The following is a 70,570-nucleotide window of genomic DNA, read 5'->3' as shown; positions in this document are numbered from 1 at the left end:
GCAAAAATAAAAATCAGAGCAGCATGCATGCTGTGAAGTTTGCTTGGTGGAGGCTCTTGTGCATATAAAACAGAGTGGCAAGCCAGAAAGTGTGCTCTTGCTTGCCTGGCTCAGGGTGGTGCATGGTGGCTGCTTGCACCTTTGTAGCACCTGTGTTTTGGGTGCAGCTCCTGGAGGCTGTATGCTTTGTGGAGGTCACTGTCTGCCTGAGCTGCTGAGTGGCTGTTCTTGGGAGTTTTTGCACTGAAAGTAAGAGTGTTGGTTTTAGTGATACTTCAAAAGAGTTTGAAATCTGCATGGTTGCTCAGATCTTATTTCATAAGAGTTTTCAAGGAAAATAGCATTTGTTCTGTAAGCCAGAAGATTAGCATAAAATACCAACTTTGTTGTGTGCAGTGTGCTCCTCATCCATAGCCTCTGTGCTGGTTTGGAGAGTTAACTGTTTGTCTCAGATGTTTGAACCTGCTGGGAAATGCCCCCAAGGACGGTGTGTGCCATTTGGGCAGAGAACAGCACACAGACACTGGAAGGCTTTGATCAACTTGCCCTGTTTCCTGCAGCAGCTCATCCAGACTGTATTAAAGTGAGGTAGAGTAAATGTGAGTGCTGTTGTTGGGAAATGGTAGTTTAGCCGCCTTTTCCCCAGTGCTCTAAGATGTGTGAGACCTTCCTCCACAAACTCTAGTTTGGTCTAAAGATAAAACAACTACCCTTTCCTGCCCATTCACCTTTTTGGCAGTCAGGTGCTCTGGAGCTTGTAGGAGGTAAGTGGGAGTAGGGAACACTGGTGTTTAACTAAAACCTGCACAGCTTCCAGGTCCTCCTGGGCCTTCGGGAGGTAGTTTCTTTTGTTCTAAAAAAGGGGGGGGAACAAACCTGGTGATCCAAGATTGATTTTTTTTTTTTTTTTGGTGTGTTACTGGGGCTGAGGAGAGCTGGAGGTTTGAAGGTGTGAGGCTGTAAAGGAGGAGGAATCAAGCGTGTGCCTGTGTGCAGGGTGGAGCAAAACATGTTTTCGCTGCTCAGCAAAGTATTTTGCTGTTAAAAATTTTCTGAAGAAAGACACTGTCTCCTTCCATCAGATCCCTTTGCTCTGTTAAGCTTGACTGTTCAAAAATTCTTCCCTGCTTTTAATTTTTCGACAAGGCTACTGTAGTGTGAGGGCTTGGAGGTGCTCCTTGGTGCTGCTAAGTAAATGTCACATGCAGGAGAGAGATTTCTAAAGGGATCTTTGCCTCTTCAGGGAAACACCCGGAGGGCTGCACATGGAGACATGGGAAAACCACAGAGCTTATAATGTGGTTCTGGTGTGTGTTTCAAGGGTTTCTAGTGCAGGGCTCTCATTAATGGCCAAAATGAGCTGCAGTTTGCACAAGCACTTGTCCAATATGTTTCCCAGCAGGCAGTAGGCCAGATCTAGATATAGAACAGAGAATAACCCCCATCGAGAGATTCTTAGGAAGCCTTATCTATATATAGTCTATATAAGTCTGTATCGTCTTTCTGCTGAGAGGACAATCTCTGCCTGGGGAGCGTGGTTAATGCAGATATACCCCAGCTTTTGAGAACCAGGCAAAGGTCCACAAGTATCACGTCTGCTGCGTCCTGTGTGAGTGATCCCTAACGTGTCCTGGCTTCTGCAGTGGGGGGTTGTAGTGGGGAATTCTCTGCCAAGGGCCCCAGCTGCACTACCTTGTGCTGTGACCGTGCTGTTGTGGCAAGCTGATGACACGCTCCTGCGGCCAGCTAGGCTTATCCTCTGTGGGAGCACGCAGCAGCCGTCGGCCAGAGGGAACAGCTGCAAAGGCTGGGGCACATCGTTTGTGCGGAGCTGATGGTGCCTGTGCCTTCAGAGCACGTTGGTCTGTTGGATGCTCTCATTAAAGTGATGAGATCGTAGCTTGGCAATGAGTTGTCACAGAACAGCTCTTGTAGGATTTTTATGCCAGTGCAATTCCCTTTCATGCAGCTGCTTACCAGGGTGTACTATGAGAGGAACCTGCACAGGCATAGTGCTGCTTCTGGAATGAGAAACAATTTGCAGTGCTTAGCCCACCTGCTTCATCCTAATGCAGCAAACTAAAAGACTAACAGGTGGCTTAGATCAGAAGTGGGAACACAGAGTGAGGTGGACAAGGCTGCCCTTTCATACAGCAGTGTGGTTTCCTATTAATTTATGTATGGGTGCAGTTTCACAGTTAGGATGTCTGAAGCCATTCCCAGCCAGCCTTCCTTTTTGTATAGCATACAGGTATTTCCAGCTTGTGCACCACCGGGTTTCATAGCTGTCCTCGCAGCTGCTGCAGGCCAGCCACAGAGGAGCACAGCCTTCTTCCTACTGCGAAGAGTTTGCTGCCCACCTGGCATTTTTGCAGTGCATCCTGAAACCGAAGAAGTGGGAGTCTGGGGAGCTTTGTACCAGCTGGAAATGCCAGTCTGTGAAGAGTGCATGAGGTTCTGTTGGACCTGCTGGAGGCACGGCTTCTCTTTGGATGCATTGGGCTTTCTTTTCTTTTGGTCTTTCTTTTTAAAAGAGCAGCCCCATTTTCTACGCTGGAGAGGCTGATTCCTTTCTCCTGTCTTTTAGGGAGCTGGTCAGACAGCATAACTCGTAATCCTATTCAGGCTGGAACCTTAACAAGATGTGCTCTGCCTTTCCTAAGCCCATCAAAGTTGTAGGGCTGTTGGAGGACATCTCCTCGCACACATTTTTACAAATATAGCAGGATCATTTGAGGTCACTCAATCTTGAGTTTCTTCAGGGAGAGCAGACTTCAGCTGGAGGCTGTGCCAGAGCTAGATTTGACTGCCTCTGGAGGGGCTGTTCTGAAAATGGGTGCCTATAACATGGGGTCTAATCTCAAGACAATCCTGCAAACTTTCCAGTTCATCAGACATGCGTGCAGTCTTTTTTTCACCTTGCCACGTGTGTCCTGATTTCACTGCTGTCTCAACCATGTGAACTCAGTGGTTTGTAATGGGGACATTACCATTCTCAGCAGAGCAATTGTAGTATCCATTTCCCGGCCGTGGGGAGCCAGCATCAGGGCTCTCTACCTTTTTACCATTCCATCTGTGCAGCATGTAGTTGTGGGTGTTAAGACACAAGCATTTACCAGTCCTCTCCTTGTTACAGCAAAGCTCCAATAGCTTGCTTACTGAAGAGCTCTTTCTCAGATGTGCATAGAGCTGTGTGTCCTGGTAAGGTATATAGCTGGCTTTTACCGGTTCCTCTGAGGCTGATGCGTCTCGTGGCTCTTTGTAACCTACCCATGTTGGCTGCTGCTTGCTAGCACCTTGTGCCAGTGCAAGCATTTGAGAGTTAACGTGGTAAAGTGGACCAGGGCAGGATTTGGGGGGTTAGAGGTGGGGAAGTGGGTTGTGTTTCAGTTGGATCAGTTCTCTGCTGTCCTTTGCTGCATGATGGTCCAAATGGTTGTGCAGGCAGAGTGTGGGGATGAGGATGGAGCAGGTGACCAATTTAATCTAGCACTGCTGCTGGAAAGTCATCAAGTGGAAGCAATAAGTGGTTCTGCATGCTCCCAATGTATACAACCACATTTCTAATTTGGCGGAGCTTCTCTTTAGGCTGGGGAAATGACTTTTAATGACTCTGTGAAGAGAAATCCAGCCCCTTGTTTAGAGGCATGTGTTTTAGCTGCCTGCTAGAAACCCTGGGTGGTCCAAAGTCTTGTGTGTGTTCTCCAGCTTGGGATTGCTGTTGTCAGAGCTGCAGAGTGTGTCAAGGGGAAGAGATGGTAGAGGTGGTCTTTCCTTCTTTTGGGTTCTAAGGTGAGGTCTCTGATGGGAAGAAGGTTTTGGGAGCTAGGCTCCCAAGGAGGTTGTCAGACTGGCACTTTCTAACTTGAATAATTGACAATGTAACCAAAGATACTGGAGATTGTTGGGGATGTAACTGAATCTTTCACACCGATTCTTATGCAAATTCAAATATGTGCTCCTGGTTTCTAATGGGACACCCTCAAATACAACTGACTCCATTCAGAACTCAGCATCCATGCACTGGATCTTTAACTGCTAATGACTTTATAGTAAGAGTGTGACTTGCAGAGCTGCATCTGTAACAGTTTCTCAGTGCTGCTCTTACTTGTAAACATGAAGTTTCCCCGAGAATTTTACATAAGTGACCCGTGGAGGTTCTGACACATAGCTTGGTGTGTTTGGTGCTGAAACTGTCCATTGCCATACTGCTCTGGTTCAGTAGCAAAATGAGCTTGAACATTTCAGTGCTGTTTTCTTTGTGTTTGGGCTCATTGAAGGTAAATTAGGCATTCAGCAGAAAATAATTTGGTGTATTTAACACTGAGTGCAAATAATCTTAAGTTTCTACCCAGTGAATCTCCAACCGTGAGCTGATGAGCACATTTGATATGTATTATTTTGGGCTTCTGGGGGAGATTGGTGTCTGCGGCCTCCTGGCATAGCTTCAAAATTAGGCTTGCTTTTTTTCATAAATGTGCCATGTGGTAATAGAGTAGTTGGTCAAAATCATGTGGGCTTAATTTCTTTAAAATATAAACAGCCTAGAAATGTTTGTTTATGTACAAAATATCCAGCCAGTGACTGTAAGCATTTCCATGTTTCTACAAGAAATGAAGGTAATTATATAATAAGCAAAGATTCATATGGCTTAACTTCTCTCCCATCTGGCATTAGTTAAATTAGTGTTCTCATCGGCATGACCTCTCAGGGTTGGGAGAAATGATGAAAATGAAAACGTGGCTAATAAAGCCCTTCCTAGGTCATCTTCTAGCCCATGTGAAGGCTGGAGCAGCTCCGTTGAACAACCTGACAGCTGCCTGGGGGAGCAACTATTCCTCCTCTGCCGTGGCCCATGTTACTGGGTAGGTATTGTAGGAGTTTTAAACTGTTTGGTTTGAGCTGACTGAGGAGTTGCCTGTCCTGTATGCAGTCCTTGCCCAGCATATAAATTTATATTCAGACTAAATAGATTAACTACAGCAGGAAGAGCTTCCTTCTTAAAAGAAATCTATTGTTAGAACATCACTTATCATAAATCTCTAGTACTTCTAATCCTGCTCGCCTCCCATGGCCTTTTCTACCCTTCCATCTGTCTGCTGATTTACAGTTTGCAGGGTCTGCTCTGAGTTTCTTGGGGCTGTCCTGCAGCCTTCCTCTATGGTCTCTTCCTCTCAGATAGGCAGTTTTCAGTGTCAAAAGGATGATTCCAAAACGTCCCTTTTCGTGAAAATACACCTGCATGCTTTCTAACTGGTAGAAAAATGATACGCTGCTTTCCTGATCAAGTTGCACCCACTGCCTTAAAATGAAGGATTTACGAGGGAAGTTGAGAACTGCAAGAACTGGGTCATATATATTTCATGTTGCTGGTGGCTTCCTAGGGGCTGAACTCCCTTTTATTTGCTCTTCTACCTCTTCCCTATGCTGTGCCTGAGAGCATGCCAGAATTTAAGGTGCTCCAATTTCTCCTTCACGCTGGTGGGATCTGTATCTTCTTTCTGCCAGAGTTCTGCTTTATTTTGCTTAATAGAGTTGAAGACCATCAATGTAGACTTTGTCTTTGTTTCACAAACAGACTTTGAGTGTCTCCAGGTGCTTGGGTAAGCTTTGCCTGCTCATGTTCAGTCCCAGAGAGGGTCTGAGACAGCTTCTTGCAGATACCAAAGCAGATCAGAAGATGTTTTCCTCCCAACGTGTAGCATTCAGCAGCTCGAGTAAAGCTGCTCACTGAGACACAACTCTGGTGGTTCTTTTTGCTTGGCCCATGGGGATGTGCTTGAGGATCAGAAGCCTGGCTAGCGCTTAGTTCAAGCAAGTGAGTAGAGCTTTTCCCAAGGAGAATGGATTTCAGAGGTGTATTTTCTCAGTTCATCATTCAGTCAGCATGCTCCTGTTTTTCTGATCCATAAATGGCAGGTCCTGCTGGGTGTCCTTAAAAAAATGCTTATAATAAGCTTTTGCTGTTCATTCAATTGTTTCCTTGTTCCAGGATCATAAACCTAAACATACATGCAGCCTGGCTGTGCTGAGTGGCTGTGTTTATGTTCCTGCTGCACCTGTGTTCAAGGCCAGTTTTCTAGTGCTGGTCCCTTGCCGTGCACATGTTGAGTGCAAAGTGCTCAGCCCTTCTTGATGCCCTGCACAGATGCTCATGGTACTGCGTTTTGAAGATGCATCTGCCTTGTCTGCATTCAGATGCTTAGGTTTGCTTTGCAGCATTGCTCTCCTGCAGGTCTGAGTAGCCTGGTCCCTGGTGTTTCCACCTTTGAACAGCGCTAGCATTCAAGAGGATCTCTGGATGAAAAAACCTGTTGTACCCAGGTGCTTGAGTACAGGCTTTGCTCCAGAGCAGGGCTGTGAGTAGGTTTAGCCTGACCTCACCAATGTCCAGCTGCATGCTGCCTCCTGCGTTCTTGTGGTATTTACTTCTCCCCTGGCTTCTCTCAGCATTGCCACAGGCCAGGGCTGTGGTTTTGAGCTGTGAAAGCAATGCGTGATGCTTGGTTTCTCAGCACACTTGGAGTCAGTGCACACTTTCCTGCAGAATGGGTCACTGTAAAACTAACTGGTGAATATTGGTAAAGTCATACGGTTCTTAGCAGGGCCCCTAGGGAGGCGAGGAAAAGGTGCTTTGTATCTTGTGTACTTTTAAGTGCCGTGTAAATGACTCCGGCAGTAAAGCAAGCAACTGCACAGGAATCCTGCTTTGCTTAGCTTTAACTAACAGTGTCCTGGATACTGGGCACGTGTTTGTGTGAGGTTGCCTCCATGGTGAGTTCTCAGAGGTAGCCCTTGGCTTAGGACAACTGTAAGATGATTTCAGTCTGCTTTGCTTTGCTTCTGTTAGGTTGTCGTATTTCTCTCTGGTGGCAGTCAAATTTACTGATGGTTCATATTTTAACTGGGAAAAATGTCCCTTGTCGGGATTCTGGTATGTCAGTATACAATCAAAAATGTTGAGTGGGCTGGGAATAGCTTCCAGCAAACTTGTATCAGTTTCTTGGAGCTCTTTTGTTCAGCAGAAATTCCTTTCTTTTTCTCTCCCCCTTCCCATCCCCCTGACAGCCCACCTCTTTTCTACAAGGACATGCTGAGGTGCAATTCATAATCGTGTGACTGAAGTGAAATATGCACAGCTGCAAATGCACTTTTAAATGATACTTCATTGCTAAGGCATCTTTCTGAACAGGTTTGCAGTTCCAGTAGCCAAGTGATCAGAATGTGGTAACAAACAGAATTTGTTGAAAACACTTGACTTTGATTTTTATTGAGCTCTGAGGATGTTTTGACCACTCACTACGTTTGAGAGCAGACAGGAAGTATGTGGAGCAGGGTGGATCCATGGTGGGGAAATCTGTTAGATGTGTCCCTGAGAAAAGGGTACGTAGTTGAGTTTTCCTTTGTTCTCCCTGCATTGCATTGTGGAGATCATATGACAGCTGGGGTACAATGAAGGACACATTAGACAAAAGTTTTATTGATGTTTGAAGCATCAGGAATATCCAGTCTTGCATGCTGCAGCTCTACTCTACCTTCCCACTGAATGGAGAAATTTTGCAACTTTGTTTCGTCTCTGAATCAATCAGGCTTGATGCTTTTGTGATTTCTTGCTTTTTTTATGGTGCATAACACAGCCCAGCAACAGGAAGCTGCAGGCATACAGAGTGTTCTGTTGCAGTCATGATGGCCCAGGACTGCCAGGATTTGGTATGGGGCTGACTGAATCACAGCCATACCAAGACCCAATGTCTGTTTATAGGTGAATTGAAATAGATTTATTGACATCCAGGACATCACAGAAGACTTGTACCAGTTTAAAGGCAGAATCTGGTGTAGTTTAGTGTGAATAATTTTCTAATCTCTGGAAACTCAACAGTTCATCTTGTCTTGCACAGTTCCTGTCTCTTGAACAGTGAATTCAGGCTCCTTCTCTAGCTTTTTTTTCTCTGTTTTCTGTCCTCTGCTAGCAGACTGCTGCTGCTCCTGCTGACAGTCTTCTGGGCTATTTTGGGTCCAAAATTATCACCAGATTTTTCCAAGGTATTGCATGAGTAATTTTGGGCTTTTCTCTTGTGAATAAATTCACCCTCTCCACCAGCCCCCCAAGAGGACCTGCTCTGAGTAGAAGTTACTCTGTTTGAGATGGTACATCTGCAAACAGAGGACCCTATCAGTCATGGGGGTCATCTGTCTCTGCAGTATTTTTGCTAATTCAGGTGTGAAAAGAGAGAAATTACTTAGTAATTTGTAGTTATATGAACATTTATGTGTGGTCAGAATAGTCATATATGTAACATGAAAATATTAGTGAAAGAGTTGTCATGTGTACTCACCTTGGCTCCAGTGTTTCCCTTCAGCTAGTTTCGAGGTGCTTGCTGTGAGCTGATGAGCTGACCTTTGCTTCACAGTGGTAGAAAGGAAGGCTCAAAATAAACACCTGGGGAGTCGTAGCAAATCTATGCTGGCTCTCTGGAGATCTTGGGCTCACCAGGGTTCTGGGAGCCCCAAAAACACTTTTCTTGTTTTCTCTCTATAGGGAAATATGATTTCTTCAGAGATGTGGATTTGACTGCCTTGGTGCTGACTGTCATGCCAAACCCTGGCCTGGGAGACTTTTTGCAAATTGCATGCAAACTCTTAACATGAGAGGCATTCTACTCCTTTTAAGATGTGAAAAGGTAGGGATGGCCCCTCTTGTCATGGCCTCAGTGTAAGTACCTAGGCTCCAAAGGAAAAGAGCATGAGGGATGGTGGATTGGTATTGTTCTGTAACAGGTAGGCACAGAGAAGGAGGTTTAATGTTTTACAGGTACCCCAACAGAGAATTTCTTGCATCACTCTTTTAAATCTCAGCTTAATCTGCCAGATGTGGAACATTTAACAGCTTTAGAAAACGTGGTGTTTAGTAGATCATTTGCCTGTTAGTGTATTTGAAGCTGTTGGGGGGAAAAATCTCATCAGTCAGAAACATACAATGTACATAAATACATTTCATGTATGACTAGCCATAGGCCCCGATGCAAAGTTTGATGTGTTTGGTATTAGCTGTAGTCATGTGATGAAAATCAGAGGTTGAGTGTGGTCCTCTGAGTGAGGAGGGCATAAAATTCAGGATAAATCCCATCCTGACAGTTGAAAAAATATTGTGGTATTTGTCTGTCTCATCCCCACTGATGATCCTCAACTGCTTCTGTGACAGAAATGCTCTTTGACAGCTTGAGTACGTGCACCTGCTTTCAGGCTACTCCTTGCCTCATCCATAAACAGGAGCACTGACCACAAAATGATGCTGATACCTATTCATTGCTCTTCGCATCACTGTCATGTTAGTGTTAGCTGAGTGCATCAGGCAAAGGTATTAGAAGAGAATGTTTTCAGGGAGCTGAGGCTGATCTGCCTGTCGAGTTTGGTCTCCATGAGTGATCTAATGGTGTGGTCCTGTTCACAAATGGAGTAACTCTATCTTAATGCTGGGTAGGCTCCTCAGTAATCTCTCCCACCAGTGAACTTTAATATCCTGCTGAGGAAGAGCTGCCTTACATCCAGCCTCTGCTTGTTCATGCCTCATTTACCTCTGTCTGCTTATTCTGTAGTGTCTACAGTTTATCTTGATAAATAGGGGTTCAATGGGAACTCATAAGCCTGATGAAAGGTTGTGGGGACTGAATGGATTATGATTGTTATAAATAACTTTTTGTTTTATTGCTAATATTCAGCATTACAAATCTTGTGTGAGTCTGGAACAAGTTCTGACCAGTGAAGACCAGCATCTCGTAGCACCTTGTGTCTGTTTGCTTACCGTTTGCTGGTTTACACCTGTCACTCTGATATTTTAATAAATATACTTAACAAATTGAACTAACAAGTTCAGGCATTTGGTTTGCTTTGCTGCTTGCTCATTGCTTTCAGGAATGAAGTATCATCAGCAACGATGCTGGAAAAAATGTAATATCTCAATAATACTGAATCTCTGCTTGCCAGCTCAACTTCCAAGAGCTGCTGAAGAGGTTTGGAATATTAAGGAGTTGCAAATGTTTCTCCAGAGCAAATCACTGCATTCTGCCTGCCACAGCAAGTGTTTGGCACTGGTGGTTCTTCTGAACTGCTTTAGCAAAAATTGTGGTTCCTTTTTTCCCTGATAAACTTGAAGGTGATGTAAGCTTTCAGAAAAGAGGGTAAGCAAAGTCTGAGTTGCCATGTTTTCTCCCTTTTCCATGAGAAATGCAGTGAAATCTCAGTCACGTGGGGTTTTTACAGGAAAGAAAACAAATAGCAAATGTTGTGCTGAGTTATTTCCAAACAAGTGCTTTCTTCTTCAGTAGCAGCTCTTTAAAGTAGAGCATACAGAGTATATTTAGATGTGAAGAGAAAGATTGCAGGGGGTGGGGGAAGACATTTTTGAAGTGTTGTTGAGAGACATTTTGAGATCACCTGGAGACTGGGAGTTTCCCTAAAGGAAACTGCTCTTATTGAGAGGGAGTCAGAAGTGCTTTGAAAACCTGAGCTGTTTGCAACCCCACTGCAAGGTCTGGAAATGCGTCTCCTGGCCATCCCCTAGGCCGTAAGGACTGCCTGGTGATCCAGGTTCCTTCCCGTTCAGGTACCTCCTGAGAGCAGGGGGAAGATGTTTCACTCAGTCTTTGTCAATGCAAAATCTGCTGCTGCTGCTCTGTAAAGTAACCTCTGTGGGTCAGCTTTAAAGACTAGAAGAGATCCTAGTTTCTGTTCATTAGTGCACTTTTGGTGGGTTCTGTAGGTTTCAAGGCCTTTGGCGGAGAACTCGTGTTGTGCTTGACAGCAGGCTAGGCACTGCACTCTCTGTAAGACTTTTCAGTCCAGCTTGCAAGTTAAAGTATTGCTTCTGGTTCTGCTGAAGCTCTGTCCCTGGCAGTAGCGTGGTAGTTTCACTTCAGCCATCTCACTCTTGTGTTAACCTGGGTAATATGGCTAACTATTTGGCTTTTAGACTCTCACTAGATGCCTTATTCGTATTCTGTGGTCATTTCCTTCCCAGCTTATCTGTGCTCTTCTGAGCACTCCAGCAGGCAGTGTGCAAATCAGCAAGTGCTGCCCAGAATATTTGATGAAAGAAATACGAGGGGTGGGTGCCAGAGCACAATGCAGTTTCAGCCAAAGGCATCAAGAGGCATTTCTTTCCTTGCAAGGAGTGCTGAACACTTTTACATTTTCACACCTTTTTTGACTGCTGTTAATATTGCAAAGCTCCTCTCAATTTGCCCCTTCCTTTCTGGGGAGACAAATCTGCAAGGGATAGTACATTTCAGCTGCTTTACCCTCAATGTTTTGTTCCAGTTTGAGGAACGTTAACCAGTGTTCACAAGGTGTTTAATGCTGAATAGAGCTCCCCAGCTTTAGTGGCAGGATCCAGAGTTCTTTATGAATTATATTTAGTGCTGATGGAGGCTGCTTTGTCAGCTATGTGTTGTTGCTTTGTAAAAATTGGCACCATTCAAATCTAAATAAGTGCTTCTGGAAACGAAGAGCCTTCCTTTTATAACTATTTTAATGTGTTTGATTTAGAAACATCCTTTGAGCTGTGGCCAGAGCACAAACGGGTTGTCAGTGCTGCAGTCCCCTACAGTTCGAAGCACCTGTGCACAGGTGAGCTGGTGCTGTGGGGCTCAGAGGAGCTGGGTGCTTGTGTGCCACAGTGCTGTCGGAGCAAACAGCTGAGGTTCTGCAAGGGTTATGCAGGGTGTTCAGTACAGGTGCAGAAATTATTCTTCACGGAGCTGGTGGTTCTCCTAACCTTCCTTTTGACCGCTGTTGAATACGTTGGGGTTTGGAGTTGCAACTTTCCCTTTGATGCTCCTTCCCTGTAGTTCAGGTTGCTAGTGCTGTATTTTTGGAACCTCTGCATACTGAGAAGAAATTATACTTTGTGGTGCTAAATAGTTCTCCTGTATTTGAGGCAGGTTGAGAATTGTGATTATATTTCTAACTTACGTAACGAATTCCGATATTTCTTTGACTGTCATCCCATTCATCTCTGGAGTCAGGGTAGGAGGGGGCTGGCGTTAAACAGGGGGCAACTGAAGACACAGCATAGACCATTGGCTCTGCGAGGTATTGAGGTGGCTGGCTGCACATGCCGATCTGGAAGAAGGCCAGAATGGCAGGCTTTGTCAGACTTGCTGCAATGAGAACAGCATCAGGATCTGTGAAGTGTTCTTCTAGTCTGCAAGCAAGCCTGCCAGCAAGATGCTTTGCATATTTGATTGCTGTGCTGGCTAATACCAAACGTACCATCAAAGTTCACAAATGTTTTTTGCTGTTGCTGGCTGCTCTGGCTTTATCCTTAGTGGACATTTTGAGTTCTCAGTAAAAAGCAAACGGCCATTTGGGCTCTAAATTATGCCTGTGTGGTTTTCCCATCTTGTTTTTTTTCAGGCCATATTGCAAACTTCACAAACAAAGCCCTGTTCGTCTGGCACTCAGTATAGCTGGTTTAAATCAAGGTTACAGAATGATGGTCTGCTAGGAGTGGGCCACCTGCCCTGGCTTTGCTGCCTTGGGTCCAGATGGGTCAGCAAAGGAAAAGGAAGCCTAAAAACAACCACAAAAATCCACCCCCAAAATTCCTTATAAAAAAAACAGTTTTCAGAAAGTCTGTTTATTCACAACGGTATAAAGGGGGTTGTCTTTTAGAGAAGCGCCAAGTCTTAAGAATTACATGCCATCAGGATCTTGGCTTTGACGGGGAGGGCCACGTGTTTGACTTGCTCGTGAACTGGGAAGCGTTTGGAGATGGTTGAGTGAAAAGTAATTTGATGCGACCCACGGTGTGAGCCTGTCTGGTCTCGGGAGTGACAGCCTGTTTAGCTCGCCTCTGCATCAGAAGGTGCTGTGGAAGCTATTTGAAGTGGAGAGAAATAAGGCACAGAGATGGCAAATTGTTCATGCCCTGAGAGCAAGCTCAGATTTGGGTGCACCAAGGAGCCATCTGTTTTCCCTTGACTGCTTTCTTAGCTGGAGGCCTCCTAGTCCTGATTTCTTATGATGAAGAGATCACAGTGACGGGTAACCTGAGCAGAACTGAGCTCTTCATTACAACCTCTTCTGACATGGATCTGAAGTCAGGGCTCAGTTGGCATAGTTTTTTCCTCTTGATGGTGGCCTTTGCTGGCTGACATACAGACAAAGGGGAAAATCAGGGTATTTCAGGCTTTGTCCTGGCCTCTAATGATTTGCAGGCCTTAGGGACTTAGCCACTGCTGTGGTTGGGACTGGGGTGTCTGCCCGGGGTACCAAGTGGCTGACAGGAGTACACAGAGAGCACAGCAGCAAGCTCTTGCTGTGGACCGTTCAGCAGTGGGAATGAAAAGCAGAATAGCACCTAGCATTTTGAAAGTAGTGCAAGAGTACTTGGAGACCTGTGCTTCTTACTATCAAAAAGAATATACTAAATACTAAACGAGACTGGCCGGTGCAGGACCTCCCTCTGAATCTGCCAGCACCCAGATGCATGCTGGCTCCTTGCTGCCAAGCCCGTTACAGGCTTGGGATGGGGCAAGGGAGCTGTTGGGAAAGTGGCTGTTTGGAGAACAGAGTTCTTGACACAGTGGTAAAGGAGGATTCACCATCAGACTGCTCCAGAGGGGAGTGAGGAGGAGCAAGCATCCTGCCGGAGGAGCTGGTCATGTGCGGGCTGTGACATCCCTTGTTGCTGTGGAGGTGTTACAGTTCCCAACCTGATGCTGCTGCAGCAGCTGTGTTTGGGGATGCTGTGCTCAGGTTTGAGGCATGGATGTGGTGGGAGAGAGGGTGAGGGCACATGCTGGAGAAAACATGTGCCTTGAGGCATCTTCTTTAACCGTTTCGTATCACTGACTGGTGCCTGTAACAGAGCTAGCTACCCCTGTGAGGATTTCCTGGAGTGTGTGCTGGGTGCTGTATTTGTTCTTGCAGTTGGCTGCAGTGCTGTTAGCTTGGGAGGCAGATGCTGGTACAAATGAAGGCCGAGGTGTGCTGCTCTGTGCTTTGCAGCAAGCTGTGGACAGAGTGGGAAACCTCTAGCTCTGATGGTCTTTCTCATCTGTTGGTTACTTTGTGCAGCTCCCATTAGTTCCAGAGGGTGCAGGGGCAGATGAGAACAGCTCCTGGCAGGCAGGGAAACCATTCCTGTAGCATGCCTGGAATAGCCGATCCCAGGGATCAGCCCACTGTGTGACAAGTGCTGCTGTCGGGGGCATGGGGCCAGCGAGGAGATGGCAGGTTGCATAAGGAAGGCATGCAAGGGAAGGGTGAGCCAGGGAGGGTAAGGCTGCTGGGTTTGTTCCAGCTGTGAAGGTCTCTCCTCTTTATCCCCTACCCCTGATGTATTTTTGCATTCTTCCTCCCAGAGTCTCCTTTTGATTTGGGCTGTGATTCGTTCACTCATTTGTGCACATGCTTTTGTGCCAATCCGTAAGGCATATGGTGGGGACCTGCCCTCCACCCAGGCTGGCTCACATAAGCTTAGTGGACTGTGCATTTGTTTTGTTGCTGGCTAGCTGAGAAATGAAACCTTAGCTGCAGAAATGGCTTGACCAGCCCACATCCTAAAGGTTCTCCCTGATGTGAGCCACTTTGCTCTCATTAGGTGCCCAAATGGGAGACTGGCTTTTCAGTGCTGCCAGGTTTTCCTGGTGAGAGGCACGTGGGTATCCTCTGTAGGCTTGTTAGACCCACAGCTACCACTGGCCTTTGGTCAGATGGATGTGGCTAAGCCTGGTCTCTCTCCATCTTGCTGCGCATTCCTTGGTGGTGGTGCCTCTGGTTACTGTAGCTACTACTAAATTAGTACAACAGGTATCAGATGTGTTTGTGTCATCTGTAACATAGAAAATGTAATCCTGATCATCTGTCAAAGGAGCCTTAACCATGTTTTAGTTATTTGCTGACTTCAGTCTTTATCGCTAATAAAACACCTTCCTATTGCCTCAAAACTTTAAAAGCATTGATCAAACCTAATCCACCGGTATCACTGGCTTTTTCATTGACACTCACTTTGGTGTCAGGATGCTGTGCATTCCTGGTGTTCTGGATACAAGGTTTGAAAGAGGTAAACCAGGAGAGGTGTATTTAACTAGACTTGTGCCTGTGCTTGGCTTTGCAGGCAGTGTGGTGTGAACGCAGGTGAGTTTGTCTTAATTCCTTTACACTCCATTGCTTGCCTGAGAAACATACCTAATCCTTGCTTTTGTGGGTTTTTTCCCCCTCTAAGTCACCCTGTAATGGGCTTTGAAACCATCAAAATGAAAAGTGAGAAACTAAATGTATAGCAGTGTGTGCAGGAACTGAGATCTTGACTGAGCTCAACGGATTTTTTGAAGGGAGCTGCTTCAGCTCTTGCTGAAATGATTTCTTAAAGGGAATGCTGCTGTTTCTGAGTAGCACAGTTCAGACCACGTACCTGGAGGTGAGCGGTTCGTGACAGGCTGATTTCCTGCCAGTGTGACTTAGAATACATCAGGTCTCGGCTAGGGAGTCAGAATGTGGCATGACACAACTGCTGGGTTGCACAAGAAGTACTGCTTGGCTACCTGAAGAGTGTGTGGAGCTGTGGAGATTTAGCTTTAACCTCTGCAGGTTTCATCAGCATCACTGTGTCTCAGTAGTGCTTGTTCCTTTCTGGACTAGTGAAGCACTAAGAAATGAGAAGTGCCAATGCAATATGTAAACTCTGTTTTGTGAGCCAGAGTTACATGGCTTGCAGGCATCTTGACCCCTTTCTGCCTTGTGTGAGTCCCCTAGAGCCAGCCAGCAATGTCTTGTCCCACTGAAGGAAGATCTCTCTCGGCATTTTCCAGTTGGTATGTTGGGTTAGAGTATCTAAGCTTGGATGCACTTTAATCCTTGGTCATATTAACTGCATGCTGCTCCTCAAATAGCAAATGTGCCCATGCAGTATTCTAGGATCTTTTTAAAATGATGCAGGCCTGCAGAATTTTGACATTCCCCACCCCTTTTGCATGCTCAGTTTGAAGCAGGTATATTGGTAATACATTTGAAGTGAGCAGGACAGTATTTCAGCTGTGAAAGGATAGTGTCTTGCTAGTACATGTGTCCCCTTGTGAGGTCCTGGGTAGAGCCTGTTTTGTAAGGTAAGCTGCCATCCTCTTACCTGTCTGAACAAGACTTGCTTCCTACAGCATTTCTATGGATCTTAGTCTCTAGTATCTTAAGAGATTTATTCTCTGTATTAATACTGGGAAGAGGATTTCAAGATCCTTGAGAACAAGAATGATGAAAATACTTGCTCTGCAGTTGTTTCCTGGCTTCTTAAAGCTTACTTGAATGGATCTGTAGCCAGAACAGCTGGGTGAAGGTTGTGGTTTAGCTTGGTGGTAAGTGTGAATGAAGGAGAAGTAAGTGGAGACTAATGCAGGACTGTTAGGTTTCTTTGCAAGTTACTCAAGGTTATGTTTCTGTCATGACAGAAATTGGGGTGCTTGACCTCTGTCTCCTCACTTAATTTCTTCTTGCCTTGGAACTTACGTGAAAATGGGACCGAGATTAGATTGTTTTGAGGGAATTAGCTCATAAGCTTTGCAAAGTGAGGAAGCACTCTTCCTGAAGCTTCTACCGTTGCTACCCTTGCCCAGAGGCCCCACTATGATGCTTCAGTGACATTAGAAGACAGCTCTTTTCCCCTACTTTCTCCCCAAGCTATCTCCTAAGCCAGTACAGAGCCCTGACTTCAGCATGCAAGTGCAGCAACGAGTACATCCATGCGTTGTTCTTTTCCTCCTGGGCATGTGCAAAGCAGGCATAAGAAACTGCTTGCGCAGTTGGTTGTGTGCTGCATGCGTTCATACCTTCAGCAGCTGTGTCTCAAAAATGCTGTGCAGGGCTTCTCATCCGGCCTCTTCTGCACAGACACCCCTGTAGCTATGTGCAGAATGGCTCTGTGTGTCTGGGCATGCGAATGGCTCTGTGTGCAGGTGCCTCCCTCCACTTCTCCTTCAAGTGGCTCGCGATTTATTTTGGATCTGACTTGGGTGGAAAGTGTCAGGGCAGAGCAGAACACTCAAAAGTTGAGGCTGCTTGCTGTCCTGAAATGCTGAAATAACTTGGGTAAGGTGAAACTGTCCAGTGACCAGAGACCAATTCCTTTCTTATAGCCATTGTCTGATTGAGGCTTACAGACCTCGGAGGAGAGTGCTCCAGGCATGAAGTATTTTGTCTCGCAACAGTATCTTCACAGCTTTTAACCTGGACAAAGGGTATCTGTGTAGTGAGCTAGACTCTTCTTGCCCCAGCTCCTGTCTTGCACTTGGAGTCCCCTACAGCTGTGGATGCATCTGTTATTGTTCTCTACTTCTGTGGGGCTTAATTAAAATACAGGTCTTTAATTTTTAATTTTTCCTTCCTGTTGATTTGACTGTCTCTGCATGAGCGAAGTCTCAGTGCAATTACTGTGCTCCCTGTGGAGACACAGACATTTTATTCAGTGAGGCAGGCCCTTTCTTGGAGGGGGTTTATTTTCCTGATCTTTCTACTCAGATGGATGCAAAAGCAAAACATCCAGTGAGTAAAGAATGCGACACTTCATTTGGTTGTTCAGGACATGTTTGCTGGATCTTGGTTACCAAAATGTTATGTTCTTTGCAGATAACTGCCTCCCTGAGCAAAGAGCTCGTGATGAAGCTATTCAGCACAACTTGCATCACAGGGCGAGTCAAAACCATTGGGTCAGGTCCAGGTTTCATCTTTAAAACTGCATTCTTGCAGCAGTGATGTAAAAAGATGAAGAGTTTTACTGTTGTGGAACGCATTAAGCTGGCTCATGATTTGTTAACCTGAGAATGGGGTCAGGCAAGTACCTCGTGCCTCCTCGCCGTGGCAGGGATGTGTGGTGACTGGAGGGGATGCAAGCTCCTCAGCAGGCACTGCCTGCTGCTGTGTGGGACCCAGCTGTGCTCCTAGCAGGACATATACTATGAACCTTCAAAAAGGGTGGAAATCTTGGCTCTCAGGTTTCTGTTGCCCTTACTTGACACTGCTTCAGCTAACTTAGTGCTTTTGCTAGCTTAACTCCACATGTGCAACCATAGGTCAATACTGAAACAAACAGGCAAAGAAAACATTTGCCTGCACCTCCTGTATTGCAGTCCCAGGCTTTTTATAGACCACTTCAGGCTCTTTGAGCTCCAAGCTTGAAGCTTCCTCGCTTCCTCTTGTGTGTCTGTGCTCTAGGGTTTTTTTCCATATATTCATGGAGATCAAATATGTATGTATGTGAACCTTCCAAATTAACAGGCTCATTGATAGAAATGTTTCGTGAGACTGGTCCCCATCCTGAGCCCTGAGTCTTGATGGAAGTACAGCAAAATCTAGGCAAAAGATAAGAGTATGGAAGGAGGTGTGTTGCCGTTATCAGAGGCAATTATGGCAGACAAATCCTTGCCCTGCCTTTGGGTGTGAGTGGTTCAGGATTCCTGTGTTGGCGGTGGGGGCACCACACTGGCTCTGGATGCAGTGACATGCTGAAATACGCCTTTTCATGATTATTTGAGTAAGTTATGACCCCTTTCTGCCATGAATTCTGAAGGTTGCTTTGATTTGTAAGCTGCAAACTTAGACAGAAGACCCAGAACAATAAGTGTGTTGAGGGTAGGAGTGATTTGGTGGTATTTAAACTCTGATTTTACCCCCCCAATGGAGAACATAAACATATCATTGTTGTTTGTGTGAAGTGCCTTTTAGTACCAGCAGCCCAGCAATGAGGGATAAAGAAAGCAGATGTCCCATGCCTTTTTTTAACTGCTTTTGTTTTTCTGATTGCTGTAAAGGAGGCTTTTACTTTTTTTTTTCTCCAAGCAGCAAGTGTTCCACAGGGCTTGATCAAAGCTCATAAATGATGAATTGAAGGAATGCCTGGTGGAGAACAGAACGCCCTCCTTGTGCTCTGCTGTGCGTGCTGAGAACACCATTGTTTCTTCCCGTACCTTTTTCGTCCTCGAGCTTGGGTCTGGAGAGAAAAGGCCTTTGTTCCTTGCCTGTCAGCCGAGACAATGCCAGTGTGTTGTCCTACCTCTGCTTCTAGCACCTGACTGGCCCAAGCTCTGTGGGTTTTGGCAAGCTGAGTGTTATTGTCCTCCAGCTACAGTGTTACAAAGAAAACAAATGCCATCACAGCCTCCTTCCTCCAGATCCTGGGCCAGCTGCTTCACTGCAGTGGCCGCGTCTGTCTGTGCTTGCTGTTTTGTTCAGGATGCAGCAGGAAAGCCTCAAGTCAGCCCCTCCTGTGCTCTCCCTTAGTTGAGGGATGCAGCTTCACCTGACTTCCAGTGCGTGGGGACACTTAGTTTGCAGTTGAACACGCTGGCCTGTGCTCTCTTGCTTCCGCAGGTACCTGTTCTGTTCACAGGGAGGCTCTGGCCGTGGGTGAAAGCGCACTTGGTTTCACCTCCGCCAGCCCAACACCAGCTGTCCTGCCTGCTTCTGCCATCCCTCCTCCGGCACCCAGGGCCTCCAGGCCCTCTCCCTCTAGCATGTTTGTCTTGATGATGCTGCACACAGCTGCTGGTGGTATGATAGAGGGGAATGGAGGCCCAGGCAGACCCAATTTTTCTCCCTTCCTTGTCATTTCTATTTCTGTGCTGTCTTCTGATGCAAAACTCTGCAAAGGAGAGAGCTTTTGTTCTCTCTTGGTTTTTTGGGAGGCTGATAGCAGGAACCAGTGCTTTGCAAATGAGCAGGGAGAGCAGGTAGTGGGAGCTGGGGTGGAGAAGAGGCTGGCAAGGGCAGGTTTGGAGAGGTGCTTGAGTGAAGACTGTAAGAGCTAAGACCAGTTCTTCCCTGTTCCTAGCCCTGTGTGAGAGGGCAGAGTTTAAGCAGAGCCACAGGCAGCAGTTGCTTCAACATCTGCCACTGCTCCCATCAAGAAGAGCCTTTAGCTCTGTCTCCTCTCCTGCAGTTTTGCACTCAGGCTGATCGTGTCTGTCTTCAGGCATTGCAGCAAAGCAACATTTCAGCTTCCCATTGTGGTGGAGAAGGTGGTGGTGGTGCAAGTCACCCGTGCAGTGTCCTGGTACCACTATGGAGTCCTGTCGTTCAAGTGCACGCTTCAGTCAATGGCACTCCTGCTACTCATGCCTGAGCATGTACCAAAACCTAGCGTCAACTCCTCTTCCCTTTCTATCTACTGCTGGACTTCATGAACAGCCCTGATATTACACTTTATCTGGGAGAAAGAGCTATGCAGCGGGTTTCAGAGGAGCCGCGCCGAGGCTTGCTAACATCGCATGGCAGAGGCCAAAGATGCCCATGCCATGGGGTAGGGACCTGACACAAAAGCACTGCTGGCTCCTGGCCAGTGTGCTGGTGATGTCTAGTCACTACAGCCCACCTGGCAGCTTTCTCTGGCCTCTGCTTTCCTCAGGCTGAGCTGTCTTTGCTTCAGGTTAATCTTTCCTTGAAGTTTGTTTCTGGGCATACCTTCTTAATTACACCAGCTGGTAATAACATCTGTGAAATTGTGACAGGGCCAATACTGTGGTCCCATTACCTCAGAGCCTTAACTCAGCTGCACCTAGTCCACACTACCCTCTCCCAAGCTCCCTATGGTGGAAGGCAGAAGTGCAAACAGCTTTAACCAGAACAATGTAGCATTGCCTGGGTAAAGAATGTGATTTACTTGCATATGTGTGGCATGTGAACGCCAGGGCCAGAGGGCACTGCTTGAGTCCTCTCCTTTCTTTTTTTTTTCCTTTCCTGTTAGAGATGCCTGAACCACTTGCTAGCCCTTTTGTTTGGGGGTGAGGAGGAGAATGCGTGGGTTGGCAAGAGGAGGTGGGAGTGAGATCTTCGGGAGCCAGGAGTCTGAAACTGAAAAAGCCAACAATCTAGGAAAGCTTTGTACACGAGTTTAAAATTAGCCTGACCCAGTGCTTTGATATTGCTGGAATTTAATGCCTCTGACCCTGAAGCTTTTGGTCTGACTCAGAGCAAGAGTTCCCAGGCTGTGGTCGGTGGAAGTCCGTGCTGTGAGGCTTTCTCATGTGTCCATGAGTCTGTATCAGACAGAGAGATGTACCTCCTGTCTACCTCCTTGTATTTGTGAAAGGTTGGAGGAATTCAGTCTGAAAATCCAGGGAAGCCTCACATATTTCTACTGCCTTTATGTCTGTGTCGGTGTGTCGCTTGTGTCTGGAGCCTGTTAACCCTCAAACAGGGATACTGCTGTGTATAAAAGCTGTTCAGAGCTTCTCCTTTTTCAGGCATGATTGTAACTGTTTCTCTTCTGTTCCTGTTTGCAGGTTGTGCAGCTTGACATTAAAGAAACTGGTAGTCTTAAAGGAATTGGATAAGGAGCTTATTTCTGGGGTCATTGCTGTCAAAATGCAGGTAATTGCTGCTCAGTTCTAAGAATTAAATGTGTTGTTTGGCTAAAAATACTGGCAGATGCCTAAACTGAGCTTCAGCTCCTTGTGAGGGTCCATTGCAGCCACGGCCACCTTCTCAAGTACATGAGGGCATTCTGGATGTGTGGAGAGTCTCTTCTGATCCTTCCCCTATGTTCCTACTGCATTTCATTGTTGTAAGCCAAGAATATTGTTCGCTGAGGGCTCAGCATGAGCTTATCTTTATGTAAAAATGCTCTTTACAGGTCATATGCTGTCACCTCTTCTTCCTTAGCTGTCACTAAATCTAAGCCTGGTTCTCTATTTAACATGCTTCAGCTCACTTTAGGTTTGAACATCTTGGCAACTTGGTCCTGGTTTGGGAGGTCTGGAGTCCTCTGCTGATGGGCTGCTCTGCTATCGAGCCCCAGTCATTTTGTAGCCAGGTGCTTGTCAGTGGATTTGTAGGGGGCCTGTACATTTTAATTTGTTTCCATAAAATACAGCTGTCATCCTAGGTAAATAACCCACTTTACAGCATATGTTTGTGCCATTTAATTAGGTGCCTACATGTAGGTCACACTGCCTGGAGGCAGGCTGGGAAGGAAGAGGACTCAGTTCCACAGTGCGTCACAGCATCAGTTCGGCTCACATGCTCCCATCACTGCAAATGCTGAAGTACTTAGTGAGTAAAAGCCTGGCAGACCTATAAGTAGAAAATACCATTAACTGTGCTGAAAAGTAGCTGCTTTTCAAATAAAGAACCAGGCAAACACCTGCAGAAGAGCGCTGGTTGTGTCAAAGCACACAAAATCTGGCTTGGAAGGTGAAATCGGGAATGCTCTGTGGTGCCAAGAACATGTAGCTGAGGATTTAACCAGCATCTCTCATCTCCATGAGCAGTCCAGCTGGGATGAAAATGTGTCCTTCTGTGTTGGAGGGGGTCCATGCACCCATAGCCGGCAGCAGAAAGGCAGGGAATTGTTTCACACACCTGGATTCGTGGGAATTGCAGAAGCTGTGGGTTCGCAGGCTGTCAGATACTGCTTATCAGAGCTGAAAGCTTTCCGTATGTTTGTATTCGTAGATGGTGGATGCATCACTGTAAGGGCCTCGGGCTTTTCATTGAATGATCTATACCCAGAGCATGTCAGACTTGGGTTAGAGAAATTAGTAGCTTTTACTAGAGCAAAATCATCTTTTCCTGTCCAGGTTACTGCTCACTGCTTACACTTTTTATGGGTGAAACCTTGCCCCAGACGTGCAAGTCCAAAGGGAGTTTTAACATGTGGGACTTGTCTTTTTTGGGTACTTGCTGTGATCTGCCTTTCTACAGTAACAGAGATGCTGGAACCTGTGCAGTTCTGCATCCTCTCTACAGCAGGGCAGATCCCTGAAGAACTGGAAGGCAGAACGGTTTGCCCTGTTTAGAGTGCTCATCTGCCAAATCTCAGGCTGCAGCTCGTGTCCTCAGGCCATCCTTATTTTGCCCTTGATATGTCTGGCCAGTTGACCTAGAGGTGAGGGTGGCTGGAATGACCACTGTCACAGAGTTCCTCGCCTTCGGTGTCCCTTGTGCTGGATCAGTACCCATATTTCTTTGTGATGTGCTGTTTAACGGTGGGTCCGTAGCACTGCAGCTGTTTCAGACGTAGGTGGATTTGAAGCTCTGTTATTAAAAATCCCTTTATAGCTTGCAGGTTATGATGATGCTGACAAGCTCTTTCAGGGACACTTAATTTGCTAGCACGCAGGTTTCTGACATGGCTATTGTTTGAGGCTGGTGATACTGGATCATCAAATATATGATCTCTGTGAAATGACTCACTGCCTTTGTGTATGGGGAATTGCAAGAGAGGTGTCAGATACTGGAGTCCTTCCAGAGGGGCTGACTGAATTCAGACCTAATGAGAGCATCTCACCTGCATTTCCCGTATCTCCTTGCAGCCTCTTGAACATTGATGTTCAAAGAGTTGTCACCTGTATTTCCTGAGCCGTCACTCTATCTGCTGCAGTCTTTTAAAAGCAGCTATATTTGGGTTTTCATTAGATTTCGAGTTGCATAACAAGTAAAGCAAGGCTGCTGCTATTAGGAGCTTTGCACCAGTGGAACAGATGCTGCTGTTGCCAGCAGCGAGGCTAGCTGTGCTTTATTTGCAGGCGTGCTGCTTTTCCTGGGGGGAACACTTTGGTCTCTCACCCTGCTCTGCTGTCTATCTTCTGATCCGCTGAAGCTTAGGCACCTCAGCTCTTCCACAAAGGAGCTGGTGCTGTGTTGGGCAGGAGCTGAGGCACCGCTGCAAATGACAGCATTTGCCCTGGCTTCCTGAGCAATGCGTTTGGGGAGGAAGGGGTGTAAACAAGTCTCTGCTGCTCTCTCATCTCAGGATGCTACTTGAGACTGATACTAGCAGACCAGATTTTCCTTTTGGATGTAGCTGGGAGGGTTTTACCCCGTGGTCTGTCTCTGATTTCCCAGATGCTGCTTTTTTGAGAGCTACAGTTCTCTGATTCTGGGAGATCAGCCCGTCTGGACAAAGCCAGATCTGCAACCGCAGCAGAACATTGATCCAGGGACCTCTGAAGCTTGCCGCTGTGTTTGAACAGTGCAGAAGGATTTGCTAGGCAGCAATCTGTCATGCTTTCCTGCTAGTTTTTCCTGAAACATTCCCTGAAATGAAATGCTCACACAGTAAATAGCCCAGTAACTCGGTTAGCGTAGAGCAGCCCAAACACAGTGTTGATTTGGAGTTGCCCTGTAATCCTATCAGGTCTCCGGACTCCGCTGCGATGCTTAGTGGATTTTTTCTTTTATAGCCCAAGCGACTTGCAGTTAAAATCTCTGCTTTCCCCTGGGAGGGGTGTGTGCACAAAAAAGAGACTGGTCTGTCGTGGCTAATGCTGGAGATTTAAGCATGATGCTGCAGCCTCCAAACCCAGGAGATGATGAGCCTTGTACCTATTGGCTGAAGTAAAACTATGAGACTTGAACTTGAGGGGTGGGGGTTGACTCATAGCTTTTGAATGCTGGGGTTTGGCAGAACAAAAGCTGCTTTGTTGCAGTTAGGGACAGTAAATATGCCCAAATCTTTAGTAGTCAAATATTTCCCTTCATCTCATTAATATTTCACAGAAGTGCAAGGTCAGACCCATCCATTCACTTTCTCCGTGGTAGTCCCTGACAATGTTTCCTGGTTTTCAGTAAATAGGGCTGGGGTGGGATGTCAGGGCTGGCTTCTGGGGAGTTCACCCAGTGGACTGTTTTTCTGTACAGGGTTCTAAGCGCATCCTGCGGTCTCACGAGATTGTGTTGCCCCCGAGTGGACATGTGGAGACGGAGCTTGCGCTGACCTTCTCACTGCAGGTAAGGTGGGATGTGGCCTTGGGGCAATGTGTGCTTGCTGGAGTTGCTGCTTTGCCATGAGCAGAGGTGTGTGGTGGGTCTGAGGTGAAAACCCTTCTATGCTTCCAGAGATGCTTGTTCTCAAGGCAGTCACAGCCATTTCTGAAGAGCTGTCTGAACTCTTTTGGCTTGTCTCTGGGCAGCCAGCTGTGGGCAATCTGAGTAAAAATGATCCAGATGCTTCCAGGATCTGGGGAAGGGGAAGCCCACTAGGAAAGCTGCTGTATAAACCGTTAGAATTGTTCTTGGGGCCAGCCCTGCATCATGGAAGGCAGATCTCTAATCCTGACTGTCTGGGGGGGAACGGGCAAGTTAGACACTAGCTGCAATTTGCATGTCCTCAGTGCAACAACACAAATTTGTCTGATTGCTTCCCAGCATTGAGGGTCCGGAGCAAGGTGCTGGTTCTCAGTGTTAGGGGACCTTCCTTGTTGTGCATGCTGTGTTCAGAGTCCAGGAACATGAGGGCTTTGCTGGAGTCTGTCCTCTTCATGTTATGGCTGTGGCAGGAACTAGAGCAGAGCAGGATGGCTCTTTTTTGCCTTTTGTTGCTTTCCTTATGAACTGGAGGGTGGCATGGAGTATCAGGCTGACGGAAGGCAGTAGCAGGGATGGGGGAGGTGAAGCTCTGATTTAGAGTTGCCAAGGGAGGCACTATTTGGGGAAGCAGGAGCAGTATGCAGACAGTTACTCCTGGCTCTAGAGTCATAGGAATAGCTGGGAATTGGAGACAGTGTATTTTATTGGTTCCTCTTTTCCTCAAAGCACACTGCCCTCATGCTACCCCCTGAGCAGAGAAATAAGGTAAATAGAGGCTGGCTTGCTGCAAGCAAGAGGGAGGATATTGCATGCATAGAGCAGAGCCAGACAGACACTCAGAAGCATTCATATCTGGATTATCTGTGGTTTTGGGACTATTGATTAGATCTTGAAGTCAAGAGTTTGATCTGGTAAGGAAAAAGGCTCAAGAGATGATGTGAGACAGACTGGTTTTTACTGAGACCTGTGCAGACTTGAAGCAGGTAAGATATCATTGCAAACGGATGATAACACTGTGGCTGCCCAGGCAGGTATGCAGATTGCTGATGCTTCTGGTTCTGTCCTGATGCAGCCCACAGACTGGGCTAACTGCAGCGTTGCATCCCCTCCTTGGTGAACAGGAATGACAAAACCACGTGCCAGGAATACGTATGCTTGGGTCCCAGGGCTGCAGCTTTCCCATGGTTGGGAGCAGAGCTGTAAGATGAGCCAGGTCTCCCTCTGCCAGTCCTGTGTCAGCAAGGAGCAAGTATTTCTGCAGATCTTTTTGGAATTAATTGGGAATTTTTTTTTCCCCCCTGGGACTCAGACCAATGCTGCAGCAGGACACAGAGCATTGTCTTTAACTCTATTTCTGCTGAAGGGGCTGGGAATTGAGCCAGAATAGGGGAGAGTGATGTCCATGACACTGAGCCTTCAGGAGAGGTGAGCAAGCTTAATACTGTGCTGCTGTTCTCTGACTGCAGGAAGGATTGGTGGTCTTGGATGCAGTAAGGCCTGGGAAGCTTTCCTGAAATGGCACAGCAGGATTTTTATGACAGCTTTTATTGTTTCTTAATTGGATGGTGGCTGGAAGCTACTCCTAGCTAACAACTGCAGCTTAAGCCAGATTAAGTCTGATTTTAGTGCCTGGGATATATTTGAGAGTGGTGATGGGCCACAAAGTAAAAGCATGTGTATCTCACAGCACAAGGTCTCAGCATCTTGCAGCAGCCAATATCTGTCAGGTCTTCAAACTGTGTACCTTGCTTTGTGCTAGCTGTCTGGATTTGCAGTCCCTCATATCTTCACAGTCACTGCCTTCTCAGATGCTTCTCTTGGGTGAAATTCTTGTCCTTTGCACAGAGCGTTTCCTTGTCCCAAGCTAAGCTAGAAAGGTGCCAGTGCTGGCTGGCATAATGGTGAGCAGCCCATTGTGTCTGGCAGGCCTCCGCTCAAACAGAAGGAAGAAGTTTCCTGTTGCTCTGTTACGCAGCTGGGGTAAGACTGGAGTTAGTGCTGTGCCTGATGCTGTTTTGCCTTGCTAGCTAGGGCTAGACCAGTGGCAGCCTTTCTGGCAGGTGAGCTACCATCACCCTTACTGCTGGAATGCCTGTTTCTCCTGACCCTCCATGAGTTTCACTGGATTAAGTGAAATTCCCCGGATATCCCAAGCACAATATCGCAGCTCTCCAGAGCACTTAATTCCTGTGTTTCATCTAATAAACCTTTCAAGATGTAACAGGTTACATCACTGAGGCTTCAGAAAGAATATCTTGCTCTGGCTCTTGCTGTTCTGGTGCGTGTGATGGCCCCCTCTTTTCACCCCTCGGAGGAGCCTTGGGGTGCTTGGTGCTTCCTCTAAAAGTCTCATTTTCAAATGTTTTGAGCCAAACTGTTTTCCTCTCCAATCTCTGTCATGGACTGACAAGTAACTGAAAAGTTTTGGTCGAAACTATTCTATAGAGTTGATAAGTCATGGCTGCTGTTAAAAATACCTTGTCTGTGCTATGACAATGGCTCAGCTTTTATTCTAGAGGCTCTTGCTTTTAATGGAGGAGGTGTGCGGCCTGAGTCTCTCTGTACCTTTCTTGTATCATCTCTGTGAACGCTCATCAGAGGTGGCCAGGCAACACGTATTTGAAAAACAAACTTGCACATCTATGGATTTGAGCCATCCAGTTTAATCCCTGAAAATTGTACACATTGAAATCAAGCTGGCCTGGAACCAAGCATGACTTTGGACTTCAGTTGCGGGCTTGTAGTTCAGCAGCCTTGATGTGGCCCAAGTGCTTTGAGCTGAGAGCAAGGAGTCCCTCTCCCCTGCTGCCCTTCCAACACGTGGAAGGGCCCCAGAGGCAAGGAGGTGCTAGATTTGAAAGCAAAAGGTGCCTCTGGCTTTTTGAGCCCCTCTTGCCCCTTCCCCCAATAACTTTCTTCCACCCTTGTTTAGGGACATTGAACATCTGTAAAGGCACAGGCTCCATTTGTGTCTGGGTGCAGGTGTGTTTTGAGGTTGTCTTTTAATTACATGGACTGCTGTTCCTCTCTTCTGCAGGGCTGCTTCCTTGTGCAATGCACAGTAGATCTTGCCCTTGCAGAGCAATCAGTTAATTAGTATTCTGCTTGTTTGTGTGGCCACTGCTCCCAGCACTCTACATGGCAGTCAGGCTTGCTCTGGACTGCAAATTAATATCTCAGGGTTTCTGGTGGTGCTCAGCATTGGTATTTATCAAGTGTTTTGATCGGCAGGAAGTTATTTTCATAATGTTCCAAGGGAAGAAAAAAAAGTAGGTCTTGCCTGTGAGAGAAGCATCCTTCACTTGGGAACGTCCTGTTTGAGATCCCTGCAATTAGGTTCTCCCATTTGCAGGTTACTTAGTGCTATGTATTTTGTATATTTGGAGCATGTCCCTCATTTCCCCTGTCTTCTCTTTATGAGACTGGCCAGGTGGCTGCTGTATCTTTCCTTGAAGATTGCTCTTCCATTGCACAGTTCTTCCCCGTACAGTCGGTGAGCTGGGGACTGTCAGCACTCTGGCGAGTATCCAGGCAGAAAGCAGGACCTGACTGCACTAATACTCTGTGCAGATGAGCAGGGCAAGCTGAGATAGCATGGTTAGCCCCACTCTTCCCCTGATAGTCTCTGCTTGACTTCACAGCCTCTCCATTCTTGGGGAGTTTTTTGGGAGATATATAAACAAGTGTCTTTTCTTACACAGAACATGTCTTGGAAGGATTTGTCTTTGCAACATAGCCTGGCAGTAGGACAGGGTTTTTCTTGACTTAATTGCTTAAAATACTACCACTTCGAGCAATAGAAATTTGAGTGTGTAATGCTGGAAAATGCTGATAGCTGCAAGAGCCATGTAGTTGAAGACGTTGTCCTGGAGAGAATCATTGCATGACCATGTAGGCCTCTGTGCTTTAGCAAAAGGGGCATCAGCAAATCCCTGGCCTCTTCGTAGCTGTGCGTCTCTTCACCTGCCATTCAGAGCACAATAGGGTCTTAAACACTGAAGTGTCCTTGTGCTGGAGGGAAGGCAGTGGTCTGCTGAGAACACAAGGGTCCATGGCTGTCCCTGCTACTGCATGCTGCCTGCTGTTTTGTGCAGGGTCAGCCTGTGCCCCGGGCAGCACCTCTGGCACTCCAGTTCTGGGCAGCCTCTGCTTAGCTATTGGGGGAAGCATCTCCTGGAGACTACTCATCTCTCTGGAACGAGGCTTGGGCTCAGCCTTTCCCAAACTGAACAGCTTCTCTGTGTCCCCGGGTTGTGTTTTCAGTGTGATTGACTGGGGAGATGAAAGCCCAGAGCTGAGCTGTTTGGGCAGAGATCAAGGCTTCCTTGGAATAATGAAGGATTGTCCACTGACTGTGAGTTAGCTGTAGGCACTTCTAAAAGCCCTGAGGCTGATCCCTAGGAATGGAGTTTACTTGTGAAGCAGGCAGCTTGGGAGATAATGTCAAGAGACGTAATAAACTTTTCCATTGTGTTTCCAACCGCAGTACCCTCACTTCTTGAAGAGAGAAGGCAACAAGCTTCAGATCATGCTGCAGCGGCGGAAGCGGTACAAGAACCGAACCATTTTAGGCTACAAGACTCTGGCTGTGGGGTCTATCAACATGGCTGAGGTGAGCAGCATTTGACGTGATCTCTGTTTGCAAAGGTGAATATTTTCCCTTCTCTTTAAACCCAGTGTTCACTTTTCTTGTTCATGAAGTACCTAGTGGTATTTCATAAAGCTGTCTTAATTGTAATCAGTATTCACAGGGCAATATTTTAAACAGATTTTACTACTAAGTAATAATATCAGACATTTTCTGGATAGTATCTTGAGAGCTAAAACTTTCACAAGGCTAGCTTATTACCATGTGAGGGTTTGTTTTTTGTTGTGTGGTTTGTTTGTTTTCTTTTTTAGAGTAGGGAGTCCAGAGCATAAGTGCAGAACAAGAGGGATAGGGTCACTCAGGTAAGCCTTCCAACCCTAAGAAATGTTAAAGTTAAAGCAAGGTTTGCTGTGCTTCTCTGTGCCACTGTATGAGAGTTCAGGATCAAGTAGTTTCTCTCATTTTGCTTGAAACACCCTTTGTAATTCTTATTTTGTGACCGTTGGTAATTTAGGTGGAGTTCTATTTGTGAGAGGTAAATGATAAAATTTTCAGATTTACATCTGAAAATTAATGCTGGAATCAAGTATGGGTAAATTATTCACTAAGGCTTTCTGAATAGCTTAGCTCCGTGCTTGGTTATTTCATGCCCTGTTTAATCTGTGCTGTTTCTGTTTCTGAGTATTTAGAGATGGGCTTAGCAGTAGTACGTTCAGCTTAACACCAATATTTTTCATCAGACTGCCTTCTGCCGACAAATCATTTCTGTCCAAAATAAGCTAGTGTTATGCTGTGGTGAGTTATTACTATATTAAATAATTCATTATAAAGACCACTCCTTGTGTGTGGGTTCTGCTTGCCTTTAGACTTGCAGTAAATGGTGAACTCCCTATTTGAATTGGCCAAATTCTGATTTGTGATGTTGTAGCTAACATTTCTCCTGTACAGTGTTTCATTTGTTTAAGAACTAGAAATTAAATACTGCTGTAAGGCAGAAAACATGTGGGCTGATTAGAGCCATCAGTGAACTTCTAAGTGTTGGGCATTTGCTGCTGCTGCATGTGGTTTTTCTTAGGTCTTTCTGTAATGTCAGCTGACTGAGGTTAGAAGGTCAAAAATTTTCAGAGGTTCATTGTGTTAGGAAATAGTTGTTCTCCAGCTCATCTGAAGTCTTCAATTTCAGAAATAATCCAGGAAAATAAATTTTACAAGGGCCTCCCCCTGCTTTGCAATTTATAGTGTAATGTCCTCTAAACAGCACTGACATGTTTCTTAAAATTAAAAAAAAAAAAGTTCCTTAACTGTTGAAACAAAGCAATGAATTGGAGTTGTGAGTCTGAATGGAGTTTAAGAGCAGGGGGCATATGTTTCTCATCAGCTCAGGCCTTTTTAAAGCCACGTGAGGAGCTGACAGAGCAGCCTGGTGTGTGTTAGGAAGCTGAGGTGCAGGCATGGGGAAGCACTTTCTGACTCCGGTGGGGCAAAAGAAAAGAACGTAAGTCTTAGGTTCTGAGGAGAGCCCTGGGAGCTGTAAGTGGCAAAGGAAGGCAAAACCCACACTGAGATGTCCCTCTGCCTCCACTGTTGTCTTGTTTTTCGTGACCTGCTGCTTTATTATCCTGGTGTGGCCAGGTCCTCTGAGATGCAGGTGCTGGCTCTCTGGAAGAGGAATTTTTGCTTTAGGAAGCACTTTGCATCTGTATCTCACCAAGAATTTTTGCCCTTACTATCTCTTCTGCTGGGCTTTAACACAAAATTAAGTTCCTTAATTAGGTGTTCAGAAGATTGGTAACTTGATAATTCAAATCAGTACTGTGCCATGGAAGCAAATAGATAGTAATCAGGTAGTGAAGTATTGTGCCTCAAGGATGAGCTAATCAACTGTCAAGCTCAGAATGCTTTTTCTTTCCTTCCATCACTTCCATCAGTAGTCAAATAACATCTCCACTAGTGTACTGTGTATCGCCTGCAGGTGGCTCCTGCAGTTGCAGGGTGTTGGCTTGCTTCGGTACTTGGAAATGTGGAGTAAGTCTATCAACATAAATAACTCTTGTATGCAAATTATGCAAGTTTAAATATATTTAAATGCAGATTTGTACTGTTTAATTTCTGTCCCAGGTCATGCAGCACCCAACAGAAGGTGGCCAGGTTCTGAGCCTTTTCAGCAACATCAAAGAGGCTGCAGTGAAGGTAGCAGAAATCTGGATCTTCTCCTTGTCAAGTCAGCCAATTGACCATGAAGACAGCACTATGCAGGCCAGCCAGAAAATCAAGTCTACAGGTAAGGGTACAACCACATGCTCTGAGGACCACTGTCTTTCTGAACTAGCTGGAGTTAAACACCACCTGGGCTTAGATGTTTTCTGGGACAAATGAGAACTGGTTTGCACAAGTTGCTGTGTCTATAACTGACTAATACAAAGAAAACCCACTTTGCAAACCTGTCGCTGTGTAAGCGGGGAATGTGGCAGGAGTCAGTTATTGAATTGTCAAAACCAGACCTGAGCCATCCAGCAAGGGTTAGCTGTGTTCTTGCCAGCACTCTTCCAGCATTACTGGTGGGTGTGTTGAGAACCTGTAGCTTCTCACCTGGCTAACGGTGTTGTATTCAGGAGATTCACCTTTAAGCTACTCTTCTAACTTCTTTTCCCTTTGAGTATTCTACAATAAATCTCACTAACTTAGATGAGACCTGCAAACCTCCAACATGTTTTGCTGTGGACTATGGCCTGGCTTAATGAGTGTAAATCCATGGTGTTGTGCACCGTATAGGGAAGTCATGTGGCTTCTACTCATGACAGTCTTTTTATGTAGTACCAGCCTTCTGCTCACTGCTAGAAGAGTGATCTGTTGAAAGTAGTGCACACAGGTGCTTGTATGTTGTTACCTGAGGCCGGGCAGCTCACCTGGAGTGTCATTCCAATAAAGGATTCAGGCTCTCCTGGCATGTCTTACTTGCTCCTTTAAGCCAGTTATGCCCATGTTTGGGGGGAAAAGTAATTTCTCTTGTGGAGAAACCTCTTTACTTGCTGCTATCTCCTGGGTGGTTCTTCCCAGGGTAAAAGGGAGTGGTGTTTCAAGGAGCCTTATCTGTGTGCTGGTCCTTCCTTCCTATTACAGAAATCACAGAAACACTAGGTTGGAAAGGACCTTCAAGATCATCAAGTCCAACCATTAATCCAGTGCCACCATGTCCCCTAGACCATGTCCTGAAGCGCCACATCCACACGTTTCTTGAACACTTCCAGAGATGGTGACTTAGATGTGTTTCTCCCTGTTCCGTATCTCCAGGTGGTTCCCATCTCACTGGTTCTAGCACAGATAGAAGATAAACTAGCAGGCATCTCCTTGTGTGCCTCCTTTCTTGATTTGTGACTATTAGTTGGCCTTCTCTGCTCCTGATATAAGACTGTCCTCACTGTAAAGGAATTTGACAGGATCTCTCCCCTCTTTCCTTCCCTTGCAGACAATTATTCTGAGGAAGAGTACGAGAGCTTCTCTTCTGAGCAGGAGGCCAGTGATGATGCCGTACAGGGCCAGGTACTGCTTAGGGCATGGCCTCTCCCTGTGAGAGCTTCAGTAGAGCGTGTACACTCTCAGCTTGTGCTTGAAACTGAAAGTCTGTTTCTTTATCTAAACTATGACAGTGTGAGACTGTCACCATGTATTTAGCTGCAGTGGCAGTGGCAGAAGGCCTGCACAGTAACCCATTTCTTCCACCACGACGTGATTTATCTGTTCACATGCTTGGACTTGAGCTCCCTTTAAACTCTAAAACATTAGCATCCTTGTGTGTTTCTGTGCTTAATGGTCAGGGCATCAGTTGATTGCTTCTGTAATGCTGATTGGATTCAAAGAGCCCAACTAGATCCCCAGCTGTAATTAAAAGGTCAATGGTGTTTGAGTCAGTCAGACCTGATGTTTTATATACAGACCTGATGTTTTATAAGGTTTTAATACCTTCTGCAAAATAGGTCCTTACGGAGACCCCCCTGGCTAGATGTGAGATGCTTTTGAGTTTGGGTCTTATATGCTTTCAGACTCTGGCGTCACCTGCCTTCCACCTCTTGGAGGGTACTGAGAGAGGAACCCACCAAAATGTGGGGCTGTGACTATCCTTGTTCTTTGAATGTAGAACTAGGGTTGTTTTGCTTCTCCCAAGCTGTTGTTCCTGGTTCTCTGCAGACCTGGTTCACTTCCTTTTCCCTTTGCCATCATGACTGCAATTAAGGCAAATGCTGAAAACCTGAAAGACAGAGCAGGAAGTTCATCTTCATAGAGGGAACATTTTTAGCACTTAAATGCTCGTGTGTCCCCAAATCACAAAGGTAACACAAGAATCCTCTTTCTGTTCAGGATTTGGATGATGATGAGTACGAGCTGGGGAAGCCCAAGAAGCAGCGGAGATCGATAGTAAGAACGACGTCCATAACCAGGGTCGGTGGAAATTAGTTTTACTAACACTGATGGGGTTTGGCCAGGATGTGCAGTGCATGTAGCTTTTATGGGAGCAGTAGTACTAGTCATACTGGCCCAGCAGAGAGCTTGGGGACATGGTCACAGCATGTGAAGAGCTAGCAAAAGCAGGCAGTTCAGGGAGTGGGGCTGTCCGAGGTGTGTGTGTGTGTGTGTGCTGTCTGGAGTGTCCTTTGGCTACAAGGTTAAGGAGCTCCAAAAATCATGTAAGTTTATGAAATTCAACCCCCATGAAGAAGCCAGTGCAGGATCCATGCTCATGTAAGTTGTGAAAGTAGCTTTAAGTGAAGGGAAGCTCTTTCTGTGCTCTGTATGGGAGAGGCCAGTGGGAAGGTTTCAAAATGAAGTTAAGTAGTTCAGTCAGGGTCTTGAGCTTGACAGGTAAACCTGAGGTGGTGCATGTGGTGGTGAGACAAAAGTAGTAGCTGGATGTTGAAAGCTTTGGCAAGTCACAGGCAGCTATCTACCCTCTCACAGCAAGCACATGTACACCTGCAAAGCTGCGCTTCTGTGTGGAGCCGTGACTTGTGCTTGACCTCTCCATACTGCAGCCTTCTGCTTACGCAAGTGTTTATGCACATCTGTGGTGACAATAATTCACAATCACCAGGATGGGCTAGGTTTCTTTTTGGACTTAGGAGTAAGTTTGGAGATCACTGTACGTCCTGTGAGGCTATTTCTGAAATCCATGTTTTGATAAGGTCTGAAATAAACCCTATTTTGACCTGAATCTGACACTAAAAAGATCCTCTCTATGAGACCAGGAGCATGTTAGTTCATATCCTTGGTGTTCTTAGTATTGTTTTCAAGAGTCAGTGCCCAGCCAGGACAAAATACACGACTAGGTTATTAAGCAAGCAACCTCCTTGTAATAAGAATACTGTCTTTCTAGCCCTGACCTCTGAACTGACAGTGAATCTCCAGTGTGTGGGGCTGGTGCAAAACTGGGCTTAGTGCTGCCAGTTAAGTTAATATCAGCCCAGCTCCAAACCAGGCCTCCTGTCTGTCAACTCAAACCATTCAGGCCAGCAAACAGCTCTTGCCATGTCACCTTAGTCACTGCATGCTGCGTGTCCTCCCTCCACAGAGTCGTGCTGGTCCAGGGTGGTCTGTGTGATGGACAGTTTTGCATGGCTTCCTGAGCCAGCGGACAACTCTCACTATTGTGAAAGCATCTCGGCGTCACAAGTGCATTGGGGACAAGACTGCAATAGGGCAGTCTTTGGAGAGTCTTGCTTGAGGCCTCATGGATTTCTTTCACCTAAATTTCAGCTGTCTAGAAGGTGGTTGCAGCTTGCGGGATTTGAGTTCAGAGGTAAAGGGCTAGACTTGGAGGCATGGGGCAGTGCAAAGTGTCTGCAGCCAGAGCGGGAGCAGGCAGCTGGACTTGCAAGAAGAGCTCATTGTGAGATATAGGAGAGTCAGCAGATGAGCAACTTTCTTTGCCCAAAAGTGGCCTGGTGACAGCCATTTTCTCGTCCCTTTCCTCCTGATGTAGGAATGCCACCTCAAATGTACCAACACTCATGCCTTGGCCGTTCTCATCTTCCTTTTCTTCAGCATGTGCACATTAGGTTGGTGAGTGACAGGTAGAGATGGGCTGGGCAACTTGTGGCAAATCTCAACTGTTTGGTCCTGCAAGAGAGACAGAGCTCTTGGGGGCAAGTAAACACAAAGGAAGTGTAGCAGTTTGGCTTGTGTTGTTTTGGACTTGGTGCCTGCTGTGGCCAGGATGTGGGCCATGTTAATGTTACCTATTTTTCTGATAGGTAATTGCTACGGACAAGCCCCACAACTTTTCTGGAGTGCTGCTAGTCAAATAAATGAGCCTGCCAGGCTGGACTGCAAGCTCCTGGAAAAAACATTGCTTTGTTGGTAGAAAATACATTTGTACTTTGAGTCAGTGGGTAGATGCCTGTGTTGGCTTACTCTTGTTAAGAATCAGAAAAGTTGACTTAAATGTTTGCCAGAAATACATTGAAGGGTACAGGAGGTGGTCTGGCAGATAAAACAATTTGTCACCCACTGTGTGTCCAACCAAGAGTGGTGTGCCATCCATCAGGGCCAGAAGATTTATAATGCTTGATGGAGTGAGACCTAGTTTGTTGTAATGCAGGAAAGAAAGTATCATAGGTGTGGAAAAGCTGATTTCAATACAAGAACAGCAGAGACTTGGTTTGTGGTGCCAGGAGTTGTTTGATTTGAAGTAGCAGCTAGAGTACCAGTGTCAGATGTGTCTGGGCTTCTTGCAGACTGGGAGAAAACAGTTCACTTAACGCTTTACTTATGTAATAGTGTCTTTGACTTGCAGCAACAAAACTTCAAACAGAAGGTTGTGGCATTGCTGAAGAGGTTTAAAGTGTCTGACGAGGTAAGTAATTAATTCTGTAAGTCTTTGTCTTGTGTATTGCCCTCTGCTTGGTGCACCTTGCTTTAGTCTTCAGGAACACTCTCCTGTTTCCCCCTAGTTTCCTTAATTTTGTTTTCAAGTCTGCAGTGGATGTAACCTTTCCTTACACCCTGGCCTTGCATGGAGGCTTGAGGGTCAACTTTTAAAATGTCATCATTTTCTAGATCGAGTTTTATCTAAAGCAGATTTTGGCAATCACTTGTGTACCCATGAGTTTTGCAGGCTGCTTTGAAGTTATCTTTGACCCTTTCAAAGGCAAGTAATCCACAGTGTATATTGCATGTGAAGTTAAATCCCAGCCTATTTGATCATCTGACTAGAACAGCCAGGCAAGACATGAAAAACTTGGCTAGGGAACGCAGATCCACAGGAGAGTCAGTCAGCTGTCTGGTCAGGGCTGAAAATGAGACAGATCCGGAACCTAAGAAACCTTTGTAACGTTAAGCATCTAATATAAAAACAGTTAACATCTCAATTGGCTGTATGGCTGTGTGCTGATTTTGTGGCTTGTGGGAAAGAATGAGTAACTTCTCATGCTTCCTTGTGCTTCCAAACAGTCCTGTTAGCTTTGCTGTTTTTCCCAAGTTAGCTCAGCAGAGTCAGCACCCGTAGCTGAGGTCTGAGACATCTGAGCAGCTGTTTTCTGGAGCTGCCATTCAGAAGGCAAGCTCTGAACTGTACACAGGTGCCTGCTCACTCTGGAGTATATGGGAAGCAACCTGTGGAAGTGTTGTGTGACATACCTGTTCTCTTCGGCTTTGTATGGGGGTTGCAGTTGATCCTTGTCCAGGTTTCATGCGCCTCCTGTGGACATTTTTGTAATTTCTGCCTGCTTGGGTATCAAATTGGGAGGTGGTGTGGCAACTTTTTCAGTAAAACCCAAGACAGGTTACACTGTTGGGAGTACTGCATTTCTGTACTTGTTCGAAGAAAACTGTGATTCCCTTAGGGGCCTTTTTAAAGCCTTGTTTATAGAATGGGGTTGAATAATGGACGTAATATATGGTTAATAGCTTGTTTGTGGATGCTTAGTCCAATAGGTAATTCCTGCTTGACCCAAAACAAGCACTTCTCGTATACTTAATGTTTCTGTTGGATATAGTATCCTTGCACTAGGAACATAATCTTACTCCCAAGACTGGTGGGCTGCAGTCCTCAGGGGAGTTCAAGTGACGTGGGACCAGTCTGGCTCCTAGCAGAGTCAGCCATGGCTGCTTTTGTCCTGCGTGTAGGTTCTGGATTCAGAGCAGGACCCGGCAGAGCATGTTCCAGAGGTGGAGGAGGACTTGGACCTTCTGTATGACACACTGGATATAGAGAACCCCAGTGACAGCGGGCCAGAAATGGAGGATGATGACAGTGTCTTAAGCACTCCGAAGCCAAAGTTAAAGTAAGTATATGGGGTAGTTGATGCTGGACCAGGGAGAGACTATGCGCAGTGTCAGCACAGACTATATGTTGTTTCTGTTCCCACACCCCCATCCTGTTTCCCCCCTCCTGGTGCTGGAGCCCTAGTGTGTGTTGTTACAATGTGAATGACTGCTTGTGAGCTGGGGGTAGTGTGTGGGGACCTAACTTCCCTTCAGTCTCCTTTCTTCCTTATTCCCTTTGGAGATGTTCTGCCTGCCCTGCCACCTGAGCACAGGGGCAGGAATTGCTGACAGCAGACAGTAGAATTAAACTGTGCACAGGTGTTTTGAAGAGGTGATAGAAACAGCCAGGAAATCTGTGCTAAGGCAGAAGGAGATGTGGTTGGTAGCTGCCGAAGTAGAGGCAGGGATGGACAAGGCAGACTGTTTTTCTGGAAAAGCTGATAAGACCCTGTGTGGAAAGAGTCTTTGCAGGGATTAAGGAAGCAGAATTATGGGAAACAAAGGTGTTGCTCAGGGCCCCAAGGGACCGACTGCAGCACAGGTAGATACACACAAGCCTGTTCTAGACCAGCTTGTATGGGCAATCACAGCACTGTGGAGCTGAGCTGGCGATCACTGGCTCAGGGTCTCAACCAGCTGCAGAAGCCTGAGCTAACAGCCATGTCATGTCCCTGCCAAATAAAGACTGAGACATGAGGCTGTTGGAGCTGCGCTCATGCTTCTGACTGGCACGTGGTTGCATGCTCAGGCCTTCAGTGTTGTGACGGCTCTGAAACAAGCAAAGCCTACTGCTGCAGTTGGTCACGACAGTATCTGCTAAATGCCAGCTAATTTCCAGGTGTCATAATATCCTAATTAACGTAGAATAACCTAGTTGGGCTAAGAATAGATTGTGAGTCTGGAGTGACTTGTTCTCTATCAGTGAGCCGGAAGATGTCAAGGATAGACTGGGGCAGCAGTGGTAAGTGATGGGGCTGGTGGCTTATAAAGGCATTTAGAGCGTGACCCATATATTGCCAATTGGTAGGCCCTACCTTGAAGGGATTTGAAAGTAGATGTGTTGTGGTAAACAGCTGCTTTGAAACAAGCCAAAATGTGCTTCTGTACACACTGAGAGCTCATGTCCTGTTCCCTGGAACCAAGGAGCTAACTGTTCTGGGGTATGTGATTGCTGGAATAAGAACTTATTGTGTTTTGTCCTGGGAGGCACTTTGTGGTTTCATGTGTCCATTTCTTGTGCTTGTATCTTGAAAGGGATGTGGTAAATGCTGATGCTTGTAGGCAGGTTTCTCCTGCAACAACAAAAAAAAAATCAGTTCCTTAAAATTTGAGTCTTGTAGCCTGGTGTGATGAGATGCTTTTTTACATGGAAGCACAATCTGATTGTGTGCACTACCTTATCTTATTGAGCAAATATGTAATTGGATCTTAGGGCTGGCAGCCAAATCCAAATGCAAGCTGGAAATGCGTATTAGCACCAGGAGTCACTTACTCACAGGAACAAGGTATCTGTGGGGGGACAGTAACTCTACTTGCTGTATTTCAGTCAAGAGCTAGACCCTGTCTGGAATGGCATGTTAGCTTTATCAGCATTTGCACAGCTGAAACAAGAATTGCAGTGTGAAACTTGGCACCTGGTGCTTGGGGTAGTGAGGACATAACTGCTTGTGTGGGGTGAATGTGCATTCTGTTCTGCTGTGGGGAAAATGCTGGACCCACATGCCCACCCTGGATTTTATGGAAACAAAAATTGCTGTTTGGTGTGTAGTGTGAGAGCGTGCAATTCTTCCTGATAAGAGCCTTATAAATATGGTATGCTGTGTGACAGGTGGCATGTTGGCTCCATTAGATGGAGGTCGGTCAGTCAGTGTCAGGGCTAGACAGGCATCCCTGGACTTTCTGGCTTCTCTTGCTGTCCTGGAGACCTCCCCCTCCATTCAAAAGTAGCCTATAAATTTTACTAGAACCGTTGGGGAGCGGTAAGACACCCTGGGAACAGTCATGTTGCTTTGCTGTGAATGTGGTGGCCTTTCTCTGTTAGTGTTTTTGATAATAAGAAACTGGTTTTGCTTTCCTTACTCAGACCTTATTTTGAAGGACTGTCACACTCCAGCTCTCAGACAGAAATTGGTAGCATCCACAGCATCAGGAGTCAGAGAGAGCCATCAAGTCCTGTAAGTCATGTTTCAAGAAGGTTGTCTGTCTGCAGACCTGCACTGTTTCATTTGCATGTGTAAATTAAAGCACCTTCTCTGACATCCTCCAAAGACTTGGATGCAGAGATATGAATTTTCTGCAAAGAAAACATGTTTGTTGTTTTGGTGTTTTGGTTTGGAGGGAGGGGGGTGGGTTTGTTGGTGGTATTTTGTTTTTTAAAGCAAATATTGTGTTAACGTATGGGGACATCTTCAGGTTATGTATTGAATACTTGCTAATGGTATGAATATCTCCAGATTCCCGTGTACTTGAAATGACTGCCAGGATGGGAGATGTTGCCTGGGAGTTTTAGGGACTCATTGACACTGTTTGGAGGAGTAGCTTACTGTTGTTGGGATACTTCCATGGTGGCTGGGAGTGAATGCTGAGGGGCAGCTCACCGCCTTTTCCATCCCCTCATGGATGGGCATATCGGGCACATGAGTCCTATTCCAAGGGCACTTCCCTCTACTGTGTATTGTGCATTGGCTACTGCTTTGCCACATCCCACACTAATGTGTTTGGGCCTGATGTGACCAAGAAGCACTCCTGGTCATCCTGCAGAGCTGTGCAATGTTTAAATGGAGAAATGTGTCTTTTGAACAGCCTGATCCAGAGAGTGTGGCTGAAAACTGTGCTGGTGTCATACCTCCTAATGATTGTTCTCCTCTCAAGCAGGTAGAAGTGCCTGAGAAGACAAAGAGTCTTGGAACCAAACATGCAGGCGACAGTATTTCTGACACTGTCTCTTACGTAAGTTGAAAACGCACTTGTTAACGTTCCTCCTGGCAGTTTGGGTGTCAACTGTGAACTACATTCTGTGGCATGGGTCTGTCCCTCCATATAGTTGCATGTGCAACACAACTTATGTAGGTAACATTAGCTGCAGTGAAGATAAAGGTGAGCTCTCCTCCTGACCTTAGTTGTTGGAGGTTCTTGTCTTTCAGCCTTTTGAAACTGAAATTCTTTGTGACTTTCTGTTTAAACAGCCTTTTTCTTGATTTGAGGAAGGCTGGCCCAAGGTATGCTACCAAGCATGTGTATTGTCCTGAAAAGTGTTCTCAGGGCTCTTCCATTTTATCAGACAGAAGTATTACTTCAAGCTGAATTGGCAGAAATCAAGCTAGTCCTGGGGTAAAAATCCCAAAGCTCAAGTTGCTCTACTGGGGACATGTGGTTTGTAACAGTTCTACCCTGTCTTTTTCTCTCTCTGCTAGCCCATGTGAGTAAGCTGAATTAATCTGCATTGCATGAGGAGGCATGTCCTTGCCTTTGAGCTGGGAGAGTGCCTATTCCAACTAGTGTACCTGAGCACCTTTCCTACCCGCAGCTCCCTTGTGAGGCAGAGCTGGGAACGGGTAGCCCAAGATAGCCTGTATTGGCTTCTCCCTTTTGGCAGTGAGTAGCATGTCTGGAAGAGGCAGGCTGAATGGGCCCCAGGCAAAGCCAAGCTGGCGTGCCTCCTGCCAGCCCTTGCGGTGGTGAGACAGAGGGAAGGGTTTGTTCCTGATGACTGTTCCCTGTGTTTTTGCAGGAGTCTAACCAGCAAGCTGAGGTCCAGGAAGCTGAACTACCCACACCTGATGTGTTTGTTGAGAAGCTCCCACCCAGCGGGAAGATCACTAAGACAGAGTCCCTCATTATCCCGTCCACCAGGTAGAGTAGTGACACAGCATTGTGCCTGCTTGCAGGGCTGCTCGGGAAGTCGCAGACAGCTTTCTAACGTTTGTTCAGGCAATGGTCTTTAAGCCATTGACTGCAAGGACAACCTGCTTGTGTTCAGGTACCTAAGTGATGGGTCTTGAGCACTTAAATGAATACTCAGAACCCTGAAGGGCAGCATTGCTCTGAGGTTGCTCCTGTCTCCTGTGTTGTATCTGCTCCATTGTCCAAGGAAGTTTTTTTTAAAACCCTGGAGCTGCTTGCTCAAAGATACTGTTGCTAAGTCAACGTCTGATGCAGATTTTGGCCTTAAAGGTGGTTGTCAAGTCTAACGTATGTCCTGTTAAACCTTCTCAAATAGGGTAGCAAATGTGGGCTTCAGCAACCCCACCATATAGTTTCTCCGGTCATTTGCAAACAAATAGATGCTCTTTTGAAGAGGTATCTCTGTGCCGCTTTTGGGTGTGTGACTGCAGTTTGCATGGCTGGATCCTATTACGCTGGTGTAGCAATAGCAGGGTGGTGGTGTGGGTCTTAGCTTGGGCTGTGGACATCTGTCTGGGACTCCTGGGAAGCTGAACCATGTGCTGTGCACTATCAGAAGCAGTATTAGCAGCTCTCAAGCTAGCTCAGACCCATGTGCACAGTTCCCCAGTGCCTCTACTCACATTGCTGCCAGACTGGGTGATTTCACACTTGGGGGATGTATCTCTCGGATACAAGCCAGCTCTAGAATGCAAGTACATCTCTCTAGCAGGTCTGAAGGGAAGCAGACGGGACGTCGGGGAAGGAGCACATCTCTGAAGGAGAGGCAGCCAGTGAGGCCGCAGAACGAGAGAGCGAACAGTCTGGACAATGAACGCTCTCCAGACACCCGACACCACTTACAGGTGTGAAAAGATTGCTGTCTCTCCAGCCACTCATAGTTTTCAGTCTTCTCCAATTGTCTCCTGTGGTCCCTTTCCTTCTGGTCCAAGTGCTGTCCCTGCTGGAAAGGAACTGGGCCCTGTGGCTTCAGGAAGGAGGGAATTTATGTCTTGGCTGATACTCTATCTTCCATCCAGTCTGCTGGCTTTTGCCAGCTTGTTGCTTTGTCATCCTGCCATAAAGTGAAAACACTGGAACAGACTGTTATGATGAGAAATTAATAAGGATGTGTTGAGGAATTTCTTCCTTTGAAATTGCTAGGGATTGCAAAAGGAGACTGACTTGTGCGGAGCATATGTGCCATGCTTTTGTTAGCTGCAGGACTCAATTCCCTCCTTGAAGGAGATTGTTTCTGGCTTCTGTGAATCCAAAATTCCTTGGGCTACTGTTTGTTGGTATAAAGTGATATAAGTAAAAGTGTATGGCAGAAGAAGTAACGGCAAACAAAACCAAGGTGGTTAATAGAGGAACCTGCAGAATACTGCAGTAATGAAGAAGCTGATAATTATTGTGTCAGTCCCAGCAGCCAGCATGGCTGCTAGACTGCCTTTGCTGGTGAGGTGACTGAGCACTGTCCAGCCATGCACAGCCACCTCTCATGAATTGCAAGAGATGGAGCTGATGGCTTGATGATTACAGCTGACATCTACTGTTCTCTTCTCTGTGTCGTTATTTTCAGATCCCCAGGAAAACAGTGTATGACCAACTAAATCACATCCTGGTTTCCGATGACCAGCTGCCAGAAAACATTATTCTTGTCAATACTTCTGACTGGCAAGGCCAGGTAAAGGCAGGAGACGTTACCTGAAGCACAGTTCTCCTTCACCGTTCCTCCTCAGGAATGGACAGGCCTTGAGTTCTACCACTAACCAAGTAGGTTCTGCTGCTTGGTTGGAAGAACAGTGGTGGTGCGTGGGGGCTGACAGCATACTGAGTGTTCAGTGCCTACAGATGGGATTTCGCTTGACCAGGAGATGCTGTGGATCTTGTTAAGCTTTGCCACCTGAGTCTTTCCACAGGTGGTTTTTTTTTTTCTCTCCTATGAAATGCCATTCCTTCTGGCTAGCAGCACACTGGGAATGGCTTCTCAGCTGTGATAGACTGGGACAAAGGAAACAGGGACAACTGATCTGTGGTTTAGGCTGAGATTTCTAGGCATGGGTGGTGAACACCAGAGAAAATATTTCAGGTCAGATCTGTTGCTTTGCATGCACACTTGTGATTCCTGATTGCAGGTATGTCACCCCATCTTTTCTGAGTCATAGTTGTGTTAAGGAGAACTCATAGCGGTGCTTTCTTATGCCGGCAATGTGGGGCCATTTGTTATGGGTTTGGAACAAGTTTTGCCCCTTTTGGAACCTTAGTCTGAGAAAGCAATAAAATATATATGGAAGAGGATCAATAAACATGGGCTGGGTGACTGTTGCCTGTAGAACTTGTGCCAGGCTCATGGAGTTACATTGTCTGGTTTGGCGTTCTGCTTTTGGAAGAACTAGGGTCTCAATGTCTGAGAAAACAAAAATACTAGCTGAGCTACTGGTTATGGTTTCTCTATATTTGGAAGATAAAGAAATGCCTTCTAGAAATGGACAGAAAATGTTGTAGGTCATCTTCCAGTAGTTTTTTCAGCTTGTGCCTGCAGTATCAGAGCATGTGAAGATAGTGTTGGCTGGGGTGTATAGATTAGTAGTGCAGAATTTGAAAGTGTGATTATCATTGAGTCTCATCAATATTATGTCCATGTATACCCGAGGTGTGTTAACTTGTTTCCTGTTAGCTGCGTGGAGGGGAAACAGTCCCTCATGAGGAACCGTGTTCGTAGCACCCTTCCCTTTTTTTAGCACTTGAGGGTGGGCAGAACAGTGCATTTCTTTAAGTCCTTTTGAAATTGGAGAGAAATGCAACTGCAGTTCCAGAAGCAAGTGAGTAGACAGCATCTGCTCTTACCCAGTGCTGTCTGCCAGGTGAATGACCTGCTGCTGCTGCCCTGCTCTCTGCAGCCATAAAAACCCTGTTGTTCTAGAGTTGTCGTTGCCATGTTTTGGATATAGTATTGGTCTTTGTCAAGAAGGTGCAATATTTCCATTTTTCTAGAGGAAGAGTTTTCTTTTGGATGATGTACATCAAGGAAGGATATTTGGGAAATCGTTGTATCACAAACTGGACATGGGAAGAGTGCCCACGCTTGGATGTGAGAATACCTAGGAGGCTGGGGGAGGCAGATTTTCTTCTTGTGGTAAACTGTACCAAAAAAAGGACTGTAAATATTCTGTTCTCTCCTCAGTACCTATCAGATGTCTTGCAAAAGCATACCTTGCCAGTGGTCTGCACATGCTCCTCAGCTGATATTCAGGCAGCTTTCAGCACTATTGTCTCCAGGATACAGAGATAGTAAGTTCTCACCTTGCTTGTGTTGTTTGAGTCTCAGCTCTAAAAGCCTTGTCAGCTCCTGTGCCCCAGTGCCCAGGGAGTTTTCCATCCAATAGCTAAGAAACACTCTTCTCTTCCAATACTTCTGCCCAATCCACTCCCCTGAAGTCTGAGTTATGTGGCTTTTCAGCACCCATCAGCCCTGTTGCTGTTCCGCCATGTGTGTGGGCATGCAAGTCTCCTTTCAATGACGCCAGTGATTTTAGAAGATTGTGCTTTGGAGGCTGCCTCATAGGTCAGATCTAATAACCAGTAAAGCATGCAAAGCTAGTAGGTGGGTTTTTAAATAATTCTTGCTTCCCCCCCCAAGTAATTCCCAGATTAATTCTTCGAGGCATTCCCCAGATACCCGCTGAGGGCTGCGGGTACCCGAGTGTGTTCTCTGACACAGCAGTTAGTTGCAATAGGTACATCCTAACCTAAATAGTTGAGTCCAACCCTTTAGATACAAGGAGACAAATTATGAAAGTACTGTACAATGTTGCATTTTACTAATAATGTTTTAAGATGCTGATAATCATTGTGATACTGCCTTGTGTATCGAACGAGCTGTCTTCTGTGGTTGTGATTAACCAATTTTTTTTACTTGTTCTGAAATAGCTGATTGAAAGCACAATTATGAGTATGTTTCCTCTTTTTCTGTCTAGCTGTAACTGCAATTCACAGCCTCCAAACCCAATTAAAATTGCAGTGGCCGGAGCCCAGAATTACCTCAGTGCTGTATTGAGGCTCTTTGTAGAGCAGCTGTCTCACAAAACCCCAGACTGGCTCGGCTACATGAGATTTTTGATCATCCCTCTAGGTAATTAAGAAACAAATTTTTTCATAGAAAGATGAATGGGTTAAATGTGATGTGTTCCCTCAGGAGAAGCCCTCCTGGAAGCTTTGGCTAGGTATATGACTGTTAAATGACGTCATGCTGTCTTAGTATTATGTAATGCTTGTGTTGCTGCTCTTGCGTGAGTGAATTTCATCTTTACATTCTTGATGCCAAAGTCTGCGTGTAAACCTTTTGTTTGAAGCAAGAGGTTGAGTATTTCCTCACCATACAGGGAGGCTGTCATGTATCTTTTTATAATGGTACAACGAATGCATAGAATAATGTTCCGGAAGCCCTTTGCCTGGCTGAAATCTTAAATTCATTGAGCACTGTGTTTCCCAAAGCGATAACTGTTCTGGCCTCCCTGAGGCTGACACAGAGAATGTTTATGGAGGAGGGGGTTGAAAATTTTTTTAAAGGCTCTGAAACCACTGAGAGTTTAAATTATTCAAATTACATGTATCTTTCAACCTTTTCTTTATGTGCTGTTCTCCTCGGGTTTTTCCCCACAGTTTTTCAGCACCTTCTCTCTGCCTTTCCAGCAGCTCAACAAGCCTGCCTGGCTGGAATGTTGCCCAGCTGGGATTGCTTGTGTTGGGGGAAGTAGAGTGGGCTGATGGTAATGTTAGAGGTCTTGCTGTAGTCAGAAACGTGAGGAATGTTGTAGTGGTGAGGCCTGGGAAGCCAAGCAGTCACTGCTGCTTGTGGGCAGGGGCATCTGGGCAATGTTGGTGGTGTAAGGGTGTGATGCCAGAAGCTGGTCTAGTCTGAGACTTGGCTTGTGTGAACAGGGCACTTGGGTGATGTAGGCAACAGAAAACTTGAAAAGCACTTTCTCAGTATTTTCTGATCTTTGAGGTTTGGGACCAGCTGATGGCAGTTGCTATAGGAGTCAGAAGGTGCTGCCCAGCACCATGAACAGTGGGGTTAGGTTGTCGATTCAGTGGTGGGATTTGCAGAAGTCAAATGAAAAAGGCAGAGGAAGAAAGCTGGATCCTTCTGTAAGGAAGGCATTTAGTTTCCAATATGGTTGGCAGGAAGAGGAGAGACCAACCTTTAGGGGGTAAAAACAAACAAAAATTTCTGGAGGGTTAAATGTGCTTTGAATGAGAGTCTGTGTGACTGAGGACTTTGGTCCTCACATGCTGACTGTCTCCTAGCCTCAGAAGAACAGTTTTCTGTCCTGCAGTCTTTAATGATCTGAAAATATTCTCTCTTAGGAAGTGAAACACAAGATTTAGCCAGTGTGGTTTTGGGGTTGTTTTTTTAATCAAAAAACTTTCTTTCATAATTAAAAAAAAAAAAAAACAAAAAACAAAAAAACAAAGCACTTTGATAATAGAACTGCTTCAGAACTGTGAATGCTTTTTAAATGTACTTTAAATACAGAACCTTCTCTAACAGGGTCTTTCCCATAGAAGTCTGCAGTATTTCCTGATCGGATCAAGTGCTTATTTCTGGCCAGCTTTCTGGCAGTTCATTAAAGTGATTGAGGAGCAACCTCTCTTTTCTGACAATTGAAAAAGCACCAAAGACAGAATGACCATGACCATGCCATAAATGTCTTAAAGAAAAAGACTTTTTGCTGTTAGGTAGCACCTTCGAAGTAGGAATGGTGGAGTGTTTTCTGAGATGGTTTTACCTTCTTAGTCCGCAACTACACACTGCAATGACAGAAGAGTTAACCTACAGTGGCTTGTTAACAATGAGAAATGCTTAGTGTCTGTAAGCGTCTGTACTGGGAGATTCAGTACGACTTCATGCTTCTGATTCCATGGCTGAAAGATTCCTTTGATGTCCAAACCAGTGTAAAAAGAACTGAAAACGGGCAAATAAAATAGGAAAAAAAAGTTGGGGGTTATTTTGGCTGTTTGGAGTTTTTTAGCATTTTATTTAACTTCCATGAATGGAACTTCTTGGGAGACCTCATGTTTAGTACTTGTTTCTAACTGCACCTGCCATGTGCGATGTGTTTTCCCAGCATGTGGGAAAGCTTCTCTAGTGCATGGTGCAGAGCTGTTCCACATGCACTGTTTAAAACTCCACTGCAAAAGAAATTATGGGTCTAAAAGTAGGCATGATCAGGAGGGGCCAGGAATGAACTTAAAGCTCTAGTCTCTAATGACACCGAGGGGAGCTCAGAGGGACCTTCTGCTTGAACGTTTCCTGGAAGTCTGGAAACTAGCACTGGTTTGGAAGACTGAGAATGGACAGTCGTGTTTTTCCACCATGAGCTTTACTGGAGGATGGTGAATGTAGTTCAGCAACTGGGGTTTTCCTGAAAGGAGTTGTCAGGTTACCAGTTAACAACTGATGACTCAACTGCTGCAGTCTCTGGAAGTGTGGCTTGATGTGAGAATTCGGTATGCACTAAGGATAAAAATAAGCTGATCAGGAGGAACTCTGAGGCCACTTCATGGCTGATTGTAAATGTAGAGGAGTCATGCTGACCATGACTGAAATGTGGTGACTGGAAAGTGCCATCCTGGCACTTTTCTCCTGTGTTGAAAGGCTGGAGAGGTAGTTGCAAGAGTGCGTTGTCTGGTTTGGGAACACATGTGGCCTAAAATGAATGTGGCAAATTTTTACCACCTCCCAAGGCAGAGTTTGTCACTTAAATGCCTGCCTTCTCCTGCTCAGTGTATGTATGAAGTCAGGTCTCCATCCAGGCCTGCAGGCTGGAGGCTGGACACACAAACTTTCTGCAAGGAGGTCTTTCCATGCTCATAGAGGAGCCGTAAGGCTTAGCTAAAGCAAGCAGCGACCTGATGCATATGCCAACATTCACTGGGGCCTGTAAGCCTTGCACTCTGCCTTCTGTCTTTAATTATAGCTTATTGAACTTACAGCTCTTCTCAACTGATTAAACAAGCCTCCCTGGGTTGTTTTTTCCTAGTTTGGGGACAGTTGCCTCTTATCAGTATTGCAAAGCAGCCATGGTGTGCGAATCATGTTTGGAGCAAGGGGTCCAACTCCTTGGCAGAGGTGACCTGGCCGTGGTGCGTGCAGTAAAGCCTGTGGGTAGGAAGGGCTGCTGGGAAAGCCACTTGCGAAACTGAGAGACTGAGATGGAGAGCCGTAGGGCCTCTGTGTCTTCCAAATAATTTATTTCCTCAGCGATTTCCCAGTCCTGTTTTCTTTGGCCTTTTAAAATTTAATTTGGTGGGGTGGAAAGGAGGGGTGTCACTGAAAGGTATCAGTGGTGGCAAAGCAGTCTCTCTGCTGGGAAGTCTATTTGCATGCTTTTGTAGAGATCAGCTGGACTAAATTACTTGGTTATAATTGAAGAAATTTATTACTGGGGCATCTGGTGTAGTTTTGATTTTGGAATTTAATTCCTTACAGATAAACACACTTGTATTCAGTGCTGGGAAGAACAATTGTCATGTTTTCCTTTCTTTCTTAGGCTCTCATCCAGTGGCCAAGTATCTGGGGTCTGTAGATTATAGATACAACAACTTCTTCCAAGATCTAGCCTGGAGAGATCTGTTCAACAAACTTGAAGCACAGACCACTGGTAAGACCATGTGTCTGTGTCTGGCCTGTGTGGGATAAAAGGCTTGAATGAGTAATTTTAGCAAAGGTCAAGTAAATACAAGAGGAAGCAGAAAAATGTTTTTGTTCCTCTCTTCTCCTCACTCCATGACATTCCCTTTTCAGATGCTGACCTTTGTATGTCCTGCACGTGGCAGTTTACAAACAGTTGTTGGCTCCCAGAGGCACTAGTTGCCTCTGAGTCATGCTGGTTTTACCTAGCTCTCGGCTTTGTTCTTTGGTTTGGAGGTCTCACTACCAAGTTTAGTACCTTGCTTTCTTTGGCCCTTCAGAAACTGTCCAGTCTAAAAGATTTGGAAAGCTGAAAACTCTGGGAAGATTAACTTCTATTAGTTGTGTGTGAGAATGACCTTGATATTTCTGAAGTTTGCTGGCAGGATCTTTCTTATTAAAAAAGAATTTTGTTCTTCACCAGTGTGTTAGCATGAGAGAGCTGCCCTAGGTCAGATCAACAAGTTCCTGTTCTGATCTGAGTCTGTTCTAGGCCAGGATAAATCCTTACTGTGTGTTAAAGTACTAATTTGCTTAAAATATTAATGCCTACACTTTTTCTATTGCTTCCTTCAAAAACAGAAAGAAACAGGAGAAAGGAGTATTTGCAGCTGACATTTAGGGCCACATGAAGGCTTGAGACTCGACTGATGCTCTCATGGCAGCATATCCCATAGAGAAATTTCACTAGAAGAAAAAAGTTTTGGAGTTTTTGGAGTGCCATGAGGGTGGGGAGGTTGCAGTGTGGTTCTCCTGTTGGAATTGCAGAGTGTCTGAGGCTCCCAGGAGGATCCTCCTGGAAGTCCTCTAGCCGCGAGAGGAGGAGAGAGTTCTCTTCACAGGTGACTGTTTCAGAGTCTTCTCCAGCAGATGGAAACTTGGCTGGACAAGGCCCTGGGCAGCCTGTTCTGAAGGTGAAATTGTCCAACTCCAAAAACAGGGCTTAGAGATCTCCTAGTATGCCACCCAATGTACGCTTTTCCTTGATTCTAAGCTCCTGGAAGAACAGATGTCTGGAATTGGTTTAATTCCTTGCTGCACTTGAAAATGCAGACGAATGCCAAAACAGACTTGATTTTTGTGCCTGCATTAGGAATACTTCATTAGCTATAGAAATCAAGCTCAAAAGCCGTATCTGTTCTTTAGCTGGTTGTATGCTGCAGCCCTTATTTATTTGCTTGCATGCGAGGAGGAAAATGCAGCCTCGTTTTTGTGCAGTCCAGACCTTGTAGATTCTCTGTTTTCATCTGTGCATTGAGAACTGCACAGAAACCCCGTGATGGCATAAGAAGATCTGGCAAAGAATCATAGCTCTTCACAGTTCACTGTTCAAATACAAAGAGTCTGGGTTAAAATGTCCATTAAGGTATGGAAGTGCCTGGCAAAGGTCACTTGTGTTCCCTTGATCTCGCAGTTGCGGCTCTTTGCTTGAAACCAAAGAACTATGGAAGGCATTTAGCAATGGAAGAAACAAAGAAATATGGAAGGCATGTCTTCCCATCAGTTTGAATCAAATGCAATCTCGCATATCTGGAGCATACTTGCTGCTACATACGTGATCTTTGTGCTTTTCCTACCCTTGCATGGCTCCCGGTCTTTTCAGTTAACTCAGCAAGGCCATGAGTTCATTAGGAAATCAGGTAGCTCAAATGCTGGTGTGAGCAGAGGAGCTCACCAAGGCCCTGGGAGAGATGGCTAGGCATGTTCTTCAGCCAGATAGCTACAGTCAAGGTGCGAAAAAGTCTAAAGCTGACTCTGGGCAGCTACACATTTTCAAAGAAAAGCATTTTATCGAGTATAAAATATCTGTAATACTTCAGTCAATAATGCTGTGTACAGATGTCTGTTTATCTTGTGTGCCTTCCTAATGTTTTTACCTAGGTGCTCTTGTAGGATGTTTGCTTTTGGTCAGCTTCACAGTTCTCTGGGGTAGGCTGCAGAGCTTCCTTTGGAAGATGCAGTTCAAGTGCAGCTGGGTGGGTACCATCAGCTGCTTGGTTGAGCAAATGGAGAACAGTGCTGGTGATGCTCGGAGAAGTCACTTAAATTATTTTCTCTCTTTGTTCTGTTGCAGTTCCAGAAACGCCTGATGTTGTCTCCCGGGTAACGCAGTACATAGCAGGGGCAAACTGTGCACACCAGTTGCCCATTGCTGAAGCGATGCTGACGTACAAGCAGAAAAGGTATGTCACTAACATAATACTGACTTTCCAGAGCGAGCATCAGTTTGAAAGCAAAGTGCTTTTCTCGTCTTGTGTGCCAGCAGTCTTAAAATCACTCCAAATTGCAAGACCTTGGGAGACTTACGATAGCCTGCACCCAGTGATGTGTCACACTTAGATAACGGTGAATCTACAATAGTTTGGTTACTTTAAGTGCAGCAATGTGTTCAAAGATCTGAGAGGTTTGGGGAAGTGGGGACTAGGCAGGATGGGGGATGGACAGATTCTGTCTGCTTAGGTTCCAGTGGTCTCTTACTACGGAGTCCTCTCCTTTACCACAGAGACTTTACATGTGTAAGACTAGACAACAGCATTCCCCGCCCAAGTATCTTCCATGGGACCTGGCCTTTTTACATCTGTGTTGGTGGAACTGAAACTCTTTCTTTTTGGAGTGTAAATAGCAGAGCTTCTCACAAGAGAGACAAAATCCTTGTTGATTGGCAGTTGCAGACTACCAGGACTCCTACTGGGCAGGGCTGACATTCACCAGGTTTTATTTCAACTTCTCTTATGGGTCAACTTCTCTTAAGGGATAGACAGTATGTAGGAGGGAGGGTTGGGGTCTGAAAATAAGATTCAGTATGTAGAGCCTCCTGTGGCCATGGTCCAGGAAGAAGAGTAACTATCACTGAAGGGCAGAGACGCATTGTTTCTGACACACAGAGGAGAATAATAGACTCCAACTCACATCCCAATAATTTCTGAGAGCAGGACAAACACTCTGTTTGTGATTTTTCCCAATTAGGGACTAGCAATGTCCTATAAGGCATGGATGATGTTAACTGTTAATTACTGCCCTTCCCTTGTTATATCTGATCTTTCATTTTTGGTCCATTAACATCACTTATTGGTGCCAACTTTGCAGAAGAACTGGGACGATTAAAGGTGTGGGTAGAGTCACTTTTTTCCCCTCTTTTTGGAAATGCTCATTGTATATTGCTTTTCCCTTCCTGTGTCTGTTCTACGTTACTTTTCAGAACTGATCTAGCAAAATTTAACCCATTCTTCATGCTCTCCTAGGGAAAGTATTTCCAGACTGACTAGTCCATTAAAGAGAGTGCGCTCTCTTCATGTAGTTGTGAACTTCTGTAATGTTAACCTGGTAATGGTGAAGTTTGGAGAGCCATAGGGTGCTTGAAGCTCTTAGCTTCAACCTTTTATTTTGTTTCTGGTGTGAAAACTTACCTGAGTTACCAATACAGAGTTCAGACACCCCTAGTGCAGTGTGAACCCCTTCTGATGGCTGCCTTGTCCTTTCTCTGCACCCTTCCGTTGCTGGGTTCTGCACTGGTCTCCACTGCCACCTTCATTCCGCTACAGGTTCATTTTTTGCCATTAACACATATTTAATCATTTTGAGTTTCCAGTGTGCCCAGAAAGGTCAATTTGGTACTTTGTTGAAAAACATCTGAAATGTACTTGAGCAACACACACACTTAGCCCTCTCAGCAGTGTGCATGACTGCTTTACCAAGCTGGTCTGATCCATTTGTATTTTAGACCCTTGGGACTTGGTGGTGCCATGCCTGAAGCTGTTGATAGCTTTAAATCAGGCTTAAACCTGCAGAAGGTTACTTGGAAGAAACTGCTGAGATGTTTAGTCAGACTCCTGGCATAGCTTGCAGTATCTTAGTATCTCTGCGTCACCTTTGAAATAACTTCTGCTTTCAGCTAAGTACTCCATGAGCAAACTGGAGGGTGAGTTAGAGGAACAAGCTCTCCGGTGGAGTGATGGGCGGTTATCTCCCCGTGTGGTTTTCTTTAGAAATGCAGCAACTTAGGGTATCGTGAAAAACAACACAAATTGTGTTTCCATTAGCACTATCTAAATGAATGCATCACTTTGTTGTAAGTATAATAACATATTTATCTTTTTCTTTGGTTGCTTCCTGAAAAGGAAAAAGAGCTTTCATTTTGATTTTACCATAAGGTATCAGTTTCTTTTAGGTTCCCTCTCCCATCTCCTATCTCTTTTCCCTGATGAACTAGTCTTTTGTGCCTTGTTTAACAGTTCCTGCAGGTCTGGGATGCACAGTTTGTGCTTTAGATTAAATTCTGCTCGCTGCTTTGAAGCTATGGCATCTGCTGGCAGAATGCATTGTTGAAAATGACTGCCCTCCCTTTGGACCACACATACGGGTTCCCAGGATGTAGACTGAATGGGATTGAAGGGGTTATTGAGAGTAGCTTTGAGCAGGTAAAACATGGAGAAGGTAGGGGGTTTTTTTTCTTCCCTTCTTCCTAGCCATCAGAGGATATAGTGTATCTCCAAAAGGATCAGGAAGGCTTTTCAGTTTCCATCTGTTGGAACAGGAGTGCTGTAGGTGGCACTCAGCTGTGCAGTGTCCAAGTGCAGACCAGCAAATCTTCTCCCTGTAATCAAAAAACTGAGGACTAGTCTTTTACTGACAGGCTATCTCAAATGCACGGGTCTTCTCTGAGCTTAAGAGGAGACAGGTGTATGCTAGCAGTGGAGTTGTGCTCTCTGAGCTGCCTCCAAGACCCCCTTGCTCCACAAGGTCCCCTGCTTTGAATCATACAATTATTGGATGTTGTTTATTTTGTCCTCAGTTCACGAAGCTACTGCAACTCTCTCTCCCTCAAGGCCAAAGGTGAATGGCTTCTCCAAGGCCAGATTTCAAGGCAGTGGTCCGTGTAACCAGCAGCACGACCTCCAAATTCATTACAAGACAAATCTCCCAGTATCCTAGCATTTGCTCTGTTAAACAAGCCCTAGTGGTCCAAGGAAAGTCTTCAGGACGTAGCTGTATGTGATGAGCTGCTTTATAACTTTATTGTGAGCTATCCCTATTTTGACTTACCTCCGCTCTCCTTCCTGTCCCCTTGTTTCGTTTGTCATGGCGAAAGGTTGGCGCATGTACTGCCTGTGATGGACTGCAATGGTGCGAAAGCTTTGTCCCATTCTTTTGGAGCATCTGCTGACCTTACCTGAAATCAAGGGGGCTGGCAATGAGGAAGGGGTCCAGGAAGGAAATAAATAGCCATTTCAGTTCCTCTGTGTTACACTGGGTGACTGACTTTGTCTGTGAGCACTGGGAGAATTACCGGTTACTGAAGAAACACTGCAGTCCAGGCAACGTTTGGGGAGCTGAGACCACAGTGGCAGAGGTGGACCTCTCACTAGGAGGGGTATCAATGTTGGTATCTCTCTGCATTGCTTTCTTGAATGAAACCCTGCAGTATTTGAGATCTGAGACTCGACAGACACTCGTTCCCTGTGTAGCTGGATTGCTGATCAATTTTGTGAATCTGGGCTGGTGTCACCCACTGTAATTCAGTGTCCAGCACAGCTCATGCTATGTGGCTTCTGGATAGACCTTGCACGAATCTGGGGAGCAGCTTGGCTGTTGGAAATAAAGGCATTGCTCGCTTGTCGGGGCGATGTCTGGGTCATTTCCTACCTAGTTACACATTTACCAGAAGCTCTTCACTGTATGTTGTCTTCAACTCTTGCTCCCTGGAGCACAAGTGCCTTTGGTTGGAGGGTTCCTGGGCAATGGGAAGCAGGGGTAACACTCTTTTCTGCCTGCTGTGTGTCCCTGAGGCTCTGCAGGGCAGTGGCTAGGCAGAGTCCAGGTCATTTCTCTGAGTGCTGCTTCTAAAACACATCCTGCAGCAGCTGCTGAATATGAACACAGCTGAAAATGGACCCGATCCCTCCTCTGGCTCAGGAGTGACCATGTCATCTGGCTGGTTGCTGCATGAACCTCCTTGGGCAGCTGGTGGAGACGTAACTAGAGTTTACTTGTGCCCCTTGCCTGGCAGAGCAGTACAGCAGAGGAGAGTCAAGGCTCAAGAAATGCTGGATGTCCTGTTGCATATGTCCAGCCCACCGTAGGAACATGGAGGATGCTGGACAGGATTTTCATGGGGAAGCAGAGAGGTGACTCATCTGATGTGTCCTGGGGACCTGGAGTTGCTTTGTCCCTTTGTTTGGTTTGACCACTGGAAACTTGGTGGAACAGGGACAGTGTTAGCCAGAAGACAACTACAGTTGCCCAGTGGGAAGAACAAATGCTTCATACCAAAGGTGAACCTTGGAGAGTTGTTGGTATCGCCTGGCCTGAAATAGCTTAGAGGCCTGCTAGTCCTTCAGTGATGGAAGTCCCCTCTTTCCACTTGCCTTCCTGCAGGACTTGTCTGGAATAAAGGTAATACCTGAGACCCTCCTGCTAGGAAATCATAGGTCTCTGGCTTCATTTGAATCTGTTTTGTGTTGCTTACATTTTAAATGAAATCTTACTAGAAGGCCAGTAACTGGCATAACTGCTCTAAGCGGTTATTCTGTCCCTCTTACTGTAATATCTAAGTGCTTTGCAGCCTAGTTTGTACGTTGCCCCAGAAGTGAGATTATTCCTTCCCTTAGTCAGGTGGGTGACACCTGGTGATGTGGCTGCTTCTGATTTCTAAGAGTCCTAAAACATATAAATCTGGCTATATGTCTTTGTTCAATCTGAATTAATTTCTTGGGGTAGGGAGGGAGCCTACAAGTCCGTTTCTGGACAGTTTACCTTTGAAGGACTGATTACAGGTGGATGGATTTTGCCCAAGCAAAAATAGTAATTAGACAACTCCCCATTCCAGATAACTATTTTCTTTCTCGCCTGTCTGCGTAGGTCTGTTCCCAAGAGAATGTGTGACAGGACTAGACTGGCTGAGGTGAAATCCAGCTGGATTGCTTAAGGAACAGCCTGTGGATCATTGAGCTGTGATAAATGGTGACTGAAGCAAGTGATTTATTTCAGAATTGTCCCTGAGCTCTCCTCAGTGGCAGTCTGAGCTCCCAGGGGGAACAAGAATGAGTTTTCTGCTGGAATTGGCCATGGTTTGTTTTTTTGAGAGCTTGGAGCAAAGCCATCCAGTAGCTGAGAGATGACTAGGTGACTGTTGTGCTTCCCTCACTTGATCAGTGGGACTTGCTTCTGCCTGCTTCTCAGCCCATGGAGCTGAAGAAATGAGAAGAAAGCTGAGCCTTCTCCCAACAGGTCTGCAGGTTTCTCATTTCCTTTTGCAAAACTAGAGCTGTAAATGCCAAGTTCGTAGGAGATTTATTTGCTGAGGGGCCTGCAGCCGTGTTTGGAAAGATGTGACCTTTCTGACATCCAACACAGAAAGAGGGACTCGGTCATTTTGTTTTGGGGGTAGAATGAAGGTGCCTGGGGTTGTGAGGCAGGAAGGGAGGAAAGCCCTTAGCTTTGCCTTAGAGCTGAGTAAACAGAGCTGAGCCAAGGCAAGAGGCTATTTGCAAAAGCCCGCTCTGCACTAGACTGAGGGGGAGCTCTGAGTCATGTTCGCTGCAGTTCTTTCCATAGGGCTTAGAGGAAACTGTCCAGCCTGTGCTAATCACACAATGGTTGGCAACCTTTATGCATTTGGTGCGTTTCCAATCTGTGCTGGAAACAGCACAGAAATACCTGCCTTCCTGAAGTATTTGTGTTGCACCCAGCAATATTCTGGATGAAGGTGACGCTGGATTATTTTTCTGAATTTTGCAGCACTCCGAGCACTGAGGGATGCACCAAAAGAGAAACATGAGAAGTCTTGGTGTTTGTCTGCTTCCTACCTGTTTCCTGTGCTTGGCCACTGAGGAACGTTGTGTGTCTTACCCGTGTAGTCACTTCCACTGCTGAACTTCAATTCTCTGAACAAGTGGACATGTTCCTGCAGTCCTCTGCTCACTCTGTGGGTCTGTCTTCGTTTCTGTTGACCCTGAAGAGAGCAGTGGCTCTGCAGGCCCTCCCAGACTGCCTTCCTCTTGGCTCAGGTCTTCCCTCTCTTGTTTTTGTTGAGTCTCTCCCTAACTCTTGCTAGGTTTGACTCTGGCCTTTGTTGCTGGCCCTTCTCCACCCTTTGGTTTCTGAATCCTGGGCAGGACTGGATCAGGAGGGGCTGATGCCTTCCTGCTTTCAAAACATGTGTAGTGTTGTCTTCAGCTGTTTCTGGGACATGGCCTGTGTTTTGTTTGGTTTAGCTGTTTTCTGTTCTTGAGTTGGTGTCCTGATCAACCTGGTGTGCTCTGGAGCCCGACCTATCTAGTGTGGCTGTCTGAGGGACTGCAAGCTCCCAGTGGCAGGGAACATGTCTCTCTGTGCGTGAGTGTGTGTGTGTACGTACTTGCTAGTGCTATACAAATAACCACGTGTCACGGCTTGTAACCCCGTGGCAGGCTAACTGCTTTAGCGATGCTGGGATATGCAAGGTATGGCACATGACTCCAAAGGTGGGACGCGTGAAGGCCATGCGTGCAGAGCGCTTCAGGTACTAGTAAGTAACGCACAGTTCTCCGTGTTGTTGTGGCACAGATCCATTTCCTTGCAGTAGGAGGTCGTGTGTCTGTAATGACTGCCATGCCATTAAAGCATGTTTCTCTGTTGAGCGTGAGGGAGGGAGGAAGAGACCTTTCCCCCGAGAGATGTGCCGTAAGCTGCGTGCTCTTCCCCACCCATGCAGATTCTTAGCGTGCTGGCAGGGGGCCTTGAGAGGAGACATTGGACTGGCGCTTGCATACTGTCCGTCCCTGCTGCATGCTTGAATGCAAGATACAAAGTGAGTATTGTGCCCAGTGCGGAAGCAAGCTATTAACAACTCTTCTTCTCTTTGCCTTTAGCCCTGATGAAGAATCTTCGCAGAAGTTCATTCCCTTTGTTGGGGTGAGTGTTATCATAGTTACGCTGTCTCAAGCCAGGTAGAATGCGTCCACAAGTGTTAACACAAACTTACCTGGTTTCTGGAGCACTGGGTGCTCTAAGGTAGAGTGTCAGCATGAGCATCTGATGGTTGGATGCAACTGCCTGGTACGTAAGCAAACTTCAAAGATCCCTCAACAAACTACTAGGTGTATTTTACCTTCCAAGCAGCTGGCTCTGAGCAGCTCTGTGCTGCATGCCTGCCAGTACTGACGCAGGCGCTGTAGCCTTGCTATTGCCTTGTTCATTCAGTAGCGAAAGGAAGGTGTGGCGCTGAATCCACAGCCTGTCTTTGCTGCAGACCAGAGCACCTAGTTGGTGGAGAATTGCTGCTGGGCCATGTGCAGAGGAGGGTGGTGCGTTCATGGAAACCTGATCTCAGGGTTGCTGTGCCCAGCATTGCTCTGGGAGATTGATTTGGCCAAATTTGCTATTCCTGTCTCAGTCTTCTGTATGCTTGTCATGAACGTCCTCCAGTTGTCTTAATATCCCATCCACTCTTGAAGTGGAGAGTACATCCCACCAGGGGGATAATTTATACCACTGTTAGGTTTGAGTCTGAGGCAGTCGCTATTCAATACATTTTATATGTGAATATGTATCTTTGGGTAGTAGTGTCTGGCTTTTCCTCCTGTCCTTATCTTTACATGTTCCCAGCTCAGGTGACCGAGTGCGAGGTATCTAGGCAGGGCTGTGTTTGTGCTTCTGTCAGTGTATTTTGTGCACTGTGTACTTTGCGTTTTCTAGCTTCACTCCCCTTATTTGATCGTGCTCTTCGGTTCATTAAGTTTTAGGTATAAAGTCATTGACCTGAGGCCAGTGTCCCCTGACTGTTCTTCAGCTACTGGATGTCTTCACAGTTTTTTCTTGCTCTCTTGTACCTTCTCTTTCTTGCATGCTGGCTGCCTTGTTCTGCCTTCTCTGTGTTAAGCTGACTTGTGTGCGTTCCCATTTGTATCCCTGTCAGTGCGTCAGAGCTAATCTGAAATCCCAAGACGTTTAAAGAGCTTAGTCTCTATTGCCCTCAGGCTGACCCTGCTTTCACTCTGGTGTCTCTTCAGAGTGAGAGTGTGTCTCTGCAGTGCTCCTGTGACAACAATCTACTTGTGTTTGTTGAAGGAAAGATGCCTTGCTAAAGCAGAGACACATCTTCCCGATTTGTTCCCTGCTGATGAGCTTTGCTGTAATCTTGTCCCTCCCATGAACTGCGATTGCTGGTGAAGAACTGTCGTTATGAAACAGCTGTTTCACCTTTCCCAATAACAGGAAAACCCCAGAAGGGCTTGGAAGCACCTGGACTCGTCTCACTGTAGCTGCTAGGCTCTGCAAAGCTTTTCTTTGAGGCTGATTTAGTTCAATGTGATGTCCAAGCAAATGGGGCTCCAGATGTTTCTCCAGTTGCTTTAAAATGATCATTGTTGTGATGTTAGCAATGCTTTTCCAGTCTGGATTTGACTGTCTGAAAGTGGGAAGAGTGAGCAGCTGTGTGTGCATAACACTGCCAATCCCCAAAAGCACTTGCCTTGAAAGCACAGACTGACTTCCTATGTCAGCTGGTGGTGAGGGTCAAATCAGTGCTGCTGAAGTGTTCCTGCCACAGTAATTCCCTGTGAAGCACATCTGAAGAGACTCTGAAAGGCCAATGGCAGGCATCTCACAAAGACTGAGGCTGAACATGAACACTGAAGCTCTTTGCCTCAGCTGCAGCCTGCTTGGAGCTGTTGGCCAAGGAGGAGAGGGAGCCAGCGACGTTTGGGTTTGTGACTTATGATGTTGGCTGGACTCTGGCTTTTAGGGTGTGAAAACTGATGTGCTGCAGCTGGGTTGTGCACAGTCTTTGACCCAGGAGCGAGCAGGGAGTGCCATGCTGCTCAGCCAAGCTCTGAAGTGATGGGAGCGGAGCCTCTCGAGGGGCCAGTTGGACGTGAAAGCTGGGGTTGGCAGTGAGGCTGCGTGGTCATACACCTGTGTTGTGCCAACAGCCAGTTGCCAGGAGAGTTAACAGGATGCACCTCCTTCCTGAAGGGAAAGGAGGCTGGCTGCTACAGCGTTCCTGGATGGCATTGTTGGGACTGCAGCAGTCTCAAGTGTCTCCCTGAGTAGAGGCAAGGTAAAGTGTTCAATCTTGTCTTCCTTCCATGTGTCTGAACTCGAGCACCTTCAGTCAGCCAGCAAGGGGGAAAAGGCCAAAAGAGATTTCCTGTCTGGATTGCAGATCAAGGTGCCCATAGGCAGTTTTCTGTGTTGTTTGTTGTTCCCCTAACTCGTCTGCCTTGCCGCCTCTTGCTCACAGCTAGTTACAGTCTGTGAAACATCCTCTTGGCATTTAGCACGTATAGCACAAATGGCTGCTGGACTCCAGAGCCTGACTTGTTGCCCTTTAGATGGAGACTGACCAAACTGAGCTGCAGCCCCCTTCTTCCAAGCTAGTGCCCCTTCAGGGAGGCTCTGCACACACTGCTGAGTTCACAATGGCTTTTCTAAGACTAGAGCTAACAGAGAAACCACCAGAGAGCCTGACAGCTCTCCCAAGATCTAGTGTTGAGGATACATCCCCCCACGCTGAACTGAAAAGTGTTTTGCTTCTAATGATTAGGTCCTTTAGCACAGAAATGTGCTCCCTAGAGATGTGGTCTAGACATGGTCATGTCTGAACTTAACCATCTTCTGTTTTCAGACTAAATAGGTTGCGTGACATCATTTCTTTGTCTAAAGCAGGTTTTATTGACTTGAGATTCCTTTGCAGCTCTTTCCCATTTATCAACATTTATGTAGACGTTAACTTTGGTTACAAGTTTAAGGACCTTAAGAAGGGTCTCTCTTCTGCAGCATCAGGAGTAATGATGCCTGTGTACCCTAGCAGATTATCGCTACAGAAGGTCCCTGCTTTTACGTCACCAAGGGTCATTTTATCTTTCTAGGCATAGTCTGTTCTTGGGAGCTTGTGTTTGTAGCATGCTCTATTCCACAAATTATTACCAGCTGGCATTTAACATTAACCTAAATGTACTAACTGCTGGTTGGCCATATCAGAACATATTTGTATTCTTACTACAGTGTGATTGGGATTGTCCTGATCCGTCCATGTGATGGTTTATCCATGTCTGTGCCCACAGGCTTTGCCAGGAGCTTTATCGTGTTTGCCAGACACATCCCTTGTTTGGAGACTGGAAAACGCTGATCAGAAACTGTACTTTGTTGCTTTTGTGGTTTCCTAGCAAACCCCAACTATGCTGCACGCTAGAAGTGGCTGCACTTGTGTGGTAGAAGCAATATGTCTGTAATTAGCAAGTGCATCAAAGCAATGCTGAAGGGATATTTATGTTCCTTTCCCTGCCCTATTCCCACAGGTGTCACAGCCAGGCCCTGTAGTTGCCATAGCTTGGGACTGATGATGGGCTATTCAGAGCTGTGTGGGTCTGAACAGGTCCATAGGGTCTTTGCTGTCTTTTGTATACGTCAGGGAAGGGTTGTGAGCTGGTATGGCTTGTCTGGACACTGCTGGGACCTGCCCAGCTCTTAACAGACTCCACCTTTTAACGTATTTTACACTACTCTGACTGCTGGGACAGTGCCAAGGGGGCTGTAAGGATGAGCTTAGTTTGGGGATTGGGGATTCCTGATGTTCAGGGGACTCTTGTTTCATAGAGCTCTTCTGTTTTGCCCCCTCTAGGTAGTGAAGGTTGGAATAGTGGAACAATCTTCTGCAACGTCAGGTAACAACCATCTTGTGTGTGCTTTCTGCGTCGTGCAGGTGGTGGGAGCCTGACTTCCAAGGCTGAACAAACTTGTCCATTGCTGATGTCTTGGAATTTTGTAAAGTGGAATTGGATTTTATTAGCTCCCAGTTCCACTGCCTCAACTCCCAGCAGCTGTCCTCAGAAAGAGAGGCCTCTCTCTTTCAAGAGGTCCTTTTTCTTGTGACTTTACAAGGATCTTCAGGCCAGCTGAAATTCCCACATCCTCATCCAGGGAGGTTCCACTCATACATGCAAACACCCATTTTTCTTATGTGTGTTCTCAGTGGGATGGATTCACCACTGTGGTTACTGGAGGTTCCTGTTCCAAACTGGGGAGGCAGTTCATCAGAAGTTCATGCCTGTCTCCCTGCACTGGACTCAATTGCCTAATAAAATCAATCTGTCTCAAACACGTGCCTAACACTGGGAACTCCAGGATAGGCAACCAGTTTGCCAATCTGAGAACAAATTTAGGCCCAGTTTTTTTAATGGGGGAGTGCAAAGCTGGTTTACATAATACTGCCTGATTACACACATGGACACGGGGTAGTGCCATTTTATCAATGTGCCCTTTTTTTACCTCCTTCATACGCATTACTAGGTAGGAACATTTTTTCCCTTGTGTGTTGGCATTGTTTCCTATATTGCTTCACTGTTAAACTGAGATTCCTGTAGCCTGGGTTACACATAAGTTTGTCTGTGGAGGCAGCCCTTCTGTGGGTCACTGCTTGCTGCCACGCTGCTTCCACCATCCTGAAGGGCTAACATTACAGGAATGATGCCTTGGTTGTGGAGGGTGGAAGCAGGGGGAATGGGGAGATCCCTGTGATTAGCCCAGAGATAGGGGATTCTCCAGGAGTGGTGCTGTCCTGCAGTGGTTCAATGGGCTGGGTTTTGACTGAGCAGGAGGCTCTAAATCAGAGCTGGGAGCAAACTCTAGGAGAGCTGGTGCCGGGTGGGGACCCCAGAGGAGTGTGAATGTCTGTGCTTGCCTCTTACCCAAACACAGAAAGTCCCAAGTGTGGAGGCAGTCAGAACAGATGGGCTAGCTGATCTCTGGATTGAGCCTGAACAAAACCTGTGCAGCAGGAGTGTGGGCAGACTGAGCTATCCCAATGTGCATGTGCTGGGCTGCAAGACGAACCCAGACAAACAGTTTGACTTCTTTTCTGCAAGGTGACTCTGATGACGCAGCTCCCTCAAGCTCCAGTGTCCTTTCTTCCACCCCACCTTCTGTGTCTCCTGCTGTGAAAGAAGCCTCCCCCACACCACCTTCCTCACCGTCTGTTACAGGCAGCTTCTCATCCTCAAGGTAAAGCATGTTTTGTCTCCTTATACCTTCTGTCTTATCTGACATATACACGAGAGAAGAAAACCAATAGCTCTGCTTTCTTCCTCCGTAGCAAACACTTGAAGTCATCACTTTTCCCCTTCACATCTTTTGCCTCTGGAATGACCGTGTCCTTTCTGGCCGACAAGGAGCCAAGGAGGGCAGAGGGGAGCTTGCACCCGATGGGGAGGCTGCAGTTCTCAAGGGCAGGCACATTTGCACTAGAAGGGGCAGCCTTGTTTCTGATAGTCTGTCAGAAATGCTGATTCTGATGAGACATTGTGGCATCCTGGTTTGGAAGATTAGTGTACTCCATCTGCTGGTATTTTCCCTTTGAGACTGGATTCTTTTGGGGAGATCTGTAGCCAAAGAGACCACTGACCCTAATACACATGGGTGCTAGCCTAATCCCTCACAGTTCTTGTATGTTTTTAAGGACCAAGTGACTGTAAAGTCAGAGTGGCTGTAGAAGCAGCAGCCTGTTTCTCTGTGACGGAAGAGTTGACAGTCGTAAGGTGACATAGTGGAACTGCAGTTTCCATTCACACATGTGCCTAAAACCACAGTTCTGATAAGAAAAGCAAGGAGATAGCACCTATAGGCAGTGTGAAGCTCTGGCTTAGCTGAAATTTTTAGTGGTGAAGGGAGGAAACCACTATAAAACTGCCAGTAGAGAATTGCCCTGGTCAGGACTCGTTGCTGCACAAAACATTGGTGTAGCTGTCTAACACTTTGTGTGCAGTTTTGGTACCCAGAAGCACATGGTGAAGTTAAAGGTTTAGGGAGCGCAGGCAATGTGATCAGGGGGACGATGCAGCAGCCTTGTGAGGGGAGGCTAGAAGCACTTGGACTCCACAGTTTGGGAGAGTGGGTGGGTACAGGTAAGCCACTCAAGTTTTGCAAAATCGCAGTGGTGGTGGGTTTGTTGAATATTGAACTGTTGTCCACCAAACCTGTGGTACAAGACCTGGGGGTACACAGTGACACTGGCAAGAGGTCAATTTAAAAGGGAGAAACTAAGGGATGTCTGCACACAAGAGGAAAGGTATGTTGAGACCGCGTCTGCCTCTGCTACTTCTGTGTCAGCAGGGTCAGCAGATCAAAGAGAGGTTAGGTGAATTCAGGGAGAGCACATCTGTTAATGGATACTAAAGGACGAGTCAGGGATGTCCCCTCTAACATCCCTAATCCTGTGATTGTCAGGCTGGGGGAAGTCCAAGGAGATGCTCTGCAATTAGAGACTGGGCTCACATGCTCTCCCTAAACAGCATCTCCCATTGTCCCGATTGGAGACAGAATGGGGACCTTTCTTGCCCACCCCAGAGAGAGCCCTGCGGGCACCTTTAATCTCCAATGACTTAAACTGGCTTGAGAGTTCCTTTTTAACAATCAGCAGGTGCCAGTGACTGGAAAGGTGTTAGTGGCCATTAGCCTGTGCCAGGAGGCCCAGTTCCCCAAGTCCTTCCCCTTGGCCCCCTGTGGTTTGGTGGCAGGAGAGTCCTGTCTGCCCAAGGCCTTTCTCAACAGCAGCTGGCTGCCAGTGCAGAGAACCGGGGGCTGTGCAGGCTCTGGAGGGCAGAGCTGACCTCTCATGTGTGAGCTCTGCGTGGGCTTTCTGAAGGTGGAAGTGGTTTGGGAACCCATACCCACAGGAGCATAGGCTATTAAAGTTGTGAGCCGTGGAGGTGGTACATCTGAAGTTGACACCCTGGCTTAAGGGATCTGGTACTTTCTGGTTTCATGCTGTGTGATAGAATCATCAAGAAATGAGGAAGTTTAGGTTCAACGTTGCTCCATCTCCACTCATCTGTATGTGACAGCACAGGCAGGTGATGGAGGGTGACCCAGACATGAAAACTACATATTTAACCAAGGATGGGACAGAAAATCCTGCCTGGCAATAGCAAATGTTAAGATGCTTTGTCTTTACAATTGAAATGAGAAGTATCATGCAAGGAGCCTTAAAATCCAAAACTGCATTTCCAAAACATCATCCTTAAAGAATATCACTTCTGAAATTGTCCTGAGAGACTAAAACCTGGTTGTTCACTCCAGTTCAGAGATGATTTTAGCAGTGGTGCACCTGGCCAGAGCCATTCACTCATCAGTGCTGAGGAGGCAGCAGCAAGGTTCTTAGAGCCTTTCTTCCCCACTCAATGACCAGAAGTGATCTGGGCCACCTCAGGGGGCTGCCTTTGGCTGGGTCACTGAACTCGGCATCGTGTTAGGAAACTGCTTGTCTGCTCCCTTTCCCACCGCTTGTCCCTGCAGCTGCGCAACAGGTCAGCTTGTCTCAGCTCATTGCAGTTCTGTGCTGCCAAGCAGATGCTACCATGAAACGTGATTGAGGCTGCATCACTGAGTGATGACATTTTGTGCTTTTGTGATTCTTGGGTCTTGCTACAAAATGTTGCTGCCTGATTTCCTGAAGAGCCAGGTGGACCATCTGGTCAGGACTGAGAGCCACTCTGAGAAAACACAGATGCGGGGAACTCTGCCAAGTGCTGCACAGAAATTAACCACTGTCTCTTTTTTCTTTTTTTTTTTTTACCAGCCAGAACCTTGGTGCTGAGTTGATGGGCTTGCAGGTGGATTACTGGATTGCAGCTCCACCCATGGACAGAAAGAGAGACCCAGAGAAGAAGGACCCCTCCACTACCAAAAACACACTGAAATGCACTTTCCGGTCCCTCCAGGTCAGCAGGTTACCTGCCAGCGGTGAGATTGCCACCACTCCAACAATGTCCATGACTGTTGTGACAAAAGAGAAGAACAAAAAAGGTAAGGTGGACAGTCTGTTGCCAAAGGTCAAGAATGCAATGCTGCTCTCCCTTTGCTGCTGCTGCAGGGCTGCCTAACTTGTCAGTCCTGCATTACAGCACCATAGTGTATATTTTTATCCCCAAAATCCTAGTCTGTCTACATGAGAAGTGACTGCATACGGTGATAGTTTGAAAGGGTGGTTCCTCTTTGTGCTGTAAAAAAGAGGATGTGTTCTCACCCTTACAGTTGAGCAGCTGTGATGGTATAGCCCCAAAGAACAAAGGTGGGGACCGAGCAAGGACATTTGTGGGTGGCTATGCAAAAAGCCAGGAGGTACACTTCTCTGGACAGCTTCCTGGTTTTCCCTGTGAGCCTGCTGGTGCCGGTTTGGGTTGTTCCATTAGGTAAGAGGCAGCTTGTGCCCTGACCACCAGCATTGGGGCAGACCTTGCAGCCTGTACAGCTCTGTGCTCTGGTCTCTGGTTAACATCACAAAGCCTGATGTTAACTTTTTTCTTGTTTCACCTGCTGCTCTTCAAGTCATGGCTTTGAGTTTTTATTTTCTTCAAACAAAAAAGGCATTTTAAATATTGCCAGTAGTTCTGTGTTTGCTCCTGGCCTTGGCAATGTGAAACATTAGAAATTGAGAACAGCTCTGCAGAGAAGTGTTCTCAAGGAAGAAGCAAGGCAGTATATTCAGCTGCTGGTAGCTGTCCTGCCCATGGGCCTGGGAGTTGTTCCTGGTGGAAGCAGGGGTTTTGAGGGCTCTGAGAGAAGGCCAGCAGAGCCTTCCAGACCTGTGGCTGCAGAACATCGGTGGATAACCCTACAGCCATGTCACAACTGGGCCAGCATAGCTGTGGTGCTGCTGGTACCAGAGCTCCCACCCCTGACCACACCCTTTTTAAGTGTCATGCTTACCAGAGAAGCAATCCCGAGATGCTCAAAATACCCTTCACTGGGGCTGGCCCAGCCTGGATCAGTGGTGTTCAACACCACCAGCGTTCGTGGAACCAGTTTGTACATCTTTGCTCACGCACTTGGACAGCTCTCCTAATGCCTTCCCTCTCCACCAATCGCCCACACTTTGTAGTCCCTCCTGCTCTCCAGGTGCCTGTGCAGGCCACCTCACGCTGGGCCGCTGTTGGTGCAGCAAACCTGCCTGCAGATAGATCGGAGGCAGGAGCGCAGCGCTGCCCCGCAGCCCGCTGCAGTATGTGGGACTCCCCCTAGGGGGTGCGGCCGCCTGGCAGATCTGTCAGCCCAGCACGGGGCGCAGGCTGGGGGCGGCTCCAGGTGTGTCTGTGTTCCCTGGTGCCCCAGCAGAGCAGCGGGAGTTACCCTGAAGGTGCCCTTTGAGGCCTGGGTTATGAGCTGGGAAGGCTTCACGTAGAGACGCTTAGGGCAAAGATGTCCGTGTGCGTAGGTGATGGTGCTGAGCACTGACGCAGTGAAGCTCCTGCCAAACAGGGATGATTTCGGTAGTTAAAAAATAGACTCAGAATTTTCAGCATGAATGTTTAAATGCAAAAACCCAAACAAGTCTTGGTGCAGCTTCTGTGAGTGGTAGACATTCACTGTATGTTGGTGTGATTTTTCTTCCAGTGATGTTTTTGCCCAAGAAAACAAAAGACAAGGAGGTTGAGTCAAAGAGCCAGTGTATTGAAGGAATCAGCAGGTTGATTTGCACAGCAAAACATCAGCAGAACATGCTGCGCGGTAAGTGCAGTGGGTGCATCCTGTCAGGCTCTGGGGTGAGGTCTTGTCCTCCAGGCCAAGGGCTGACCTGCTGTCCTGCCCCATGCCCTGGAGCCAGCATAATGAGGATGTTCCTGGGGAATGGCCTTGGATGTGTCCAGCATGGGGGAAGGCTTTAATAGATCTGGGATGGGAAATCCCAGGGGTAAAGGGAAATCCTGCTTTATCTAGGAACTCCTCTGAAGCAGTGCCCTAGATGAGGACAAGGGCTCGGCTGGGCTCCATTCCCCTCCCTGTCATTCTGTTTCCCTTGCATATCTGGAAAGTGATGGTGGAGAGCGGTGAGAGCGTGGCTGCTCCTCTAGGCAGGACTCGTGCTGTGGTGTGCCTTTGTGCCAGAGCCGTGCATGCATCTTGCAGGCAGACCTAAAGTGGCTGTCAGCAGAGCTGTGCATCCAGGATGAAAAATATCCCTGTAGCCTGTTCACTTGATAATCCCCACCACTGTTAACAGCAGAGGAATCTGCTTAGGTCACCTCCTTAATCCTGGCCCTGGCCCTGTGAGACTGATGAGTGTGAGGGGTAGTCACAGAACGTGTGTCACTTCTTCAGGAGGCGTGGATCTCCTGGTTAAGAATGAGGAGTGACTGATGTCCATCTCTGTGTGCATTTTCCCAAAAAAGAAAATGAAGTGTGTTTAGGAAACTTGAGAAATCAGATCAGGTGACACTGAAATCAGCAGTCAGGGGAGCTCCAATGTCAGTGAGAGGTCCTGGAACAATAATCTGAGCTGTTTTCCCTAAACCTGGTTTGCTCTCAAGCCTTCCTCCCCCCGTGTGTGCAGCTATTTACAGCTGTGGGGTGGCCAGGCAGAGCAGCGCATACCCTGAGTGCAGAACGTGGCCAGGCCTCCCTCTGCCAACTGCATGGAGGTTTTTAGCAAAGCTGTTTCAGGCTGGCCACTTCCACTCGGTGTTTTCTAACTTTCTTTTTACCCTCCCCTGCAGTCCTGATCGACGGGGTGGAGTGGAACGACGTCAAGTTCTTTCAGCTGGCAGCACAGTGGTCCTCTCATGTCAAGCACTTTCCCATCTGCATATTTGGACACTCCAAATCTAACTTCTAGCCGTGCTCAGCGGAGGGACCTTCTGTCCGTCCCAGGGACTGCACATCAGGAGCCAGGAATTGCGTGCCAACTCTGACTCGCGTCGCTCTGCCCTCTCCTGCAGAATTAATTACAGATGTGCTTGGATTACTTTTGAATTACTTTTTTCTATTAACTCTTAAGTTTACTACAAGGGAAGGAAACCCCTTTAAACAAAGGCAAAAAAACCCAGTCTTAAATATAGATGTGCTGACAACATGAAGTCGTGGGGGAGTTGGCAGGAGCAGGCAACCTGCCCAAGAACACCTACCACTTAACGAGCAGATAGCTGAATAACTGCACTGCTAATTAACCTGAGACCTCATTGGTGTGAGTGGGCTGGGGGAGCCATGGATCACCTCGAACAGATTTTGTGGAAGATCATGCGCATTACGGTGCTGTTTGGCCCCCTCCCTCTGTGTTTCTAGTTGGGGAAAAAAAAAAAGATGGCCAGTCTTTTCTCCTGCTGCTGAAGGACAAGAGATCAGTGAGTCTGGAGAGAGTTTAGCTGTCCGGTTTGAAAAACAAACCGTTTATGTAGCTAGGCAGGACTGGAGAGGAGATCCCCTTTGGAGCGTGGAGTCTGCCATGAGGATGGGCAGGTGTTTCTGCTGAAGCAATGCCTGAGGAGGGTTGGGCAGGAACAGGAATTGGGGAAACACTAGGTGTAAGGAAACTCCAGTGTCCCAGGTCTGTGACAACGACCAAACCGAGCCAGTCATAATGTCCCTGCAGCTGGCTGCGCTGCTGAGGGATGCCGCGTCAGTGGGGTCGCTGCTATTTACATACTCACACCGATTATTTACCTGTCAATAAAACCTCGTCCAGCCTCTAAAGGGAAAGGATTTTTTTTAACAGCTGCAGATTTTTTTTAATGCTTTCTAAAAAAAATTAAAATAAAAACAAAAAATAAGTGGGGGAAAAAAAATAATTAAGTTGCCAAAAAAACAAACCCAGGAAGATGAGCCGTTGTCTCTGAAGTGATACATCACCATAGTGGCTGGACTGGGAGCCAGCCAGGCACTCTGCATGTCCAGTTGCCTTCCCGTCCATCTGTCAAACCGCACACGTGAGGTAGCGTGGGCAGCTTTATCTGCTGCCTTTGTCCTGCCCTGACCGCGCTGCGCTCCCCAGCACCTGGTGCCGTCTCCTCTGTGCACCTCCCCAGGCTGGGAGCAGACCGCCTGGCTGCAGGGCTGCTGCAGGAGTGCATTTTCGCCATGCCCTTGAACTGCCCAGGCCCTCTCCTCACAGGGACTGAGAGACTGTAACAAAAATGAAGGGTGCTGGGGGTAGGCAGCTTCCCATGGGCTGCTCTCTAGGTGGGCATTGTCCTTACCTTCTGATTTCTGAGTATTCCTCCCCACGGGCATTTCTCTGTGGATTGCATCCCTTCCCCAGCGGGATATGCTTTTTGCCCTAGCACAGTGTTGCCTATGGGTGGAGGCTTTGCTGGGAGTTCATTCTCAAGGTGCTGTGGAAGCTGTAGCTGGGACGTGAGAGAGGACAAAGACAGCCAGGTTCTCTGTCTGCCTCGGGCAGCAAGACGACCTGGAAGATGGAGTGAGATATTTGGGTGTTTCACACTGTTGGCTTGGCTCTGGCTGTGCTTGTGTTTGCCTCGTACACCTTACTGCTGCTTGGGGTGCCACGGCAAGGGATGCTCTCGCAAGAAGGTAGCATCTGGGTGGCTCTGGGTGCTGCAGATGTGGCCTTTTGCTCTCCAGGCTTCCTGAGGCACACC

The 70,570-nt window shown here is 46.6% G+C and overlaps 1 protein-coding gene across 1 annotated transcript; it reads left to right on the top strand.

Moving 5' to 3' along the window:
* Nucleotides 1-21,269: 21,269 nt before the first annotated feature.
* PACS2 (phosphofurin acidic cluster sorting protein 2) lies at nt 21,270-69,366 on the top strand (the record flags this gene model as incomplete). Its single annotated transcript, XM_010296756.1, has 23 exons — nt 21,270-21,357; nt 24,628-24,717; nt 29,282-29,407; nt 31,502-31,664; nt 32,850-32,923; nt 33,740-33,796; nt 36,171-36,230; nt 37,502-37,659; nt 39,726-39,816; nt 40,517-40,591; nt 41,373-41,494; nt 42,258-42,390; nt 43,107-43,211; nt 44,712-44,818; nt 45,505-45,659; nt 49,084-49,194; nt 51,298-51,406; nt 58,073-58,115; nt 61,825-61,867; nt 63,068-63,203; nt 65,776-66,002; nt 67,590-67,703; nt 68,690-69,366. Coding segments are annotated over 23 exons (2,506 nt in total), but the record flags the coding sequence as incomplete, so codon positions are not given.
* Nucleotides 69,367-70,570: the final 1,204 nt, after the last annotated feature.

Source organism: Phaethon lepturus, unplaced genomic scaffold (assembly GCF_000687285.1).
Source record: "Phaethon lepturus isolate BGI_N335 unplaced genomic scaffold, ASM68728v1 scaffold31590, whole genome shotgun sequence".
Classification (NCBI taxonomy): domain Eukaryota; kingdom Metazoa; phylum Chordata; class Aves; order Phaethontiformes; family Phaethontidae; genus Phaethon; species Phaethon lepturus.
This window is presented reverse-complemented; position numbering and strand designations above follow the sequence as displayed.